At 47.9% G+C, this 69,963-nt stretch overlaps 1 protein-coding gene and 2 long non-coding RNA genes across 10 annotated transcripts; 2 read left to right on the top strand and 1 right to left on the bottom strand.

The window, feature by feature from the left end:
* The first annotated feature begins 10,347 nt into the window (after positions 1-10,347).
* Positions 10,348-14,468, top strand: LOC123597560. Its single transcript, XR_006712160.1, has 2 exons — positions 10,348-10,647; positions 13,835-14,468. It is a non-coding gene; the product is annotated as an uncharacterized LOC123597560 (long non-coding RNA).
* A 1,793-nt stretch (positions 14,469-16,261) lies between these two features.
* On the bottom strand, positions 16,262-49,749 carry AZIN2 (antizyme inhibitor 2). Of its 8 annotated transcripts, none has more exons than XM_045476573.1 (11): positions 49,606-49,749; positions 49,394-49,514; positions 48,549-48,725; positions 46,871-47,044; positions 38,340-38,512; positions 37,205-37,333; positions 36,222-36,387; positions 34,391-34,553; positions 33,071-33,183; positions 19,263-19,477; positions 16,262-16,619 (listed from the first exon to the last, which is right to left on the bottom strand). In XM_045476573.1, the coding sequence occupies exons 3-11, from the start codon at positions 48,651-48,653 to the stop codon at positions 16,481-16,483; spliced, it is 1,377 nt and encodes a 458-aa protein (XP_045332529.1). In that variant the 5' UTR covers positions 48,654-48,725; positions 49,394-49,514; positions 49,606-49,749; the 3' UTR covers positions 16,262-16,480. The 8 variants fall into 8 exon arrangements, with proteins under 8 accessions (XP_045332529.1, XP_045332527.1, XP_045332528.1 ...); XM_045476571.1 differs by having other exon boundaries at positions 19,376-19,477; XM_045476572.1 differs by lacking the exon at positions 49,606-49,749 and adding an exon at positions 48,921-48,961 and having other exon boundaries at positions 19,376-19,477; positions 49,394-49,512.
* Positions 18,112-19,204, top strand: LOC123597559. Its single transcript, XR_006712159.1, has 2 exons — positions 18,112-18,438; positions 19,065-19,204. It is a non-coding gene; the product is annotated as an uncharacterized LOC123597559 (long non-coding RNA).
* Positions 49,750-69,963: the final 20,214 nt, after the last annotated feature.

Below are 69,963 nucleotides of genomic sequence, written 5' to 3'. Positions count from 1 at the left end.
AAGGCACTATGTGACCCTAAGCAGGTCCTTCTCTCTCTCCTTGGGCCTCAGTTTCCCCATCTCTAATGGGGAGGGACTAGGAATCTAGTTAATTGATTGCCAAGGTTCTGGCTCTGATTGGCCAGGGTTCTGTAAGCCTAATGCAGGGTTTGTCCTAGTCAGAACCTAACAAGGCCATTCGCTCTGGGTCTTTCTCTCTGGGGTGGCAGCAGGAACAGAAAACAACAGAGATGACGTCTCTTGGCAGCACAGAGCTCAGCCAGAGAGGTCGTCCCCGGAGGCTGACAGCTCACACCTGGGCAGCATTCCCGGCTTCCTCTCATCCTGCCTGGGTCCTGACTCTGTTCACCATCCCCAAACACTTCACCAGGAGGTCAGCCACGAAGGGCCATGTCACAGGCTTAAATGAAGGGGGCTTGGAGAGGAGTGGGGTTGGTTGGGGGGGTGGGAGGGAGGGGGAGTAGTGGGTGCTGGCCAAGGTGCTGAATCATCATTATTGCCCACCCGGGAGTGGTTATTTCTCCTTCCTCTGGGACACCCACGATTCTATTCTGTCTCCCTGGGAATCCTGACCCACCCTTGAAGAAAGGGTGATGGGAAACAGAGTAGAAACAGAGATAGAAAGAAAGAGAGATGCAGTAAGGAGGCATAGCCTCCAAAAAAAAAATAGCAGGAAAGGATACTTTTATTTTGAAATGTGTTCATTTTCCTTTGTTTTTCCTTTTATCTGGATGAAATGACAGTATGTTTGTTTTTGTTTTACACTGGGTACAGAATAAAAGTCTTTTATCTTCTTTCACAAATTTGACAGTTCTATTATATTTCTGACTATTTCAGAATGCCCCCCAACTCACCCCGGGAATTAGATGAAGTATGGGAAGGATTGCCACTTTGGACCAGAAGCCTAGGGGCTTCCTACTTTGATGTCATGACAAGGGGGACCTTTCAAGAGGCTGGATCCAGGGGCACAAAGCCCAATTCCTGTTGAGTTCCCCCAAACTGTGGTCCTGAGTGTGATCAAGCCTGAATGCCAATGGGGCCTGGGGGATCCTGAGACCCAGAGAGGGTTGATTCCTAGCTCAAAGGCATATAGCACATGGCAGAGCCAAGACCTGATGTCCTGGTTCCCAATCAGTACACAGGAGAGGAAGAGCAGCCAGCTGAGAAGGCCCCGCCTAGGCAAGGAAAAGGAGCACAGAGGACCAGCTGGAAGGGGGCTGGAGCAGGGCTGAAGAGGGAGGCGCTCAGAGAAGGATCTCATGTCTAAGGTCAGCAGGGGTGGAGGGGTACCCTCAGTCAGCACCTGCACCCCTCAGAGAGGAGGAGAGAACAAAGGGGTCACAGGGTTGGGAAGTCCTCTCTGCGATGGAGACAACCCAACTGAACATGTCAGTAAGCATCACAGGATGGCTGCTGAGAGACCACTGACATCAACTTTACAGAGAAGAAAACTATGACCCAAATGAGAAGACACCAGCCTGTGGGCCATAGCCAGGCCTGGCCCAGGCCTCCTGCCTCCCCGCCATGTGCTCTTTCCACACAACCTTCAATCTCCCCCTCAGTGGATTCTGGTGCCTCCTCCCACCCCTTGGGAACCCGGAGCCTGAGCAGAAGGGAAAAGGGAGTGGCCATGGCCCCCACAGCTCTGGGCACCAGAAGCGGAGTGCCTTTCTCTGTCCTTTTCCCCAAGAACAAGGGACAGTTAGCCTGGACCCTAATCCCCTTCTCCAGGGCAAAGCCAGTTGGTGCCTGCCTACACCTCGGACCTCCTTTGCTGGCAACACAGTCTGGAGCCAGAATCAGCCACAGTAGGAACAAAGTCACCTGGGTAGCTGCTGGACCCACAGGGAGTTCCAAGTAAGTGAGGACATCAGGGGCGATAGCCCAAGGGAGTCCCCTGATTCCATGGCACGAGGGTTAGCCCTGGGACTTCGGTGATTTAGAGGTTTTGGAATTTTTTTCCTAGGGAAGGGACTTTTGCCCCCTCACACCCTGTAGGCTGAGCCGCTGGGCCTGCTTCCTCTACCACAACCCCAGGCAGAAGCCCCTCCCTCACCAAACTGCCAGATCTACAAACCAGGAATGAGGTCCTGGGGCCCAGCAGCAATGTTCTTGCCACTGGGAGAAGGGAGATGCAGATAAGGGCTCCAGGAGGTCCCAGAAAAAGCAGAGCTGGCTGGACATGTGTGCATCTCACAGGTGTGGAATGCAGGGTCGAGACCTGGGAGAGCCTTGCTAAACCAGGAGTGGACTCTGGCTCCATCCCTGACTCTCCAGTGACCCTGGACAGTCCCCTTCATCTCCACCTTAAGAGTGTTCATTCTTGGGGCGCCTGGGTGGCGCAGTCGGTTAAGCGTCCGACTTCAGCCAGGTCACGATCTCGCGGTCCGTGAGTTTGAGCCCCGCATCAGGCTCTGGGCTGATGGCTCAGAGCCTGGAGCCTGTTTCCGATTCTGTGTCTCCCTCTCTCTCTGCCCCTCCCCCGTTCATGCTCTGTCTCTCTCTGTCCCAAAAATAAATAAACGTTGAAAAAAAAATTAAAAAAAAAAAGAGTGTTCATTCTTCATTGGTTCCACAAAAGGGATGGGTAGCCCTGGGTGATGGGGCAAACTCGAGTTCTAAAGTTCTAGCTTGAGGCTGTCTCGGGGAAATTGCCCCACATTGCCCACCCCTTCACCCTCCCTCTTCCTCTGTCACACTCCTTCCTCCACCAAAACACACCCTCCTGTGCTCCTCAGGATAACTGGCTTATGGTTCGAGATGCTGCCCCCTTCCCATCCTCTGTGCATTCATAATAGAGCCACTCCTGAAAGAGTAGCCAGAGGTGGGATTTCAGGGACCACACCAAGCAGGTAGGCAAAAGTTTATAGGGACGGTAGAAAGAAAGAGGGGGCTTTTTGAAAATGACTCTATTCGGGCAGCACGAGAGCAGCTGTTACTGGATGGGCACAGAGCTGGCTAGCAGTGGCAGTGGCCCCCGTGTACCTGGCCAATGCAAGCGCTGCTTTTGGCCCAGGCTTCAGGCATCACTCCCTGTCCCCAACACCCCTACACAGGGTGCTGGCCATGACATGGCTTTTCCATTTCCAGGGGCTGACTGTGGAAGAGAGAAAGACTGCCTATAATGGTGGAAGGAGAGCACTCAGAATATTAGGATCCCAAATGGAGCATGTTAAGCATGCTTTGGTCCTTAATACCTCTGCTTCTGTCATACTCATCCCCCTGCCTGGAATGCCCTTTCCCTCCTTTTTTCCTCCTGTGGAAATCGTATTCGTCCTTCATCCACCCAAGGTGCAGCTATCCCAGGCTTTCAGACCTAGAAGAACTCAATCTCCCACCATCACGAACATCTTGAGGCAGGGATCACATACCCCAGCTCTGCCCACTGGGTGCAGAGACAGGCTCAAGAAATGCTTGCTGGCTGGAACTGGCTAGTGCCAAAGCTGGATCCTGAAGCCACCCCAGCTCCAAGTTGGGGGGCAATCTTAGAGACCAGAGAAATCTCCTCCCTAAAGATGCTTGGATGGAAACTTAGCCCACAGGGTGAGCCCACTGTCCTGCCCCCCATCCCAGCCAGATTCCACACTGGGAGAACCAGAGAGAGCCAGCAAAGACCAGGAATGTTGTTTGATTGTTTGCCTTTTTAAAAAATTACAAAATAACTTACCCTCATTGTTTAACAATTCAAATAAATGAAAGACTATAAAGCAGAAGACTCCCTCATCTGGCTCCCAGAAATCAACAGCTGTTAACAGTTTGATTCAGGTCCTTCCAGGCATTTTTGCTTATGCATAAACAAAACTAGAGCTTTCTTTTACGAAAATATGATCATTCTTCATGTTTCTGTGTGTTCTGTGGAGTAAATTCCTACAAATGGAATTGTTGGTCAAAGGCTTGCTCATTTAAAGTATGTCGCTTTCCTGAGTAAATTGTTTATTTTATTTTTATTTTTTTAATGTTTATTTATTTTTTGAGGGGAGAGGGGCAGAATGAGAGGGAGACAGAGAATTCGAAGCAGGCTCCAGGCTCCGGGCTGTCAGCACAGAGCCCAATGCAGGCCTCGAACCCACAAACCACGAGATCACGATCTGAACCGAAGTCAGACGCTCAACCAACTGAGCCACCCGGGCACCCTGAGTAAATCTTTTTCTTATTATGTGCTCATTATAGAAAATTTAGAAAATACAGTCAAGACACAAAAAGGAAAAATCATCCATCAGCCACTGTTCAGAGATAACCACTGATGGTGCTTGGGTGATAACATTTGCAGTCTTTTTTCCCACGTGAGTATGTTTATATACAAGAATCAGAACACACTTTCTTATTGCTCCATAGCCTGTTTTCCCCACTTTATAATAGATTGTATTCATTTTTCCAGGTCGTCAAAAGTCTTCTACGCATCAGTTCAACACCAAGAGGGATGTCTGATCTCAGAGCCCCTGGAGGCCTGCTTTTCCTGCCCTCCTTTCTGAGTAGGGAGCCTGTTGCCACAGCTGCTCCAGGATCTAACCTTGGTCTTCCCCTCCTTTTTAGAAAGGGGAATGCCCTGAGCCCCTGCCTACCTCCACCCCTCCTGAGCTGAGGCCCCAACACCCCACTGATGGGCACAGAGCCCCCCTGCAACTGCTCCACGGATACCCTCCTGTGCAGTAAGTGGAACCCTGCTCCTTTCCTCTAGCACTTTCTTGAACATTGGGCTCCTCCCATCATGGGGTGGGGAGGGCTCGGGTGGACTTTGAGGCAGAGGAAGGCCTCTAGACTCAAGTGGTGGCATGTGGGATTCAAGAAAAATATTACTTACCCTTGTACTTCAGCCAGCTCTTTAGCCAGCTTTCCCCCCTACTCAAGGGACGGGGCAAGGAACAGGGTCAAGCCCATGCTAGGGGTGGTGGGGAGGGAGCTCAGCCACTTGAACATTTTCTGGTTCCTAAAGCAAATACCTAGCTTCCCAGCCCAGGCTCACCCTCTGCCCCAGGAATTTTCCAGCCAAATACTGTGAACTTGAGCGTGATCTTGGGCAAGACCCTTCTCTGCTCCAGGCGGGGGGAGGGTGGTGAGGGCGGGGGTGGATCTCAGTGACCTCACCAACATACCATGTGGTTCCTAAGGCATTTTCCCAACTCTGGAATTCTATAACCCAATTCGAAGCCATGTTTCCAAATAGCTCTCTTTTCTTTCCAAGTCCCTGCACACCTTATGATTTATTGAATCTAATTGTGCACCAAGCCTTGTTTGAAGCATTATTAGTATAGTAATTATTATTAGCTGTCATCTCAGTTAATCCTTATGACAAGCCTGAGAGGAGGTACTACTTTTATCCCCATTTTACAGATAAGAACACTAAGTCCAGAGAGTTAAGATGATTTTCCAATTAAGCAGTAGAGTTCAGATTTGAACCCAGGGCTGGGTGGACTCCCAAACACATGCTCCTTGTCAGCTTCCCATTCTCATACCATCCTGCGATATGTGTAGGGATCTGTTTCCTTGCTACAGTTGGGGAAACTGAGGTCAGAGAAGGAAGGTGAATTCCTCAAGGTGACACAGCAAGTTCATGGCAGAGCTTGGTAAGTCCAGCTTACCCCCACCTACTGCCCAGCACTGGCTAATTTCCAAGAAGGGAAGTTGGTGAATCAGAAAAAGCCCTTGAGCTGGAGTCAAAATGCCCAGAACTGAATGGGGGTGGAGTGGCCAGGTGAGGAAGGTCATATTTGGTCAGGCCACACTGGGTCCACCCTCCCAGAGTTCAGTCCAAAGAAGTATTGCTTTGGGCAAGTTCTGAAGAAAGAAAAGGTGGCATTACGTGTGGGGTGGGGATGGTCCAGCCAGAGGACTCCCCTCCTTCTCTACTTTCTTCCAAAACAGCCCCACTGTGCTCTCCACTCTCTCCCTCTCTCTTTTAGTCATTCACCCAACAAACCCCTAGAGGGTGCCTACTAGGTGCTGTCACTGAGATAAGCAATGACAGGTGCATCCCAGGTCTCTATCAAAGAGTCACAGCACATGGGCAGAGGCAAGGCTAGAGAAGAGGCTGCTGGAGAAGCAGAGGTCTGCAGGATGAGTAAGAACTTCAGGATGGGCAAAGTGTACCAGGAAGAGGAAACAGCATGTGCAAGGTAGCCGGAAATGAGGCTATGTAGCTGAGGGTTGAATGTGACGCAGGGAGGCAGAGCGATGCCGCTGGAAAGGAAAGCAGGGCTGGGCCATGCCACTCTGTGAGACATCTGAGGACACTGTGGAGCCAGGACAAGGTTTTGCTTTATTTTTTTAATGTTTATTTATTTTTGAGAGAGAGAGCGAGCGAGAGAGAGAGAGCGTGCACAAGCATGAGTGGGGGAGGAGCAGAGAGAGGGGGAGACACAGAATCCAAAGCAGGATCCAGGCTCGCGAGCTGTCAGCACAGATCCTGATGGGGTTCGAACCCATGAACCGTGAGATCATGACCTGAGCCGAAGTCACGCTTAACTGACTGAGCCACCCAGGAGCCCCAGCAAGGTTTGAAGGAGGGGAGAAGTGAGGTCATATTTGCATGTGGTAGGGCAGAGCTGGAGGCAGGGAGTCCAAAAAGAAGGCTGAAAGGCTGGTAATGCTGAAGCACAGGATAGAAAGACAGAAGGAGTGAGAATTCTCCTGGGAGCACTGGGAGCTGTTTCAGAGCTGTATTGCTCAGCCCCACTCCTTTACTCCAAGAGCCCCAGTGAGGACAGGTACAGCAAGCTGGCAGTTCCACGGAACAGGACCCAGAGCCCCCATGCTGTTCCTGGCATCAGCAGAACGCTTAGAGTGTGATTCTTGCAGTCTTGCAAACCGTGGCATCCCTGGGTATGTTTGTTGGCAGGGAGCTCATTAGTTCTGCCACAGCCCATCCCACTACTGGACAATAATAATCAGGAGGACTTTCCTTATGTGGATCCTCTTGTGTCCCCACTGGTCCTAGCTCCGTCTTCTGTGTCCCCCAGACAAGAATGGCCTCCTTTTCATCGGATGGCCTTTTAAAGATCCAAGGACACCTTCCCATTCTTCAGCTGAATAAACTAAGGCAGGAGTACTGGATTCCTCTGCTGCCTAAGCACCTTAGCGGACGCGAGAAAAGAGGAGTCAGCCCGGGTTTGAATCCTAGCCTTGCCACTTTCCAGCTGGGTGATCTGAGGCAAGACATTTCACCTCCCTAGCCTCAGTTTTCCTGTCTGAGAAATGGGAATGATACTATCTATCCTTACTCTGAGGGCCAAATGGGTCAATCTAATATTAATACATAGTGAGAGCTAGTTGAGGGACTGTCGCGCGCCAGGTGTTGTCTTACTGGGCTGGCCCATTCTTGTTGGAAAACACGTCAACAGCATGAAGACCTGGCAGCATGCAGACCTGGGTTCAAATCCTGCCTCTGCCCCTTACTAACTCAGACAAGCCAACCTCTGCATCTCAGCTTCTCCACCTGGTGGGGGGCGGGGGAATATCACGGGCAGCTTGTCAGATTGGATAAGACAAGGCATATAAAACACGTGGTGTTATTAACATCGCTTCTCTCCTCTAATAGTCCACAACCGTGTACCAAGTATCATGTCCTTCTAAGTGTAAACCTCTGGGGGAAAGGAACTATTGGCTCCTTGCCCAAGGCCACTCAGTCTTTGCCTCCAAGTCTGTTCTTGCCTCCTCCAGACCTCGGACCCCAATATTCTGTGGGCACAGCTACCGAGGGCAGGGGCACTGCCTGCCCCTGGGAGCAGTCTGCTACCCCTGCCCTGACTTCTCATTCCCTTTGGCCACACGTGGGTGGCTTGCAGCCTGCAGTGATCATTGTCCCAGCCCTGTTCTCCTCATCCACTCTGCTGATCTTCAGCTGCATGTTATGGAAGACATGCTTCCAGTGGTCTTGGGTCGCCCACCCCAGCCCACCGTCCCCGTCAGGGGCCCAGGTAAGCCACTGAAGGGCCAAAAGACTGAGGAGTTTCTATTTCTGTTTTATTCTCAGTCTCCTTGTGCATAACACTCGGAAAAAGCCCTATCAAGTCTGCATTGCCCAAAGGTGTGATATATGTGACCCTTAAGTCAAGAGAAGAAATCCTCTCATGAGAAGAAACCATGTTGTATGGCCTCATAGTCTCCTGTGCCCTTGTCCAGGTTCTGTTGGACATTACTCACAAACCCTCAGGTCAGGAAGCCCATTCTGCAGCCCCTGTAACTGTGGCTCTGGGTGACTATGAGACCAAGGCTGCCCTTGGCCACATGCTGCCCACTATCTCTCTGGGAACCCCCCTTCCCTGGCCTGGTGGGGTCTCCACAGGGAACCTCACCAAGGGCAGGAAGTCCTTCTCCAGGGACTGGATGAGAGCATACCTGGTTTCATCCCAACTGGGCACTGGCTTATCAGATTATCCAAGGCTTAGTGTACTTGGAATTTTCCACTTGTCATATCTTAAAACACCCACATCATCTTTGCTTTCCTGAGGTCATGGAGTTTCTGCTTATTACATGGTTCTTCTGGGGAACATGGCCTAAGCCCCTGACAGGCAAAGCCTGGATGGCATGGAAATTGCCAGGGCCCTGAACCCCTGTCCAACCCGGAGCCTCTCCTCTATCTTACCCACTGCCTGAGCTCTGGGATTCAGAGGAGCAACAAAAAGAGGGAGTGGGTCTCACACACCTAATACAAAAGCCCAGAATTCTCACCACTGCCCTAAGATCTCAAACATTTGCTCTGACTGTCCGCCAGCCACAGGTTCACGGCTCCTTCCACCCATCCAATGATACCCAGGTGTGCTGGGTGCTGGGTTCTTAATGATAAATGAGATCCAGACTAGTAATCTAGTGCTTGGAACAGAACAATGACAATGAGAAGGCTTGGATGGGGTACAGGAGTTTGTGGAAGCATAGGGAAGAGGCCATTAACCAGACAGGGAAGGAGAGTTAAGGAAATTTGCAAGAAGTGGCATCTGAACCAAGAACTGAAGAATGACTAGCAGCTTGCTGGAAGAAAGGTGGAAGAGGATAGTATAGGAGGCAAAAACGGAAAGTACAGTGTAGGAGTTGGCAAAATATGACCCACTACCTGGTTTTACAAATAAAGTTTTATTGAAACATAGTCATATATCCGTTCACTTATGTATTGTCTCTGATTGCTTTTGCTGTACACAGCAGAGTGGAACAGTTGTAACAGAGATAGTATGGCTTGTAACGCATAAGATATTTACTATCTGGCCCTTAACAGAAAAAGTTTGCTGACTCCTAGAGGTTACAGAACTCAGACTGCCCTTTAGGAATATAAAGGCTGGAGGGTAGAGGGAGGAAATGTACAGCAAGCAGCTCACAAAGAGTCCTTAATGGATTGACCCAGGAATATACATACCTGATTTAAACTATCTATTCAGATTCTCTCTTCCTAGGAATTTGAACTGTGGAATGTAAGACCCAGAAATAGAGCTGAGTCACAATAACGTCTGCGAACTTCTGCTGCTGAGGCCCAACCTGACTTCACTAGTTACTATCTGTGCTAGCCAAGCTACTTCCTATCTAAGCCTTGGTCTCCTAGCTTGTAAATGGAAATAACTTAAATGGTTGCTATGGTTAGCAAGTCAGGTGCAGTTCTAAGCGCTTTAAATGCTCATTAATTTAATCCTTAGAACAACGGTATGAGGTAAGGACAATTATGCCATTTCACAGACGCAGAAACTGTGAGACAAAATGTGAACCTGCCCCAGGAAACAGGCAATAACAGACAGAACCAGGATTACAACACAGGCAGCGAGGGGTCGGAACCTGTCAAAGTAACTTCACAGGCTTGCGCGGATGAAATGAAATAAAGCGAGCGAGGGGCGAGGCGGGGCATGGCACACAGTAAGCACTCTATTCTTTCAAAATGTAAAATCACTTTGGCCTCCAGCTCAAGATTTCGTTCAAAGCCCCTGTTTTTCTGCGTGAACTCATCACGTGTCTCTCTCGGGTACGAAATGGACAAGCATAGACGAAATTTGAAGACAAGCCTCCCGGCACCCTACAGATCCCGGGTCCTTTTACTCGAGGACCCTCCCACTTTGTAAAGCGAGGCGGAAGTGGCTGGTGGGTGACATGCCCACTTCCGGTGTTACTTTGAGCCTTTCTAGCCCGGCCGAGACCAGGTCGCCGCCTTCCCACGCCGCTTTCGTCCCGGCCTGACCCCTTTCCAGTGGGAGCCCCGCCCACGGCAAAGGTTTGGTTTTTCATTGGTGGAGGCTGGTAGCAGCGTCCGTCTTTCAACCAATGGACTCCGCTCTCTCTTCCCTTTGGTGAAGTCGGCTTCTCCTCCGGGCCGGCAGAGGGCGCGATAGCACGGGGCTCGAAGCCTAGGAGGCTCTCTGGCACGGAAGTGACATCACGCCACCGGAAATCCGCGGCCGCCGCGGTTGGAAGCCGTGCGTTCGGTGTTCCGTGAAGCCTTGGCGGAGTCGTTTCCGCCCTCGACTGGTGCTAAGTGAGAAAACCGAGCTCCTGCCGGCAGGGCCTTGCACGTATTCACTCAGCGAGAAACTCTCCTGAGACCAGCGCGCTCCCACACGGCTCAGCGGAGGGACAGCCCCTATGGGAGCATTCCTCCGCCTGGGGGCCGCCCGAGGCTGGTCTCCCAGAAATACCCCCTTTCACAGATGGGGAAAACGAAACCCAGAGAGAGACAGGGTAAGGTTACCAGTTTTAGCAAATACAACGCAAGACGCCCAGTTAGAGCTGAATTTCAGATAAACAAGTGACGTTTTTCTGTAAGAGTATCCCAAATACTGCACGGGATAATCGTTTACTAAAAAAGCGTCCGTCGTTTGTCTGAATTCAAATTTATCTGGCAGTCCTAGGCCAAGGCCACCTAGCTAAGTGGAGGAGCAGAAAGAGCTCTTGTGGCACCGTGTGTGCTTTCCTTCCCAAGGACCCTCCCTCTGCAGGGTCCTGGCTGCTCTTCTGGAGCTGAGCCGAAGGGGCCAGATGCCCACCCGCCCCGCCCTCCATGACTAGTTTATTCAAAAGACACTAAACACCTAGCCTACAGGCACAAATCCAGGCTCCAAGTGACGCTGGCAATTAGGAGAAACTCCTTATCTTTGTGGGGTTAACAGATTGGCAAGAAGAAAAAGTAGACAAAAATTACCTTGTGATCAACCGCTCTTTAGTATGATTAGATAGAGGATACTATGAATGCTTACAAAGCAATACCTAACCAAGGCACAGAGGAGGAGAAAAGGGAGAGGTGCCTACGCTGAGATCTGAAAGATTCCTTCTTTCAGCAGTTATTTATGGAACAGCTATGTATAAGGCACAGTTCTAGGCACTGGGGACAGGGCAGTGAACAAAATAAATCTGTGCCTTTAAGAGCCTAATTCCAAATAGACTGTATAGTATGTCAGAAGGTGAGCTATGGGGCGGGGTGGGGGAAGGGGAAGGGTACCAAGAGATAACAAAATGCTGGGGTGAGAATGTTAGTTTTTAAAGAGTGGTGGTGAGCAAGGCTTCACTGAGAAGGTGACATTTGAGCGAAGACCTGAAGGAGGGGGAGAAGGAGATCATGGAGCTATTTGGGGCTGTAAAGAAATGGTGCCTGGCATGTCAGAGGAACAGAAATAAAGGAAATGGTGTATTATCTCCAATAGGATAGCTTCCTAAGGATATTCGGGGACAATCCTGATGTGGTGTTTTGTTTTTTGTTTTGGCTTTGTTTTGTTTACCTAAAATAATGCCTTTAGGATCTAATTCTTATAAAATGTGACCTCACCTAACGTGGACAGGGGGCCATTTTGTAGAGGGTATTCAAAAAGGCCTTTCCAAGGTGGTGACATTTAAGGTGACCCTTTAAAATGAGAATGAGTCAGCCCAGGAGAAGCAGAAGAAACAGCAAGGGCAAAGGCCTGGAGGCAGGAAAGAACCCTGTAATTGTGAGGAACTAAAAAGAGGCCAGTAGGCCGGAGCATGGTGAAAGCAGAGTGGCAGATGAGATTGGTGAGGTAGGCAGAGATCTCAGCCAATTTTGCTTTTCTTGGCATCACAGTGGGGATTGACTGAGGGATTTCAACAGAGGACTGACAAGATCAGATTCAGATTTCAGAAAGATACCTCTGACTGCTAGGAAGCTGCATCGAATCATTTTGCTGGTTGAATTTATACAGGTTTAGCTCCTCGGTCCGGAGGTGCCAGGAAGAGAATTTAAAATGGAGCAGAGTGTTGAGTGGGAACTCCCATCCTGTTGCCTTCCCTGTGGTCCCTTTATAGCTGGAATGAACTGGCCTGGGCAGGTCTGTTTCCAAGGGGAGGGATGACACCCAGAGAGCCACAGTTTCCCTCTAGGACAAGGGTAGACAGAGGTGACAACTGTGTCCCTTGGACCTCTGTAAGGCTCCCTGGCTGGGCCCTTAACCAGGCTGTCGGGGGAAGGAAGTGCATGCTACCACCAGCCCACCAGGTCTCTTTCCTCTGATCTTTTTGAATATACTTTCAATTATCTTTTCCGAGGTCCTGTCATGCTTCTGTTTCAGAATCATGTGGGGCTCCCTACGGCCTACAGAATTAAGATCAGACTCCTTACTCTCATTCAGGCTTCTCTATGACCACACTGCCCTGTGAGTTCCGTGAGGACTCTTCTGCATCCCCCGCGTCTACTGCAGGGCATGGCCACAGTAAATACTCAAGGAATTTCCTTTCAACATCATTTATTGAGCACCTAATGATGTGCCAGGCCCTGAGCTGGGTGCTTTATACCATTTTCTTACTTAATCCTCACAGTAACCCTTTGAGGGCAATTTGGCAGCCGCATTTTACAAATGAGGAAACATATTCAGACAGGTCAAGTTGCTATGTTTATTCACTTGTCCATTTGACATACACTTTTTGAGCACCTAGTTTGTTCTAAGTAATGAAGACCTAGCAGTGAAAAAAATAAAAGTTCTTGCCAAGCTCACATTCCGGAGGAGCTGACAGATGACGCACAGACCAACATGTAAGGGAGTGTGTCGAGTGCTGATAGGTACTGTGAAGAATAAAACCAGTTAAGGGAGAAGAGAGAGCCTGGAAAGTGCCTTTTCTAAAGAGTCATCAGAGAAGCCCTTGCCTGGGGAAAACATTTGAGTAGAACCTGAATGGAGTGAACCCCACAGATAACCCGGAAAGGTCATTTCAGAGAGAGGGGGCAGTAAATGCAGGCCCAGCATGGGTGCCGTGCGTGGAGTGTTTGAGGAATAGAGAGGCCAGTATGTCTGGGGAGTAGTGCACAAGGGAGGAAAGGGAGCCAGAAAAGAAGTTGGACAAGGACTTTAAATGTTATTCTTGATGAAATGGGAATCAGGGGTGACTGGATCCAGTGCTGAGTAGAGTGGACAGTGGAGGGGAAGGAGGGGGCCAGTCCCTGGGCGAGAGGTGACAGCTTGTTCCAGGAGTGGCAGTAGCAGGTCTGTTAACCTCCTGGAGTAAGTAAGTGAGCTAGTAAGCCCACGGGAGGAGGCACAGATGGATTATGGGGAGGTGTTGAGAGGAGGGTGTCCCTTAGGTGAGGTCCCAGGGCAGGATGGGGTTGGGAGAGGCCACCAGGAAAGTGACCTCTGGGGCAGCCAGCATGGCATTCAGTTTCACTGCCAGTGGCTTGCTTAGGGAGGCACTCAAAGGAGGCAAATGCCTGTGCAGCCCAGGCTCCAGGAGACCCCGGTCAAATTCCCCTGTACAGGCCTGAAAGGCCCTCAACATTCTCCACGTGTTTAATACTTTTCACACACAAAAAAAGATGGAAATGACAAAAACAACTGAAAAGAAATGACTGTTTATTACCAAGTAAGTCACATCAACTTCTCTGTATAGCTTTCTCAGAAAAGTAAGTTTCACACATTTCTTGCAGCAAATGGAACATGAAACCTTTTGAAAGGCTCCAGTGAGAAATCTGTTCAAACTCCCTGCCAGCTGCTGTCACTTTAAAAGCCACAGACGCATCTCCCCAGTGAACCTGCCTCAGACAAGGTAATGAGTTAGGCCTAGATCTCACTGCAGCCAGCGGTCTTAGCAGGGCATCTGCTGCCTTTGGAAGCAGACACCCGCTTCCAGCAGAAGAACCTATGTTTGCCCTCTCCTTCCCTTTACTCCAAAAAAGCAGGAGTGGGTCCAGGTCTGCTTGGGCATCAAAACAGAAGTCTCAGAAATGGCCTCATAGACGAGGGCTGAGCCCAGCATGGTAATATATAAAACCTGGTTGTGGGTGAATAACTAAGGGGCAGTAGAGTGACCCTTTCTGATTGGTCTCTGAATCTCTTGGTGTCCTGTCAGCCTATTTAGTGTCAAAGTATCAAAAAGTAGGCCAAGCCTGGAAAAGATATCTCTGCTTTTGACAAGCACCCAGTTCACTCAGAACACACTGCCTCATTAGATGACCTCAGAGCCACACACAGGACCCAGTACTGGCTGAGATGCTGAGACAGGATGACGAGATATGATATTATGACTTACAATAATAAATGTATATTTTGTTTTCACCCCCATTCCTGGCACAGAGATCCTAAAAATCTTTGGAATTTCCTAAGTGATGAGAGTGACAAAGGTGTCTTTTGTTATATCCTACCCTCAAACTCTGGGGAGGGGAGGAGGCTGGAGATTGAGTTCAATCACCGGTGGCCAATGATTTCATCAGTCCCGTGTAGGTGGTGAAGCCTCCATAAAAACCCAAAGGACAGGGTTTGGAGAGCCTCCAGGCTGGTGCGACATGGAGGTGCTGGCAGGGAGGTGCACGCTTTCTCCACACCTTGCCCTGTGCAGCTCTTCCTCTGGCCATTCCTGAGTTACATCCTTTCACAATAAACCAGGAATATAGGAAGTAAAGTGTTTCCCTGAGTTCTGTGACCCATCCTAGAAAATTGAACCCAAGGAAGAGAGTCCTTGGGACCTCCAATCTACAGCCTGTTGGTCCAAACACAAGGCACAGCCTGGACTTGGTGATTGGTATCTGAAGTGGGGGGGGGGGGGCAGTGAGGAAGTCTTCTAGGACTGAGCCCTCAACCTATGGGATCTGAAGTGATCTCTAAGCAGATAGTGTCAGAATTGAATTGAACTGTGGGATACCCAGCTGGTGTCAGAGAATTGCTTGGCAGTGTGGGGGAGGAAAAAAACAACAACAACCCACATACCAGGCTTACCCAGAGAGAAGCTCAAGTGAAGGTACAAAAACATTATTAATATGTCTGGAACAGACAAATCCATGGGGATGGAAAGTAGATGAGTGACTGCCAGGGGCTGGGGAAGGGGAAAAAGAGGAGTGAATGCTGATGAGCACAGGGTTCTTTTTTGAGGTAATATACATGTTCTGGGATCGGACAGTAGTGATGGTTGTACAAACTCCATGAATTATACTAAAAACCACTGAATTCCGTGCTTTGAAAGGGTGGATTTTAAGGCACATGAATTACATTTTAATGGTTTTTAATTGCAGAAGAAAAATCTTTTGAATCCCCTGTAGCAGCGAGGGGAACTCTAAATCTGAACTCCTTTGCTAAGCAACTCACATACCCCAGGTGCATAGCCTGGGACCCTAGCAGTGTGAAGGAGGCTTTATCCTGATGATAGACTTCCAGTCGAGAAGACATCACTCTCAGGGCCCCTGGCACTGGATGTGGCAGTGCCCCGGGGCCGCCCTGTTATGGCAGTTACTGCCTGAGTAAGTGACACCAACCTCCATGTATTTGTATTACTCCTACTGCCTTGCAGACCTGCAAGGAGAGTAAGGGTGCAGGTCTCCTCAAGACCTCTCAAACACCCATGTCTTTACTCTTTATCTTTGGTATGTATTTCCAGAGCCGTGTCAGATATTCAGTTGCCCCTGTGTTCGGCCAGGCCTTAGGCTGGGTATTGGATTCACATCGAGGCCCCTCACCAGTCAGGAGATGCAGCTCTAGGGCTGAAGGGTGGCAGGCAGCTCTGACCCCTACCTCAACCCTCACAGCTCACTCTTCCTCATGACACCAGGCATCGCAGCCTATGCAGAGGAAGGAGATGAGTCAGAGAAGCTGGGTGCCAGTGGGAGAGACTGCAGCCAGGTCAGGACTGAAGCAGAGGGCATGGGGTCATCAGTGTAGGGTGGGCTAGGCCCTGGCCTAGCCCAGGCTGCTTTGTGAATTGAACTGCTAGATTCCACTGAAGTATTAAAAAAAAAAAAAAAAAAAAACTAAATATTTATTTGCTTCATATTTACAAAGTAGGAAGGAGACCAAGGGAGACCCCCAAGAACACCCCCACACCTGGCCGACCAGGCCCCTTGCGCTGCAGAGGAGGCAGACACAGCTGGAAGGGACAGGATTTATGTTGCATACTTGAACTACAGCGAGTAAGACTGGTCCTATTTACAGGGCAGAAACACTACAGGTAGGGCATGGGGGACAGCAGAGTGAGCACCAGAGTCCTGGCCAAAGGGTGCCCCTGCTTGCTGCCTTCCCCAAGTCTCCCAGAGGCATCTCTGCGGCCCCGCTAGAGTTCTCCAGGGGTGGGGGGGAACGGGGTCCGCTCACATGATGCTCGCCGGCGTGAAGACAGGGCCCACGCACAAGGTGTCTGTGATCTCCCAGCCACAGGACAGAGGCTTGCACATGCCCTCGGTGTCCTCGTCCTGTTCTGCAGGCAGCAGCTGCCCTCGAAGGGCTTCCCTGCAGGCAAGAGAGGGGCACTGGAGGCAGCCAGCATGGGGCCCACAGGCCAGGGGCTCCTGAAGGCCCCTGCACCAGAAGACCCAGCCCCCTCGGTATAGGGTTCCCACATGGGCCCCAGAGCCCAGCCTAGGGCAGGAGTGGGGCAGGTCTGCTGAACTCTCCCCGTACCGCTCTATTCTCCCCTATGGTCCACCTCCACAGTAAGGGGAGAGGAACCCACGTTTATTGAGCACTCACACTATATGCCAGACGTTGTGCCAGGCACAGTGTCTAATTGTATCCTCCCCCAAATCATATAAGCGCAGCATTATTATCCCCATTTTACCGGTAAGGAAGTTGAGACCCAGAGAGAAGTGACCTGCACAAGGTCACATCCTTAGAAGGTGGTAAAACTAGGATTCAACCCAACTGTTTCCATCTAAATCCCACAATCTTTATAGCCCAGGCTTAGGACTTTAAAAAATAAAATCATCTCCTGCCCCCTCTCAAAATCCCTACGAACCTACCTACCCAGGTTGATAAATGGCTCTACCATCTGACCAGCTGCTCAGCCACAAGTTGGGAATCTTGTTCTCACACCCAGTCCATCCCTGCCAAACCCAGCTCCAGAATTCCCTCACAGGCACCCATCCCTCTCCATTCCCAGTGCTGCCACCATCTCTAGCCGGGGCTACACGGCCTCCCTGCTCTGCTCCTGCCACCACACAATTCAGGCCCAGGTTCGTCTTTCCAGGAGGCAAATTCCTGTCCTTGAGTCATCATCATCAGCTTCTATTTGCTCTCAGACGCTGCTCAGCCCAGTCTCCCACCTGCGGGAGGGCTCCCTCTTTGCTGATGTGTGCAGTTGGTGATCAGGTTGTTCCCTTCTGGCGGAAGGCTCCCCAGGCCAAGCACCCTCTGTCTCCTCATCGCTCAAAACGGACTGGTCCAGTTTCTTAAAAAGTATCAGTGGCTCTCTACTGCCTTCAAGATCAAGTCCAACCTGGACCTGCAAGGCCCTCCTCCATCTAGTCTTCCGCACAGGCCACTCCAGTCAGGCACAACTACTTGCAGCTCTGTGAATGGACTGGACTCAAGCCCCCACATCTCTCGGCCCAGACTGCTCCCTTTCAGCTTTCCTGCGCCTGGCTGCCTCCTCCGTACCCATCAGCCCTGACCACCCCTCCCCAGTCTGCCGTCTCTCACTCCCCAGTACCTTTCTGCCCTCTGCGCCAGTGTCCACGTGTGCAGGTCACCGTGCTGTCTGAGGTGCTCTTTTCCCCCCAGGGCCCAGCACAGAGCCAGGCTTGAAAGCAGGATGTTTTGCCGGGATTTCTTTGATATGGGGAATTTTTCGGCATGGTCATTTTAATACATCAAAATTTTTTGTTTCTAGTAATGAAGAAACTGACTCCCCACAACCTCCTCTGTTTGCTTAAGGTGGAGCTGGGATGGGATAAGGAGGCCTGTGTGGTAGATTTTTTAAGTTTGTTTCAGGCCTTGTCACAATATCCCTGAGGTCACAATGGCTGCATCAGTCCATCCTGTGCCCTTGCGGGGAGGAGGTACAACCAAGGACTGTTGACTGGATGAATGAAATGTGACTTTGATGCTGAGCCCCATCAAGCGGGGGTTGCTACATTGTTGGGGGGAGGGGGTCCCTCAAGCATCTAGTGTGTCCCCCAGGACACAGGCAGCACTCACTCCTGAGGCCCAACATGGAAGTCCCCCCAACTGCTCCTGCCTCCCCAGGCATCTCCCAGCCCTGAAAGGGGGGGCTCTTCACCACTGACCAAAACTCTCTGTGATAGCACGGATCCCGCAGAGTTGTGTGCAGGTGAGAGGAAATAATCATATGATTCCTGACCTAAGGCCTGACAGGCTCAACAAACGTGACTTCTGTCTGCCTTGTGCCCCCTTGCCACCCTGAATCCCAGCACTGGCCCGGTGAGGCAAGCGGGGCTAGTGTTGTGTGCATTTCCTGTGAGGCTCGGCCAGCAGGCAAGTCTTTCCCGGGCCACAGAGCAGCCACCCAACTGGTCTGCTCAGTCCACATCTGCCCTTGTCCTCCCTTATTCCCCCCAACCCCCCCCCCCCCCCGAGTAGCCACCGTGGTCTTTCTAAAATCCAAATCTGACCACGTCACTCCCCTGCTTCAAATCAGTCCATGCTTTGCACTGCTCAAAGCCCTTCACTCGGCTTTCAAGGCCCTTCCCAGATCCAGCCCTGCTCCCTCTCCAGCCACAGCCAGCCTCAGTTTCTTGAAGGCAGCATGCTCACTCCCTGTTCCTTCTGCCTGGAGCCCCCTACTGCCTCCTGCTGGCTAACTCCCATTCATCTATCATCTTCTTTCCTTTGGGGAAGTCGGTCTGGGCATCAGGGAGGGTTCTCAGGTTCCACAGCCCAGCCTCGCCCCCCCGGTATCATGAGGAGTGCCTGTCTACCTGTCTGTGTCTCTCACAGGGTGCTGAGCTCCTCAGGGGAGGCTCCATCTCATTCATGGCCATGGCAAGGTGCCAAGTGCAGGCCTCACTTGGAATCAGCAGCCAAGAGCTACTTGTCAAGCTGGATTACATGCAAGCCAGTCTCAATTCTCAGATTTACCCCCTTTCCATACCTGTTCCCTTCTCCTCCCCGACCCCCTTCTCAGGGCCCCCTTACCAGGCCACCCGGGACATGGCATACGTGACTCGGCATGTCTGGGCCCCCTCAAGGAGGGAACCCATGCCCACAGTGTAGGCGCCCATGTTCTCAAAGACCAGCCAGTCCCCTACGTGTAGTTGCGGCAGCCACAGGCCCTCAGCTATGCAGTCACAGCCATCGACCACAGGGCCCCACAGGCTGCTGCTGTACAGGGGCTGCTCCATGGATGATTTCTGCAGGAGACAGGGATAGTCACATTGAGCGCAGCCTTAGCATTCCTCCCTCAAAAGCTTTCCATGGCTCCCATAACCAGTTCAATAAAGACTGGATGGGCACGTAAGGCCCTCCAGCTTCTCTGCGCTCATTGCCTTATACATTCTGAAGCCACAATGCCTGGTCTTAAAGCCAGCCCCCAAGACTTACTAGCAGTGTGATCTTGGGCAAGGTACTTAATCCCTCTGTGCCTCAGTTTGCTCATTTGTAAAATGGGAATAATTGTAGTACCTATCTCCTAGGGTTACTGAAAGGATAAGTGAGCATATGTAGAGCATTCATAACAGTATCTGGTACATGACAAGGGCCCAGTAAGGTAGTGCTATCATTATCGTTATTGTTACCACCTCCTCGCTTTAGTCTTCCCTGGCATATCTGCCGCTTTCCGAACCTCTGTAGCTCTTCTCCCTTCCTCAAATCCACCTTGACCTCTGGGCCCAGCCCTGGGGCTCCCTCTTCTATGAAGGCCTCCCAGTTGCTCTCATTTCCATGCCAGGCCCCATCGGAGAAGCCAGAAGTATATAGGTGAGTAGAACCCACCCTCCCTTGGGCTCTCAGACAGGGGAGGAAGATGGGCCTCCAACAGATAATCACAGGGTGGCCTGGCAGAGGTCACAGAGGACCCCATGGGGTAGACAGAAATTCCTCCCATTCAGGAAAACTGAGGCTCTGAGAGATTGAGTGGCTTGCCCAAAGACACAATCACCAATTACATAAAATGTTTTTCTTAAATGACTGAAAAATCCAGGAAAGAACTCTGTAACACAGACCATTTGCTGACAACCAGTGCAATTTGTCACAGTGTGGGATCCTGCCAGGCAGGTCCTAGAGGAGAAGTCATGACCGAAAGATGGACGTGAGCAAACCCTGACTGCCTTTTAGTCCCCTTGTCCATCCCTGCTGTGCCATGTTCCAGTCACTCCAGTTGCCCTGGGCTCCCAGGGAAACCCTGTTTCCCTTCCCCCAGCCCCAGCACACCCCATGATGTTCCCTGAGGAACGCCACCAACTCCTAATTTTCCTTCAGATCTCAGCTACAATGGCTTCGTGAAAGTCTTTGCTAAAGCTCCATGCTCCACCCACGAACTTTGCCTTCATGGCCTTTGTCAAAATTTATAATTAGGTATTTGTGAAATGTATCTGCTCAGGCCTGTCTTCCCTGTCAGACTATAAGTTCCATGACCCCAGAGATCATGAATGACCTCCTTGTTCACCCCACCGTCTCCTCCATGCCTAGCAATCTGGCATATTGTAGGTGCTTTTATGAATAATATCTTTTAAATGAATGAATGAAGGGGTGCCTGGGTGGCTCAGTCGGTTGGGCGTCCGACTTCAGCTCAGGTCATGATCTCGCGGTCCATGAGTTCGAGCCCTGTGTCGGGCTCTGTGCTGACAGCTCAGAGCCTGGTGCCTGTTTTGGATTCTGTGTCTCCCTCTCTCTGACCCTCCCCGTTCATGCTCTGTCTCTCTCTGTCTCAAAAATAAATAAACATTAAGAAAGAAAAAATTAAAATAAATAAAATGAATGAATGAATGAATGAATGAATAGCAAATATGAGTGGTGAGAAAGGGAAGGAAGGAAGGAGAGAGAAAGGAAGAGAAAGAAAGGAAGGAAGGGAGGAATAGAAGCCATCCAGAGTCTAGAAGGAGGTAGTAGAGAAGACCAATGAGGAAAAAGAAAAGGTGCTTCAATTCCTTAGCCAGCAGCAGGAATGCATAAAATTGAGAAAGAAAAGCCAGATTCCATAGGCAGAAAAAATATTCATGTATATGAGAAGTTAGTAAGCCATTAGTCTCATTAATAAAGAAAAACATGCACATATTAAAAGTCAGAAATTCAAACTATCCTATATTCATTAATTGATTCATTCAACAAATACTTGTTGAGCACCTACTATGTGCCAGGCTCTGATCTAGGGGCTGGGAAGTTCATATTCTAAAAAAGGGAGACAAATATATCCTTGTTCATATAACTTAATGTTCTTGTTTATGAGCTTTTTGTTAATAAGTAAAATTGATCTCAATTGCTCTGAAGTATTTCCCTTAGTTCCACTTCTTAAAAAACATTAAGCTAATTTCTAAAGCTTTTGGGGGGAAATTCTATATATGGATCTATGAGGATCCTGAGAAAAGAGGTTCCAAAGGTTCTTTCACAATAAAGTAAAAAGAAAAGACACACTTGCATTATAATGAGTTCTCTTCTTATTAGTGGCATAAATAAAAAATCAGTGGGAAAAAAAATTAACTTCGCAGGGAATAATGCAAAGCTATCCTTTTGCCATTTAAAGCCATTTTTTTAGGGGCACCTGGGTGGCTCAGTCAGGTGAGCGTCCAACTCTTGGCTTCAGCCCAGGTCATGATCTCATGGTTTGTGAGTTCAAGCTCCACGTCAGGCTCTGCACTATCAGTGTAGTCCAAGAGCCTGTTTGGAATTCTCTCTCCCTCTCTGATCCCACCCAACTTGTGCTCTCTCTCTCTCTCTCTCTCTCTTGCTCTCAAAATAACTTAAAAAAATGTTTAAGCCATTAAAAAAAAAAAAGAAAAAAATGTGCAAAATAAATATTCCTAAAGCATGTGGCAACACACTTGTTAAGTCCTCGCTCTTTTTATGAGTCTGGAAACTGAGTGGAAATGGACAAGCACCTGTAAAAATATCAGCTGCCCAATATGCTACGAGGCCCCCTCTGTGAGAGGGCAGAGCATGCCCACCACTACTTGACAGCTCATCTGAGAGGCAGCTGCAATTCCCATTTTACAGATAGGAAAAGTCAGAGAGTGGAAGTGACCTGCTGCAGATTATGGAAGATGTTAGTAGCAGAACTCCGAGTGGTCCTGGACAAGGGGCCTCCTAGCTGCACCAATGGGCTGCCTTCCTCAAAGAGGCCCAATAAGTAAGTGGATCCACAGAAGAAATAAGATCAAACACTTAAAATGTTTAGTGGCCCTGATGGAGTCCTCACATAATTCCCCAACTTTTAAAGAATGAATCAATAGGGGCGCCTGGGTGGCGCAGTCGGTTAAGCGTCCGACTTCAGCCAGGTCACGATCTCGCGGTCCGTGGGTTCGAGCCCCGTGTCAGGCTCTGGGCTGATGGCTCAGAGCCTGGAGCCTGTTTCTGATTCTGTGTCTCCCTCTCTCTCTGCCCCTCCCCCGTTCATGCTCTGTCTCTCTCTGTCCCAAAAATAAATAAACGTTGAAAAAAAAAATTAAAAAAAAGAATGAATCAATAATCCCTATTCTACATAAAGTACACAAAAATATTTTAAAAGGAAAAAAATGGAAGGAACAAGAGCAGCACACAAAAAGGGGAAAAAGCAGAACAAAAACATATGGTCACAATTTAACTTATGAACATACAGGAAAATCTGAAATGAAACCGTAACTAACCAAATCTGCCCTCCTAAAGAATCACCTTCAGTGATTTCCTTCAATGTGGAACAATATAGACAATTTGCCTCTGTATGAAAGGCAGGGACAATATGAGCAAGGCGAACACTGACTTCATCATAATATGGAAAATACAGATCTACAATTGAAATCTAATTTTCCTAGTGCATGTCAGTATGGCATTCAATAGCCTATACCGTCTATTCTTGATTAAAACTACAGACAAAACAAAATCAAACCCCACAATGCAGAGAAACTATTTAAAATAAAGAGGCAACTCTAACTTAATGGAAATACATTAGAATGGCCTCATTTCAGAACCAGAAGCAACCTTAGTAATTAAGTTCAGCCCTTCATTTTCAGATGAAGAAACCAGAGAAACAGGCTGAGATTAAGGTCAGTTACTTAGCCAGTATATGGTAAAGTCAGGACCCATGTCTTCTGACTCCAAGTCTGAAGCTTTCTGTCACCATTCCTATCTTATATATCATCTAATAGCCATTAGGAAAAAAATATTTTAAAAGGTATAGTATATAGAAAATGAAAAAAAAATAAAATATCACATTGCAGATAACATGTTTGCTTACCTGGAAGATCCAAAGGGAAGGAGGTAATTTATTAGAGGAAATGAAGGAGTCTCGGCATGCAAGCCATTATCTCAGCTCAAAAACACAGGGAAATGTTTCCATTCGCAATAGTAATGAAAGCATTACGTTATTAAATTCTTGGATGTACTTGGGCCACAATAACTTATTCAAAGAAAATAATAAAACCTTAATGAGAGAAATAAAATACAAGAGCTCTACACTCTCTTAACTGGAAAAACTTAGTAAAGCAAAAAAGAGAATTCTTCCCAATTTAATAGATTAAGTAGACTACTACTAATTAAAGCCCCCAAGATATTTTTCTGAATGTTAGACATGGCATGATAAAAGAATAAATGTGACCCTATCAAAGAATACTAATAAGCAATAATGATAGACTCAATTTTGTTAAATATTTAATTCCTACCAAAAGAATATTTATACCATGTGTAAGATGTAAAGAAAAATAATAAAATGAATATCTGTGTATCCACCACCAGCTAAAGAAATATAAAATTTCTAATATCTTTGAAACTCCCGTGTGGCCCACCCAGTGACATGCCACTTCCCTAACCCCTCCGGAAGTAACCATTATCCTGAATTTTGTTTTCATTATTCTCTTGCTTTGTTTTCCACAAGCATAGTATTTAGTTTTGTACACTTCTGAAATTTATGTAAATGAAATTATAGAGTCTATAATCTCTGCAACTTGCTTTTTTTGTTGTTGAAACTTACACTCCCAAGATTCATCCAACTAATATATATATATATATATATATATATATATATATACAGGTGTGTGTATATATATATATATATATATATATATATGTATGTATATATAGCCATAATTCACAATATGCTGCATAGAATCCATTATATGGAATACACGGTAATTTGTTTATCTATTACCCTGCCAACAAACATTAATGTTGTTTCCAATGTTTTATATTATAAAAATTGCTCCTGTGAACATTCTTGTATTTTTCCCCAAATACATATGGGAACTTGCTGGAAGATATGTTATACATACGTCTAACTTTACCTGAGTAATGCCAACTTGTTTCCCAAAGTAGAAATACCAACTCCTACCTGTCAGTGTCTAAGAGATCCAACTACTCTATACCCTCACCAACTTTTGATATTGTCATGCTTTGTTTTTTTCTAATCTAGTCAGTAGAAAATGGTGTCTCCTCATTTGTATTTCCTTGATTACCAAGGAGGTAGAGCACTTTTTCATTTTCTATTTGGATTTCCTCTTCTGGAAATGCCTGTTAAAGTCTTTTTGCCTTATTTCTGTTGCTTTCTATTTTGTATTGCTTTTCTTATTTTCTTAAGATTCTTACATAAGAATCCTCCATATATTCTGTCTACTAATCCCTTGTCAGTTTATATATGTGTTTCCATATTTTCTTACAGAGTGTGATTGCCTCTTTCCTTTTGCTAACAGATGAACAGAAGCTCTTCATTTTAGTGTAGACAAACATCAGTTTCTTCCTTTTTGGTTTTTAAGAGATTTTTCACTGTTCTTCCTTGTTTCAAGGTCAGACAGATATTCTCCTATATTGATATCTGGGATTTATATTCACATGTGCTGTGAGATAGGGATTCAATTTCATTTTTTGCATGTGGACAATCAGGTGTCCCAGCATCATATATTAAACAATCCCCAGTGATCTTCTTTGCAAGCCCTATCAAAAATCAAGTTTCTAGATATATATGGGTCTTTCCTGTGCTCTCAACTATGGTTTTTTGCCTAATTTTTTTATGCTGGTGTCCAAACTAAATCATTTTAATTATCATCAGTGTTGGTAATTACATTATATAGTTATCTAGATATTATATATTTCTATTATATACATTATCCATTATATTACCTATTTTTATTATTTTATGGTTACTCTAAACATTTACTTTTTAACATGCATGCCTAACTTAAAGTCTAAAGTCTAAAATTAATCAATATCTTCCTCTCAGTTAAAAACCCTAGAACACCAACTTGGTCACTTTACCTCCCTACTTACATTCTCATGTTGTCCAGTGTTCTATTTGATCTTATTTGTGGCAGAGGCTGCTAATTGCCTACCCCAGCAATTCCAACCCTCAGTTTTTGCTAGGAACATGACCACCTAGAATAAAGACCATATTTGCTAACTTTCCTTGCAGGTAGTTAGGGCCATGGGACTAACATCTTAGCCCCGTAGCTATGGGATAAAAACACAAGTGTTATGTGGCTACTTTTAGGAAGTTTCCTTAAAAAACAACTGGCACATGGGCTTTACTTCTTCTTCTTTCCTGTAAGGGCTGGCACTTCATTTTGTATCTACCAAGATGAGGACAACACCTAGAAATAGGTACAAGTAGAAGCAATATGGTTCCATATGACTCTAAAACCACTATACCAGTTCAGGATTGCCTGCGTCTAGACATCTACATGAGCAAAATAAGCCTCAGTATTTCATTCAAGTCATGTAAGTTGGGATCTACTCACAGCTGAACCTAGTCACACCTGAAACCTATTTTTAACCCCACAAATTAACTGTTATTGTTGGGGTGGTGGTGACAGTCAATGATCCTTTGGATATACCCAAATATTTAGCTATCTTTGGTCACCATTCCTTCTTGCAACTCAGACCATCCATCTGGAATCATTTTCCTTATGCCTGAAGTATATCCTTTAGAACTTCTGTTTGTGAAGGTATGTCTCTCAGTATTTGCTTTGTCTGAAAATGCCTACATTCCATACTCATTCTTGAAAAGCAATTTTGCTGGATACAAAATTCTAGGTTGATACATTAAGGCTGCTACTCCAGGATCTCCTCCTTCCATTGTTATGGGAGAAAAATAAGCTGTAAGTCTGTCGTCATTCTACAGGTAGTCTTCTATCTGTCTCAATTCTCTCACTAGTTTTAAGATCTTCTCTTTGTCCATAGTATTCAGTTTCACTAGTGTTTGGGATTTGTTTGGATTTCCTAAATCTGAAGATAGGTCTTACTCTCTCCCAGTCTATTGACTCTCTGCCAGTTATTAACTTTTTATCTCTCAGCCCCCAATCCACCCTTCTTTGCCTTGCTTTGTGGTACTGGAGCTGAACGCTATAGACTTTCCTTATTTGCCAGGTAGCTCTAAGTTAGGCTTTGTCAACAGAGGTTGCTGGCAAGATCGGGAAGAAAAGACTTTTCCTCTTTTAGTATGCTGTTTTTCTCTGCGGCCCCCTATGGCTCAGCATATGAGGGTCTGGTAGTTCTTACCTCAGTGGCCTTCACAGTTCAACCTTGGCCCACACCCTCCAGCAAGTTTCCTCTCCACTCAGCAGCAGGCTGCCCCTATGAGTCAGTTGTGGTGGGCACCCTCTGACAAGTTTCTTTGTCACTGGCAGGCTGCATGTCTCTGTGACAGTCACAGCCTTTCTTCAAAGGTTTCAACCTCAGCCTTGGAAGGGGGAGCCCTCCTCTGAGTTGCTTCCTTCTTCACTCTCTCTTACCAGTGGTAGTAACTGCTTTTGACCCTTTTAGTAATTAACCATATTTAAATGTTGACAATTCTTTATATTAAAATTTCCCTGTTCAAATTACTGGTGTGGTTTCTGTGTCCTCATGCAATCTCTTCCTGAAACTATGATTATAGTTCAGACATTATGCCTTCTCACTCTATCTGCCACTTCCTGTGCCTTTCTTATTTTCTGTCTCCATGTCTTTGTGCTACATTGGCATAATTTCTTTAGCTCTGTCTTCCCATTCTCTAGTCCTCTCTTCAACTGTCTCTAATAGCTTTGCTTACTCTGTGCACTATTGCAATTTTCATACTTTTCATTTTTAGAAGTTCTATTTAATCCTTTTAAAATCTGTTAGATAATATTTTTATATTTGCTTATTCTTTGGTGTAATTTTCAGTTTCTTATTTCTTTAAACATTGTAAATATTTTATCTTTAACATATGATAATTCTAATACATGAAATAATTGCAGGACTGATTCTGCTGTCTGTGACTTCTGCTGGCTTTCCTTCAGGGTGACCTATTTCTTTGTGTTTTGTGATTTTTTAATGTGAGCTCATGTACTTTGGCACTTGTGAGAATTCTTAGAAGCCTAGGCTGAATATTTCTACTGCAGAGAGAAGTTGTGTTTGCTTCTGCAAGATAAAATAAATTCTAGCCTTGAGGTTTATCAGACAACACATCAGACAATATGAATTTGGGCAACAAAGCCAGGAAAAGGCTGGCTTATGGCTGTAAATTCTTAATTTTGTGCCCTCTTCCAACCACTACCAAGGTCAAAAAGACATGTTTTGTTGTTGTTGTTGTTGTTGTTGTTGTTGTTGTTGTTGTTTTTTGCTGGCCTCCTCTGTGGGACACGTGTTTTCTGGTTTACCCTTACACTGATGATGATGTACTTTTGGGGGGTCCACAGCTTTATGTGAGGGATCCTATCAGATTCCCCATCCTGACTGAGTCCCTAGGAACCCATGCAGCTATCAAAACTGAAGACCAATGCTACAAGGATTCAGCATACACTCCCAGAGAGAAACCAGTTTCAGAGTTAGGTTTTCTCTCTAGGTTAATTAATTCATTTGACTCATATTTGAATAGTCACTATTTTATGTGCTTGGGACACACTGGCAAACAAAATAGACAAAGTCCTTGTCCTATGGGGTTTACAGTCTAGCAGGAGGGAGGCAAACAACAAAATAAAGAAGTAAATTATATAGTATATTGGGAGATAATAAATGATATGAAATAAAAGAAAGAACAGAGTGGGGGAGGGGCAGGTTGCAGTTTTATATAAAGCGTAAGGTCTCTGAGAAGATGACCTTTGGGCAAAGATGGAAAGGAGGTAAAAGAGTGAGCCCATGTGGTACTTAGAAGAAAGGCGATCCGGGCAGAAGAGCAGGTGCAGAGGTGCTAAGGCAGGAATGTGCCTGGGGGAGTTTGACGAACTGCAAGGAGGCTGCGGTCACTGCCATGGGATGAGCAAAACCAGAGAGTGGTGAGGGAGGGGATCAGAGAAGAGACAGGGCAGGTCACAGAGGGCCTTAGAAGCCCCTGGAGGGCTTTGGCTTTAATCTGAAGCAGGATGGGAACCAGAGTAGGGTTTTAGGCAGTTTTAATAAAACTAGACGTAATTTGACTTACATTTTTAAAGGATCTCTCTGGTTGGTGGGTGGAAACTAGACTGGCTTTCACTCTAAGTGGAGATGCCTGCTTTCATTTAATTTTGACCTCTGAAGGATCCCCTGCTTTCTTGTAAGTCAGGATACCGTTTTCTTTGTTGTCAGTGGGGTGGCTGTTGAGAGTATCTAGACTACCACGTTGCTGGAAATAGAAGGCACCCTACTGGTTTTCTAAACACAGTACAAAGCTATTGTCAAAACACTACGGAATAGGCTGAACAAGGAAAAAAATTATCAAAAGGTCAGGATAAAGACAAGACATAGTTGAAAAAAAAAATAAAACTAGTGTATAGTATGGCAAAGAGTAATTTAAAAAAAGCATTAGGAATCATTACTTAAGGATTTTTAAGATAAAAACTAACCAGATCCACACTTGACAAATGCTATTGCAATACACTCAAGACAGAGTCCTGCTTTTTTAACCATAAAATACTAGAATAAAATACAATGGCAAGTAAGAAAGCCCAATCTTGTCAACAGAGAGAGGGTCTTCAGGTAGAGTGGAGTGACTGAAGCTTGTACCCTGAATTTTGGTTCCCAAGATTCTTATAAAACTTCTGTGGTACTTACCTCATCTGGGCCCCTCTCCACAGCCAACTATAGCTTGCATTTATAAAGTGCCAATTCACATTTATTAAGTTGTATCTTTAACCCTAAATATATGTCATTTTAGACCACTCAATGAATGCTTAAAATGTTTATACATTAAAAGCCCACCTGGGGCACCTGGGTGGCTCAGTCATTTAAGGTCCGACCCTTGATTTCGGCTCAGGTCATGATTGCACAGTTTGTGAGACCAAGCCCCAAACTGGGCTCTGTGCTGACAGCTGGAGCCTGCCTGGGATTCTCTCTCTCCCTCTCTCTCTACCCCTACCCCATTCTCTCTCTCTCTCTCTCTCTCTCTCTCTCTCTCTCTCTCTCTCCCCCCCTCTCTCAAAATAAATAAACTTAAAAAAAATAAAAATAGAACTATGGTGAGATCCAGCGATCCTACTTCTGGGTATTTATCCAAAAGAATTTAAATCAGGGTCTTTAAGAGGTATTAGCTCTCATGTTTACTGCAGCACTATTAACAACTGCCAAGACCTAAATGTCCGTTGACAGACGAATGAATTAAAAAATGCTGTATATACATATATCCAATGGAATATTATCGGCCTCATAAAAGAAGGAAATTCTGCAGTATTCAACAATGTGAATGAACGTTAAGGATGTTATGTCAACTGAAATAGTCACAGAAGGACAGATACTGCACGACTGCATTTATACGAGGTATCTAATAGTCAAACCCATGGAAACAAAGAATAGAAACATGGTTGCCAGGGGTGATGGGAGGGGAAATGGGAAGTTGGTAATCAATGGACATAAAATTTCAGCTCTGTAAGATGGACAAATTCTAGAGACCTGCTGTGCCTATAGATAATAGGACTGTATTATACACTTAAACATCTGTTACAAGATGTTTATGTTAAGTGTTCTTACTACAATAGAAAAAAAAACTATATTAAAAAAAGAAAAACCTATATGAAAAAATGGTAACACATGAGTGAACACATGGGTACTTTGCATGAGAAGAGACAAAGGAATGAGGTGGCAAAATGGTAAGAATGCTTATTACACTAAAAAGAAAGTAATACACTTTGTATTATACTACAGAGACAAGTTCTCCCATGAAACATTTTTACCCCAAAGCTGATTGGGAATCTAATGAAACCATTCAATCTAACGACCTAGTATCAAAGAAACACAAGGCACGGTATAACGTATTCAATAGCAGTGAAGGGATCCAGAGAATTCACCAATCAGGAAAATCCAGAATGCAGGAAATTTTAGGACCAGTTTTAGTCAGTTTCATCAACAAATAAAGAATTAAAAAAAAATGTTGGCGAGACTAATGGGATAGTAGAGAGACAATTCAACCAAATATAGTATGTGACCCTTTTTTGGCTGCTGATTTCAGCAAATCAACTAGAAAACCCATCTATGAGGCAAGATGATAGGGGATACTATGGAATTGTTCATTTCTAATTTGATAATGATACTATGATTTTTCTAAAGTCTTTTCCTTAAAATTTAAAAAAACATTTTTAATGTTTATTTATTTTTGAAAGGAAGAGACAGAGACAGAGTGCAAGCAGGAGAGGGGCAGAGTGAGAGGGAGGCACAGAATCCGAAGCAGGCTCCAGGCTCCCAGCTACCAGCACAGAGCCCGACACAGGGCTTGAACCCACAAACTGCGAGATAATGACCTGAGCCGAAGTTGGACACTTAACTGACGAGCCACCCAGGGTGCCCCAAAAGTCTTTTCCTTTTAAAGATATATACTAAAATATTTTTTTTTAAATTCCAATAATACTTGTTCTGTAGTTTTCTGTACTTTTCTCATGACACTGTTGTAGCCTAGGTACTAATCACACACACACACCCCTACCCAGCAGAATTGTATTTCCAAAGCATAGACCTTTTTTTCTCACCTACTATTCTGTGCAGGCCTCAGCATAGTGCTTTGCATACTGAGAGTACTCAAATTAAATTCTTAATTTTTTTCATGTCTTTTATTTTGAGAGAAAGAGAAAGTGTGTTTGTGTGTGTGTGTGTGTGTGTGTGTGCGCGCGTGTGTGTGCGCGCGCGCGCACGCGCCTGCAAGTTGGGGAGGAGCAGAGGGGGCGGGGAGGAGAGAGAATCCCAAGCAGGCTCCACACCATCAGCACAGAATCTCTTGTGGGGTTCGAACCTACGAACCATGACCTAATGCTGATCATGACCATGATCATGACCTGAGCTGAAATCAAGAGTAAGATGCTTAACAGACTAAGCCACCCAGGCGCCCCTTATTTAATTTTTAAAAAGAAAGAAAGCAAGCAAACAAAAAAGGGCCAAGTAGGCTCCAGTGATGATAAGTATACTTTGAACCAAGATTTATGTTTAATATAACTTTCTGTACATGAGGTCCAAACACAAAGTCCTGGGGAACAAAGAGCAGGGATGCAAAGCTGCCATCCTGACTAGTGAAGGGGATCTTCCTTGGGGAAGAAGGTACAGAAACCCCCAGCCAGCCTGGGTCCCTGTGACACACTCCCAACACAATTGTAGCTAACTTATTATGTGTGCTGTCATCTGTCTCCACCACCAGACTGGGGCCCGACCCCGCCTCTGGTCACATGGCTGGACCTGGTAAGTGGTTGACAGCCCAAAGGAAGAAACTTCAACATCATCCAGAGGAGAAACAGGACAGACCACAAAGAGGGTCAGTAACATCGTGGGGCCTGAGACAGCAAGACCAACTGGAGATTAATCAAAACAGAGACTCTGGATGGGGGGTGTGGTAGTGGGCTGGGCCCACTCGTTCATCTGAGGAGCTGAAGGGAATGGGGAGTGGATCAGGGACTGCATGAACCAGAAAGAGGTGCACTGGAAGGCAGAGGGGGTCTAAGGGAGACAGGAACTGAGAAGCAGCTGCCACCCTCCTGTATGACGCGGGGCATGGCTGCCCGAGGCCAGCCTGGTTCTTTCTCAGTGCAGAAGGATGTGGGAAACCACAAGAATGCAGGCAGGGCTAGTGCATCACAGTGGAAAAGTGAATTCCCGAGCACATCAGGGAGGCTTACTCAGACTAGCCGGAGGAAACCACATTTAACAACCCAGCTACAGAATGAGGATGCAATCAAGTTGTGGCCTGGGCACCTGGAGGTAGGAGGGCTCCTTCTGCCTGTGATAGACGAGGGGCAGGAAGAGCTACAAAGAGAAGCTGACATCTGAGTGGGTCTTGAAAAACTAGACAGGATGGAAAGAGAGAGCAAAACAAAAACACACTGAGCACTCATGATGGTCTAGGTGCTGGTTAGGCACTTGAGTTCCCTTCCAGAAAAGGGGCTACATAGACAAAAATACAACGGTGTGCCTGATTGTCTTCCCCCTCTTTGTCCATTCCTATTCCCTTGTTAACCTAGAAAAACCCGTTAAAGATGAACTGTTTCTTTTTACTTCTAGAAATTCAGGGCTTGATCAGAGATGGATGTCAAGATATACTTGCAGTGCTCAAAAACAGGAAACCAAACCACTAGGGTTAGATTAGTTAAAATAATACGTAGTCTTCAAAAAGCATGTTGTCAATGATTAGCTAATGGCATGGAAAGAGCTATACCCCACACTGAGTGGGAAAAAAAGCAGTTACAAAACAATACAATCCAACTTTATTTTTTTAAATATAATACATTTTTTAAAGACTGAAAAATCTAATGTTCAAAGCGTCTATCTCTACGTGGTAGGATTATGGATGATAATCTTATTCATCCCACTATCTTCTATAATGAAGGTTTTACTTTTAAAAAATTAAATAAAAACACCCCCGAAATGTTATTTAAACACACACACACACACACAACTGAAAACAGGCCCACGTGGGGTAGGCTCACCTTCTGTAGGATGGGGGTAGGGCAGGTGTTGTCAAACCAGACTGAGTTGAAGATTCCATACACGCCCTCACCGAGGTGGTACACGATGGTCTTGGGGGTGGAACCGCTTTCCTCTGTGGGGAGGGGAGGGGTCAGGGGAAGTACAAGCAGCAGTGTGAGGGGGGCTGGGGCTGGGGAACTGGCACAATGGTAGGCTCAGCAAGGATGATAGGTAACTGAAGCAAAAAGGTTGCCCCTTCCTCAACTATGGGGTGGGTGGGTCCTGCCTCCTCCTATGACATGAGGTTCATGTTGTGCACACTCACCCTTGCAGCTGAGCAACCCTGCCCAGGACATACTTCCTGCCTGCATCTGAGCCCCTGGATGCCCAGCAAAGGCAAAAGAGCAGCCCAGCCAAACTCAATACCCCAAGATGTTAAGCCACTTGCTCCGAGACACACGATGGGGCAAGTGCATGAGCTGAAATGAGAAACCAGGTCTCCTGGCTGGATTAGATAACGGCAATCACCCAGATTTATAAAGGAAGCCAGAAGAATGTCGTCTCTACACACATACACACACAGGTACACGCACCCACAGAAAACCTTCTACCTGGAGCCCACCACCCTGCCAAATGGATTCTCAGGGGAAGACACACAGACCTCAGCTCTCTTGCCTGGGGTCCTAGAGCAGAAGACAAAACCCCAAGGTCAGAGTCCCTGACCCCACTCACTCAAGAGGCTGACGGGAGAATTGATCTATCTGAAAAGGCAAAGATGAGTGCTGATGTTGCAGTGTGGGCAGAGAACCATGAGTCAGTCCAGCCTGCACTTGAATCCAGGCACTGCCCCTTACCAGCTGTGTGACTTTGGGCTAGAGACTCAACCTCTCTATGCCTATGTTCTGTCATCTATAACTAGACTCAGACAAATATAAGTTGTTATTAATTATTTTCATTATGTTATGAGAATCAGTAGGATGAGTAAGAGTCTGTACTTTGGAGAGGAGACAGACATGAGGTCGAATGCAGGCTTTACTTTTTCCTATTAAGCAATTCACTTGTATTCTCTTTGGCTCTCAATTTTCTCATCTGTCCAATGGGTTAGTAAAGTATCTATTCTCCCTGAGGTTGTTTTGATCTCAATCTTCACAAGATATAAACATGCATAGGAAGAAACAATAATAAGTATCTTGGAGGTAAGAAAGGACTTGGTTGTAAGTTTCCCTAAAGCAAGGATCCATCCTTCAAATTCCCCATTCCCTAAAACCAGACCTTGCTCGGCCAGCCACTGTCCCTAGCTTGAGGAAAAAATGGGGCTGTGCTGCCCACCTGGCACCTACCCTCCCTGCCAGGCTGGTCCAAAAGAACCTCCTTCTTGGCGATGATGCTGACTGCCAAGGTGAAGGCCGAAGTCACATAGTAGCGCCCCAGCTCCGCAAGGATGTCCACACCACATCCCTCTGGGAAGTACAGGTCCAAGGCTGAGTTGATCACAGAACAAATCTAGTGGTAGGGGGATGGGAGACAATTACATATTTGAAATGTGGGGTTTACATACTAAGGACTTGCTATAGCTCCAAGTGTATTTCTTTTTTTTTTAACAGCTTTTTTTTTTAAAGTTTATTTATTTTGAGAGATAGAGAACGAGCAGAGGAGGGGCAGAGAGAGACAGAGTGAAAATCCCAAGCAGGCTCCATGCTGTCAGTGCAGAGACCAACACAGGGCTCAATCCCACAAACCCTAAGATCATGACCTGAGACAAAATCAAGAGTCAGACACTTAACTGACTGAACCATCCAGGCACCCTTCCAAGTCTATTTGTTGAAAGCTTCTTTGATTTCAGAAAGAAGGACTTGGCAGCTGCTAAGTTCCCAGCTGGGGACTGCAGACAATTGGCCAAGAAGGTAGGAGGCAGAGAGAGCTGGGTCAAGACCCTTATACTCATGTAAGTCAACTTCCTCAACGCCTACATTATGGGAGAAGGTATTCTCAGATTCCAGAAGCCCTGATATGGAACTTTCTTTTATAAATGACCAATCTGTTAAAAGACACGTGTTTTTTTTTTTTTTTCCACAGAAAATAAAGAGAAGAAAAAAGATCAAAACCACCCTTAATTCTATCATGCAGATTGTTAATCATTGTTAACTTTTTGGAGTAGTCCCTTTCTTTTTTTTCTCTTTCATACAAATGCCATTTTTATTATAAACATAATAGGGCTATATATATATATATATATATATATATATATATACATACATGTATATATATATATATACATACATGTATATATATACATGTGTGTGTGTATATATATATATATATATATATATATATATTTTTTTTTTTTTTTAATAACCTTTTACTCAACAGATTCTGTGAATGACCTCAGTGGGTAAGTCATAGAAATGTTTCATAATTTAACCAATTCCCGAGTGTTAGATGGACCAGGAAAGTCCACTGGACTTTTGTTATGAACACCGCAACAATGCTCATCTTTGAAGCTCTTTGTGTCCATCAGGGGTTATTTTCTTAGGGTCAGTCCCTGGATGTGGCTATTCCAGGACCAGGCTCTTACTAAGGAGAACGACCCCTAGTGGTTAGAGTGGGGATTGCGGTGACACATTTTTCTTGATTTCATCTTGAGAGGAGTACACAGAAGGTGGGCTTTTCCTTTTCCCGCCCTCCCCTTTGATTTCTCATCAGCTCACCCAAGGGAGAACAGAGCGTACCAGGCCCTCAAAGAGTTTTAGGACTTAGCAAATAACACTGGTTAAGCTTCAAATTTGTGCATGGGCTAGAGACAGGCAGAGCTGGGACTCAGAAAGTGACATAACCTCCAAGAACCTCGGTTTGCTCAGCTGTAACACAGGGCTAATAATAAGATAGTTCAGGGGCTCCTAGGTGGCTCAGTAGGTTAAGCATCAGACTTTGCACTGACAGCGAAGAACCTGCTTAGGATTCTCTGTCTCCCTCTCTCTCCGACCCTTCCCCACTCACGTGCTTGCTCTTTCTCTCTCTCTCTCTCTCTCTCAGTAAATAAACATTAAAAAAAAGATAATCCAGGTAAAGCACCAAGCACAGTGTGCAGCACATAGGACCCACTCACAGTGCCCAGTAAACACCCCCCACCCCCCACAGAGCCCAGTACCACACTTCTGACCCCAGGATTACCTCTTCGAATCTCACTTTGGCCCCCTCCAATCCAGGGAAGCCACCACCAAGGTCCAGGATGTGCATCCTGTGGCCCAGCTCAGTGCCCATTTCAAACACAAGCCGGGCGTCTGCGATGGACTGAGCGTAGGCCTGAAGGTCAGGACAGCCAGTGCCAACGTGAAAACTGAGGAGGGAGGAAAAGACTTGGCTTACGTGCAGGGCCCCAGGTGCCACCAGCTTAGCCCCAGCCAGGAGCAACCTTGGACAGGCACATTGGACACTGCGCCCATTCTACAGATGTAGTGACTGAGGGTCTCAATGGTTAAATGCATTGCCAAGGGTCTTGTGGCAAGTAAGGAGTGGACAAGAGACCAGATCTAAGGTCCGCTGGTATTTGGTGTTCCTCCCATCCCTTTGTGCTGCCACTGGGGCTGAGCCTTCTGGGATGAGGACCAGGGCCCTACCGTCAGCCAGGTCTGTATGTACCTGTCAGCGGTGTAGCCTGCCTGTGCTTTAGTTTCCCCATCTATAAAGTGGGGATAAGATCCCACAGGGCTGTGGGATAATGTACCTGAAGCATTTAGCACAGTGCCTGGCATATCCTAAGCACAGGATCAATGAAAACTATACTGTTAGGCCTTTATTATGACTTCTTCCATATCCCTGCAAGAAAAGAGGCACAGCAAAGATGTGGCTGCATAACCTTTGGCCTACAGGCTGGTCTAACTCCTGCAAAGACAGGTCTCTCCGGGAACCTCCAAGGACAAGACCTTGTGGGGACCATGGGGTTGAGTCAGCGGGACACTCCAAACCTTCTTTCCAAACAGAGGAAAGTCTCCGATAGCAGGACTCTAGGCCGTAGCCTGAGGACTCTGTGCCTCTGATGGCAGGACTCGATGGCCTCCTTTGGAGGCCCTGAGGGGGCTCTTGTACAGAGTTGATTAATTCCTGGGAAAGGGGCAGCGGGCCCGGCAGGGGTGGTGGGGCCTCCAGGTACTCACCTCACACCCACCACCTCCATGTGGCTCCTCTTGGCATTTTCAAGCAGGTGTCTGCAGGATTTCAGTGATGCCCCAAACTTGAAGCTCAGGCGGCTCGGGGAGTCCTCAGCAGCGATGTGCAGAACCATCCTGAGGAGACAGGCACCTCTTCCGGGAGGACCCCATCTCCCCCTACCCCAGCCACGTCCTCTCCGAGAAAAGGGGTGTAAACTCAGAGCTGCCCGCCCCGCAGGTCCCTGACCCCTTCATGTCCCTGCACTGCCGGTCAGCCTCCAGGGCCTGTCAAGTCCATTCTCTGAACGTCCCTGGGCCCATCCCTAGGCCCCTGCCCTGGTCCCGACCTCCTCAGTCCTCTCCAGAAGCCCCACCTCTTCAACCAGCCTCCACACCAGCCGGACTTTTCCAACTTTTCTTGCATGAGAGGCACCACTTTTTAAACACAGTCTTACTGAGAACCCCAATATCATGTAAAACAGAAAAATGAAAGCTACTTTGGGTGAACCAGAGTGGTCCAGCCACCTGGCCGCCCCATCATCCCGAGGAGGCCCTCCCTAGAATCCCCAGGGTGTCAAGTGACCACGTGCAAGCCACAGCCCGAGCAGAATGTCCAGCCCTGGCCCCTGCCAGAGCCCATTTGCACCAGGCCCCTGCCCCGTGACCGTGTTGACCAACATTCCCTGTTGCCCTCGCCCCGCACACATGGTATGTTCCAGCCACACCAAATTCCTGCTCATGTCTCAAACGCCCCCTGCTGTTTCCGACCTCCATGCATTCTTTGCTTCGGCAGTTCACTCTGATGCACTGTCTGTGCGCCCTCCTAGTTCTTTTCACCCCTCAGGCGCACCTCAAATGCCACCTCCTTGGTGCAGCTTTCCTGACCACCCCCTGTTGCTCTCGGCCCGCGACTTTGACCTCCATAATACCGTGGGCTTTGCTCTGCTCGGGCTGTAATGGTTATTCTTGCCTTTGTCCTCATCAGGCCCTGGCATGCTGGGTCCAGTCCAGGAGTGCCCGCCCCAGCCTCCCGTGAGTGTGGCCGGGTCCAGGGCAGGGTCCTCTGCTCCACCTCTACCCCGCCCATGCCCGCTGTCCTCACACTCAGCCCAGCCCCCCACGTGAGCAGTCCTCGGCTTACTTGGCACTGGGGTGGCTCTTTACCACCTTTGCCAGCTCCAGCTCGTTGTCAAAGCTCAGCAGCCGGACCCCATGCTTGGCAGCATACTTGATCTGTGCAATTTGCTTACAGGGGTTGGCGTAGATGATCTTACCGGCGGGGATGCCAATACGCTGGACCAACTCCATCTCTGCCTGTGGGGTCCCAAAGGTGAAGGTGAGGAGGCTCAGGGCCCACCGGGCCCACAGAAGCCGAGAAGCACAAACGAGGGGCAAAGTCATAGCTACGCATGGGGACGTCCATAAAAAGGGGACCTCATTTTCACATAACAGAGACATGAAAATCGGGACTCACGCTGGTTCACCATTCTCGGACAGGCAAGGCTGCCACAGCCAGCCACGCAGGTAGCACACCGTGCAGTTGAGGCGGGGGAGGTCCCATCCGCAGAGGATACATGGTAGATTTATATATTTGTTACAACTTCCCGGCAGTAAAGCCTCTCATCCTGACAAAATCAGTATATTCATCACAACAACTGTCTTAAGGGATATATTTTCTAATTCACACAAAGACATGACATGGAGTCATAACGGCCCTGACAGTAGGCATCTGACACATTTTCCTGACAGATTTAACGTTCAAAGGACATCCCTTAATGTGGTGGAAAGTTCACCGAACCAAGTCATCCCACGTCCAAAGTCCTGCTGTGCGCGTACCACTGTGCCGGGGGACCCTGGCAAGCCCCTGTCCCCGAGGGGCCTCATCTTCCTCACCTTTACGGAACACCGTTCCACGAGATTGCTGCATTCATGATACAGACAGTGATGACGATGAGAGCAGCCATCGTCACTGAGCGCCCACCACAAGCAGGCACTGAATGCGATGTTAGTAAACCTTTTCTGTAAAGGGCCAGTGAGCAAATGGTTTAGGCCGCGTGGGCCATGTAGGTTGTGTGACAACTCCTCAACAGCAAAGCCGCCATAGAGAGTGCGTAAGTGAACGAGCGTGGATGTGACCCAGTCAAGCATCACAAGATCAGGCAGTGGCCTGGATGTGGTAGCCATCCATGGTTTGCCAACCCTTGCTTTGGATTAACTATCTTATTTACCCCTTAGAATAACCCCATCAGAGGGGCACTGGATCCACTCTATAGAGAAAGAAACTAGTACTCAGAGAGGCTATGCAGCAACAAGGAGGCAGGGCCAGCTTTCAAACTCAAGTCTGACTCTCCATGATTAAGGGAAGGAAGTCAAGAGGAAGCCAGTTCTGAAATGCTATAGCAGGCACAGGGCCATTTTTAGCCACTCTGAGTTTTTGATAAGACTCAAAGGGCACCTGGGTGGCTCAGTCGGCTAAGCGTCTGACTTCAGCTCAGGTCATGGTCTCACAGTTCATGGGTTCAAGCCCCGCATTGGGCTCCGTGCTGGCAGCTCAGAGCCTGGAGCCTGCTACAGATTCTGTGTCTCCCTCTCTCTCTCTGCCCCTCCCCTGCTCATTCTCTGTCTCTCTCTGTCCCTCAAACATAAAAGTTAAAAAAAAAATTTATAATAAGACTCTAATGTCAATTTAGCAACTTTTCAGCACGAGATACTACTGTGAGTTATCCCATGTGATGCCAGTAACTGTCCTATGAAGTATTTATTGGCCACATTTTACAGAGGACAAAATCGAGTTCAGAGGACTCCACCTGCCTGCAGAAACACAGGTAGTAAGGAGCAAAGTGGGACAGGGCTGGCGTTGCAGCCGTCACAGCTTGCTTTCAAAGACCCTGAGTCTGAGTGGACATGAAAATGTGTTTTTGCTCCCAGCTTCACCACATGAGGTAAGAGAAGAAGCAATGGTAGCAATTTGGGACTTGTGATTTAGCTTCGATTATACTTAAACAGTATATACTTAGATATATATATTTATACTTAAGCAGTAACTACTGTTACTCATTGAAGGATTACCATATGCCAGTCATTGCATTAAATATTTTATATACATGGGGCATCTGGGTGGCTCAATCGGTTGAGCATCTGACTTCGGCTCAGGTCATGATCTTGTGGTTCACGAGTTCTAGCCCCGCTTTGGGTTCTATGCTGACAGCTCAGACCCTGGAGGCTGCTTTCAGATTCATTGTCTCCCTCTCTCTCTGTCCCTCCCCTCCTCATGTCCTGTCTCTCTCTCTCTCTCAAAAATAAATAAAAACATTAAAAAATACATTTTATATACATTTTCATTTAATCCTCATAGTAATCTTATGAGACAGGAAACAGAGGACAGAGGCTCAGAAAGGTTAAGTGACTTGTCCAAAGTCTCACAGCTTTCGAGTGGCAAAGTGGACAGGACTGCCAGACTTTAGCCTACACCAGCTCCTAGCCACAGTACTGTAATGGAAAATTCAACCTCAATACTGAGTTGACAAGTGTTTACTGACTATCTATTAATATGCCAGCCTCTGTGACTGGTGCTAAAGAAAACAAGTGGTGAGTAAAATAAAGTCTCTGACCCTGTGAAGCTTTCGGGTTGGGGAAAGTGGCATGGTGAGACCCAGGTGTGAGGAGTGAAGGACAGCTTTTCTGAGGGTCAGAAAATTAAGCTGAGCTCCACAGGAGGTCATATCCAGGGGGAAAAGGAAGGAAAGAATGTTTCTGGTAGAGGAGACAGCCCATGCAGATGTCCTGAGGCAGAATGTGCTCGGCCTAGTCAAGGAAGAGAGAGCGCTGGGGGGGCCTGGGCAGGGGGAGCGCAGTGGGGGAAGATAAGGCTGCAGGGGGGTGGGCTGATGTGGATTTATATTTTACCCTGCGAGTCACGGGAATCCGTTTGAGGAGCTTCACGAGGGGAAACGACACGGTCAGATTTGCATTTTAAATGCAAGGTTTAAATGCGTATCACTCTGGCTACCATGTGAACTCAGGGCTCAGGAAGGGCCGAGAGGATTCTGGAGGGACCGGTCACCATTGCCCTGGGTGAGGTAACAGATGGGGGAGTTGTGCTCTGGAGGCAGGGCTGGCAAGCGTGGTGGTGGATTGCAATGTGGGCATGTCTGACTCCACGCCCTGCAGGCCGAGGGGCCCTTCTCGAAGGGGGAGATCATGAGCGCATTTGAACACCCGGGTTCCGGGCACCCTGTGGTATCAAGTCAGCTGCTGGATAGAAGGTCTGGGCTGGAGGTCAAAATGCGGGAGGTGGTGGCACATTGATGGTATTTAGGGCCGTGGAAGGAGATGAAATTCCATAAGAGGAAGGAGAGTTTACAAGAGAAAGGGAGCCTGAGACAGAATCCAGAGGAATCTCCCATTTCGAGAGCAGGAAGTCGGCACCTGGGACCTATGGAGAGGGAAGGAGAAAGAATGCGTCCAGAAGAGGGGGAATGATACACAGATTATAACATCACTCCCATCACAGCAAACCTTGCCTCGCAATTCATGTCTATACAGGAGAAGGGTGTCGGGTGTCAGAGGCGCCCCATGCGAGGTGGGGCAGGTACGGAGCTGTGTCCCCCATCAATTGATTTGCTGCTGAAGGCTTTACAACTGGGAGCATAGGTGACTGTTGAGTGTTTTTAAAAAGAATATGTCACAAATGAGGAATTGCTATTTAGTGGGCATAAAGTTCCAGTCCTGCAAGATGAATTAAGTCCTAGAGATCTGTAGAGCCCTGCCTATAGTTAAGAATACTGTATTGTACCCTTGAAGATTGGTTAAGAGGGTAGATCTCACATTAAGTGTTATTATCACAAAAACAAACAAACAGACAGTCACTGTGCTGAATGCTGTTGAGAATCAGGATAATAAGAGGACCTGTGTCCCCGACAAGGTCTAAATGCATCAACATGGACAGATTTCCAACACCTGCTGAGTTTAAAGCTATTGAGACACAGTACCCACCACATAAATATCTTTTATATTTTGTATATTTTCTATGGATCATATTTGTAAGTATTTTTTAAGTACCACATACCCACCAAACTCAAACTCATAATGGTGATTATCTCTGGAGACATAAAGCTGATGGCCTACATGTGTGTGTAAGTGAATCAACGGGTTATTTGAATAATTCAAAGTGAATGTTGAAAATAAAGTGCTTACTGGATCCTGGAGATCTCTGGGGACGTTGGTAAGAGGAGATTCCTCAGAGTAGTGACAGTGGCAGTGGGGAAGCAGTGGCTCAGATGCAGGTGCTGAAGCAAAGAGCCAGGTGCACGCAGACAGGCGAGTGTAGACAACTCTGTTTGGCCGTCAAGTGGGAGCATGGGACCGGGCAGGGGGGTGGTATGGAGTCCCGGGAAGGCTTTTTAAGATGGGAGGATGCTGATAGAGACTGCAAGAGAAGGCAAGATGGGGGCAGGGGAAGTGACAGAAGGTCCTTGAGAAGGTGGGTGGGACCGTAGCCCCATGCGAGGCGTGGCCTGTGCCCTTGACCTGTCTGTTGCATAACTGTACACCCGGCCCTCGCTCACACCCGGCCCTCCGTCAACCCTCCGTCAACGTTGGCCAAGGCGTGGAGCTGTCAGGCGTAGCCACTAGTGATGTCCCACCAGAAGAGGGCAGCCTTGGCCTTTCAAGAAAAGCTGTGCATCCCAGAGCCACCTCTCAGTGAATGTACCCAAAGGCTAGTGATCTTCCCGCCTGCGGGGAGGGGCCTTGGCCTCTCCCAGCCCACGCGTGAGCTAAAGCAATGGTCACCAGCTGGGGCCCAGCTCTGCCATCCTCTCCCCAAGGACAGTGGAAAGATGCAGTGAGAGAGCCGGAGACCACCCCCCTGCCACTGGCCCTACTCAAGCGGCCACTTGCCAGTGAGTCCCTCACCCTCTGTGCCTCCTTTCCCGTACGTGAAATGCTTCCTCACAGGGCTGTTGTCAGAATCAGGGTAATAATAATTACCTCACGGGGTTGTTGCGATAATAAAATGAGGTCACCTACAGAAAACGCTCAGCAAAGTGCCTGGCCCAACAGAAGCACTCAGCAACGGTACATGCTTTTAATGTCCCTGTGGACTTCAGGATCCTTCTGAGCCCTAACACCCCACAACCCTGCTCTTTGTGGAGGCCGGCCCTGAGCCAGAGGGCCAAGCACAGTGTACCACCTCTGGGTTTCCAGATGCACAGGAGGTCCTTGACCCTAGACTGAGAAAGCTGGAAAAGGATCCCCTTCCTCCTCTCTGGGAGCAGAGCCCCCAGCGTGCTGCAGGGGGAGGTCCTGGTCCTGCTACCGACAAGCTGTGCGTGGCTGGCCGATGGTTTCCTCAACTGTAAAATGGCTATCTCTCTCCCCATGCGCCTCGCTTCATGTGACACATGCACGAAACTAGGTGTGCAAAGCAAGTGCTAACGCAAAGGGGCTTTGCAGTGACAATAGGGGTGGACTCAGCTATCACTCACTAAGAGCATGAACATTCGTCTTTGATAAAGGTTAACCTTCTCATTCTCACTGTTCCACCATGGTGCATACCTCTTTCCCACCCAGAATCTTCCTACCCCTGTCATCCTGCCCAGGCTAGCTCTCCTTCTTTCTCCTCCAGGGCCCCCTTCTAGAATCCTCCTCACTAACCAAGAGGTTAAAGAGGAAAATGAAAAACACATGGAAGCCAATGAAAATGATAACACCATAGCCCAAAACCTCTGGGACGCAGCAAAGGCGGTCATAAGAGGGAAGTATATAGCAATCCAGGTCTTCCTAAAGAAGGAAGAAAGGTCTCAGATACACAACCTAACCTTACACCTTAAACAGCTGGAAAAAGAACAGCAAGTAAAACCCCAAACCAGCAGAAGACAGGAATTAATAAAGATTAGAGCAGAAATCAATGCTATAGAAATCACAAACATGGTAGAACAGATCAATGAAACCAGGAGCTGGTTCTTTGAAAGAATTAACAAAATTGATAAACCACTAGGTAGTTTGATCACAATGAACAAGGAAAGGACCCAAATAAATAAAATCAAGAATGAAAGAGGAGAGATCACAACCAATACTGCAGAAATAACAAACAATAATAAGAGAATATTATGAGCAATTATATGCCAATAGATTGGGCAATCTGGAAGAAATGGACAAATTTCTAGAAACATATAAACTACCCAAACTGAAACAGGAAGAAATAGAAAATTTGAACAGACACATAACCAGTAAAGAAATAGAATTAGTAATCAAAAATCTCCCAGGGGCGCCTGGGTGGCTCAGTCAGTTGAGCACCCGACTTCAGCTCAGGTCATGATCTCGTGGTTCATGGGTTCAAGCCCTGCGTTGGGCTCTGTGCTGGCAGCTCGGAGCCTGGAGCCTGCTTCGGGTTCTGTGTCTCCCTCTCTCTCTGCCCCTCCCCCCACTCACACTCTGTCTCTCAAAAATAAACAAATGTTAAAAAAATTTTTTTTCATAAATTAAAAAAAAATCTGCCAAGAAACAAGAGTCCAGGGCTGGATGGCTTTCCAGGGGAATTCTAACAAACATTTAAAGAAGCATTAGCACCTATTCTCTTGAAGCTGTTCATAGAAATGGAAGGAAAACTTCTAAACTCATTCTATGAAGCCAGCATTACCTTGATTCCAAAACCAGACAGAGACCCCACTAAAAAGGAGAACTACAGACCAATTTCCCTGATGAACATGGATGCAAAAATCCTCAAGACATTAGCCAGCCGGATCTAACAATACATTAAAAAAATTATTCACCACGACCAGGTGGGATTTGTACCTGGGATGCAGGGCTGGTTCAATATCCACAAATCAATCAATGTGATACATCACATCAATAAAAGAAAGGCTAAGAACCAAATGATCCTCTCAATAGATGCAGAGAAAGCATTTAACAAAATAAGGCATCCTTTCTTGATAAAAAAAACCCTCAAGAAAGTATGGATAAGAAGGATCATACCTCGAGATCATAAAAGCCGTATAACGAAAGACCCATCGCTAATATCATCCTCACTGGGAAAAACTGAGAGCTTTCCCCCTAAGGTCAGGAACAAGACAGGGATGTCCACTCTCACCACTGTTATTCAACATAGTATTGGAAGTCTTAGCCTCAGCAATCAGACAACACAAAGAAATAAAAGGCATCCAAATCGGCCGGGAGGAGGTCAAACTTTCACTCTTCTCAGATGACATAGCACTCTATATGGAAAACCCAAAAGATTCCACCAAAAAACTGCTAGAACTGATCCATGAATTCCCAGCCATATTGCTGACAAGGGTTTAAAAGGAGTTCCCCTAAAAATAATCATTACTAACCATTAAAAAAATAGCAGTAATGGGGCACCTGGGTGGCTCAATTGGTTAAGCGTCTGACTCTTGATTTCAGCTCAGGTCGTGATCCTGCAGTTTGTGAGTTCGAGCCCTGCCTCAGGCTCCATGCAGAGCCTGCTTGGGATTCTCCACCCCCCCCTTCTGTCCTTCTCCCCCTCCCTCAAAATAAATAAATGAACATTTAAAAAATTTTTTAAAATAACAGTAATGACAATATCACAAAGCAACAACGTACCGGGTTTGCTCTCACCTCAGGGCCTTGGCACTTGCTGTCCCCTCTGCCTGGAATGTTCTTCCCCTAGTTCTCCACCTGGCTTGACCCTTTGCTTCCCTCAGGTCTGTATTCAAATGTCAGTGAAGCCTTCCCTGACCAAACTATATAAAAGTATAATTCTCCCTCCCAACATTTCCTACTTCCCTTCCCCACCTCAATTTTCCCTGTAGCATTGACCATCTTATAAAATAATATAGATTTTCATTGTTGAACTTGTTTTTTAGAAAGCAAGTTCCACGAAAGAAGGGCCTTTTTTGTTTTGTTTGTTTCATTCACTCTCTAAATCCCCACCTGAAATAGGACTTGGCCCCATGAGAGTTGCTCAAAAAAGGTTTGCTGAATGAATAAATATATCCATAGCTATGCTCTGAAGAAAATTGTATAGCTTAAAGGCTTTTATCAACTAAGAACAGGATGAAAATGATAAGCTAAGCGTTCTCAACTCTGGGACAAGGGAGCCTGGCTTGCTCAACACTGTGTTGCCATCCCTACTTACACATTGACCAGCACATCATATTTCAACGACCAGAGAATGATAGTAAATAAGCAAAATAAATCTAGAGACAGCGAGAGGCAATTAAGACAACAGCAGTAATCGAATTAGAAGGGCAGCAAAATGGGCAACACAACAGAATTCTCGAAGGATTAGTTGAGAAAATGTACTGTCACACATTAATAAGACTATAAAACAAACAAACAAACAAACAAACAAATAATGATAAAAGGTGTTTTCGTTTTGTTTCATTTTAATCGAACATTTTATACCATGTATAGCTCTAGGCCAAGAAACTTGAAAATCTCCATTGAAAAGGTGACCCACCTACCCAGAGACACACAAGGTTCCAATTTAGAACTTCCATGCCTGTTTTGCCCTCCCTCATCCCTTAACCGCCTCCCAAGTGGGTGGCCCTTCCCAGAGGGCAGGGGCCAACTGCAGGCCACCCCTGCTTCCCGGGCGGGGGGTGAGGGGGGGCCACCCGCAGCAGCCCAGCCATGTGTGTGTTGAGTAGGCAGCGAGGGGCAGTGCGCCAGTGGGGGGCACGGGCTCACCTTGTTGGCACAGCTGAAGCCCAGCCCCAGCTCGGCCAGGACCTTCAGCACACCTGGGCTGCTGTTGCACTTGACAGTGTAAAAGGGCCGGACCCGCGGCAGGCACTTCAGAAAGCAGAAGTGCCTCCTCACGACGGCACCCAGGTCAGCCACGAAGAAGGCAGCAACATCACCCTGCACGAGAAGGATAAATGTGAGGCCCCGCTCAGCCCCCTCCTGCTGCAGGCCATCTATGGTCCTCCCAGGTACCTGTCCCGAGCCTGAGCCCGGCTCCGCCACAGCCACGCTGCTCTAAAAGTCTCTGCACAGAAGGCACACTCCTCAGCCTGCGTTCAGGGGTTCTGTGATCTGGCTCCAGCCCCTCCCCTCGCTACAGCTCAAGCTCCAGCTGCACGCTGGAGTGTTTTCCCACCTCCAAGCTCTGGTTCCCACCATGCCCTTCACGCAGAAGACCCTTTCTCCGAAAAGGCAATCCACCTTCAAGTTTCAGCTCAAATACCACCTCCCCCAAACCAATAAAGCAATTCTGTCTTTAATGCTCTCACTGCATTTTGCACATGCTTCCAAAGTATCGGAACCGTGTACACATTCATCTGATAAATCCCTGCGGGCCAAAGCTATGACCTGCAGCCCACTGTCTTCCACATATAGGTGGTCGCTGAAGCCTTGAGCTAATTCCACAGCACTGCAACCCGTGCCTGTGAGCTGGGCAGCAGATTTGCTGAGGGCTGAACATGAATGAGACTGTGGGTGAGACAGCATCACTTAAACCCTCAATGGGACTCAGTTTCCTGTTTATGCAAGACTTTTTTACTGAAGCCCATTTGGTGTCTGAATTATGCTAAGGGACAGAGATGACCAGACAGGGCTTGGGTCTTAAAGAGAACAAAAAACCCTTTAAGAAATTACAAGCCCGTTCAACAAACTCGACTGGAGTTCCTACAGAAGGCAGTGGAAGCCACGGAGAAAGGGACATAAAAAATCCACCTGGGAGAGTAGGAAAAAGTAACACTGATGAGTAATGAGGAAGGACAGAAACAGAGCGAGAGAGGCTGGCAGAAGGGCATTCCAGGCAGAGGGAAGAGCCCAGGAAAATGGGGTGATAACAGAGCACATGGCATTGCTGGGGAAAATACCAGCAGTGGTTGGGCTCTGATGGAGCATGATAGATGGTGGGGAAAGCTGGGAGAGGGACTGTGAAGACAGAGAGTTCTGGCTTGGCCCTGCTGGTCGTGGGGAACCGCCAAACAGTTCTGGGTTTGAGTGTGGCCGTGATAAAGTGGAAGCAGGCAGGATGAGGCAGGGAGGAGGTTAGAGGGCCTCTAGAGAGACGAGGCCTGATCTACAAAGCCAGGGCGTCGGAAGACCACAGGTGGTGGTCAGAGCTTGGTGACGCGCCAATGAGAGGGGTGTGGGTGGGGGAAGCAGGAGTCCCAGGTTTCTGACCCAGAAGGCTGGGTAGATGGTGGTGGTGGTTCATCAGGGCAGGGCAGGCAGGAAGGGCAAAGTTTGGGGACAAGGACAAGGAAATGGGGATACAATGAGCCCGTCTCCGGCCAACAGCAAGGACTGAACACCAAATAAGTGAGGGAAGATGAAGGCCTGAGAAGTCCTTTGGGAGAAGGCAGCTGGGCCTGCACAGGGAACAGGGGACCCACCCCCGCTCCCAGCGGCTCACCGTGGTGGCCTGTGAGGCCCCCAGAGTGAGCTCCTCCAACAGGTCTCGGGTGCTGAAGCCCTCCTCCACCATCACAAAGTCCGCTTCGCTCAAGTAGCCAGCCATGCCGAGGAGGAGCCAGGAGCCGATGGGCTGGATGGAGCCGCCGCCCCGCCGCCTCAGAAAGTATGCAACACACTGCAGGGAGGGGAGGTGTAGAGTGAGGGAGCTGCTGGAGGGGGTTGCCCTCCGCTGCCCTCTCTGACCTCCCCCAAGCCAGGGCTCTCAGTCCTGTCACACCCCGCCGCCGCCAGCACAAGCCTGGGGAGCTTGAGTTCACTGGGAAGTGTGGGGACGATCAGGAACCCTGTACTACGACAAGGCATTACATGCCTAGATGTCATTCACTGCCTCTCTAGCCTCAGTTTCCCAATCTGTAAAATGAATGTATTATTTTGGAGGTCCTTTCCAGTTATGAAACTCGGGTTTTAGCAAAAAGGAAAAGAACGAGAGGGTACAGGAAAGCCGAGAAGCTCCAGTGGGGAAGTTTTCAGGGGACCCTCAGTCTTGACCACGCCCAACTAAGAGAGTGGCCCCACCAAGGAGTCTCAGCCGGAGAGCAAGAGCTTAGGTTTTAGGTTCGAATCTGCCCTCTGCTGCGTGACATTGGGTACTCCCTAGCCTCAGTTTCACCGTTTGGAAATGGAGGGCCAGGCTGGTCCCGACGTGCTAGGGTTCTAAGGGTGCATGGGGCCACATGGTGGGTGGGGGTCGCAGGCTCCCGGGAGGGAGCCGAAGGCTGAGGTTCTGTCCTGGTGAGCCCTCCCGAGTGCAGGGCCGAGGACCCGCCCCCCACACCGCCTTACCAAGCCCGGTCCTCCTGCGCGGGGGCCAGAGCCAGGCGCGCTGCTAGGGGGGGTCGCCGGTGACCTCGAAACTTGTGCAACACCCCGAGGAGGAGTGGCAGTTGCGGAGCCGAGGCCCCTGCTGAGAGGAGGCAAGGGGGCCGGGGACAGGTCAGCACTGGAGCCGAGGGCGCCCGCTCCCGGAGGCTCCCCGAGCCACTCCCCGCACTCGCCTTAAAACGCATTTACACGGCTTCGGCCCATAGGTCTCCCCAGCGAGTGAATCGGTTCCTCGGCGCCTCCGCTTGCCCTCTCCCCGCCCCCCCCGCTCGGGCCGCGCGGCCTGCGCCCCGCCCGCCCAGCAGCCACCGACCCCACGCCCCTCCTTCAGCCTGCCGTCCGCTTATATAAGCCCCGCCCGGGCCCCGCCCCTGGGCCCAGGCCCCGCCCCTCTCGGCCCCCTCTGTAGCCCTGGCAACCGGGTGCCGCCATCCCATTGGTCGATTCCGACAAAAAGCATTGAGCTCTGCCACCCTGCGCAAACCTGTGTAAGCTTCAGCCCTCCCAGCGGAGCTGGCTTCGCGGCTCCCCACACTGGGAAATGGGAACTGCAGGGCCGCCGCCTCAGAATCCCCAGCGCCTACGCGGTGGGACGCTTAGATCCTGGATCTTGGATGTTAGCGAGGGGCAGGAAGCCAGGAGGTTTCCTATCTGCTCCGGGAAATCTTTTCTGTGACGACCTCCACTCTCCTCTCCTCTGGTGATCTGCTCACTCAACCCTCAACGCCCAGGTCAAATGTCATCTCCTTGTCATCTCCTTTTCTAATAAAATCCTTTTTATTTAATTAACCTCTTCCAGCATCTTCTCTGATTCCTCCAACTCAAAACCCAGCTAACATGTCTTCAGAGAGCCTCCTTGCGACCTTCCCAGCTCAGGGCAATCCCTCCCTTCATCCCACCCTCTGAATGGGGCAAATGCCTGCTCACCTCTCAAATGAAATGTCTCCTCCAGGAAGCATTCTCTGAATTCCCCAACTCAAAACATTTCTTCTCTTCTACACCTGACAAACTCCTGTTCACCTATCAAAGTACACTCACCATAATGTCACCTTCCCTGTTGAGCCTCCCATGACCTTCCTAGCCTGCAGGGACAATGGAACTCACAGCAGTTATATCTGTGTGTCCCCCTCACTCATTTGGCTCTTGTTACCCAGAGCATGAGATTCCTGTTGTTTTACACTTCTTGTTTGGTTACACTTCTCAGCTGTTTTGTGAGCTCCCAAGGGCAGGAATTGAGTGCCTGACTTCTCAGAGTGCCCAGTGACCGGTATAAACAAAGGTGCTGAAGAAGATTCAGTATTAGTGTTACTCAAAAGCGAATTCAAAAGTTCATATGAGGAGCACCTGGCTGGCTCAGTCGGTAGAGCACGTGACTCTTAATCTCAGGGTCATGAGTTCAAGCCTTATGTTGGGCATGGAGCTTAAAAAAAAAAAAAAAAAAAAAGAAGGAGAAGAAGTTAAAAGTTTATCTGAAGCAGTGATTGTATAAGAACAGCCAAGACATTCTTGGAGGAAAAAAAAAAAAAAGAGGACTTCCTCTACCAGGTATCAAAATATGTTATAAAGCTGTGGACTTTAAAACATCATGGTGCTCTGCAGGAAGAGACAGCTGGAGAACAGTCTTCTGCGTATTGGATAATTTGATACATAATGAGGGCAGCATTTCAAATCAGTGCAGCCAAAGGGCTTTTGTTCTAATGTATGTGTTTGTCCTGCCTCAGTATCTCCCTAGGGCATTCTGCACAACCTAATCAGAAAGTGCTTGGCGCACATATGGTGTAGACCATGGAGTATGGAAAAGCCATGTTCTGCTCCCTGCTCAGCCTGGCTGCATGACTCCTTGGTTGGGTGATCCTGCTTAGACCAAGTTACTTGTGCCTAGTTTGATTACCCCACTGTGAACTGAGAGGGTTCAGACTGAATGAATTCTCTAGGTCCTTCTGCCTGGAATCTCCTTGCTTTCTATACACAGGAACAGTCTTTCAGGGGCAGCCAGCTTTATAGGATGGGTCATTTGCAGGTCCATGCTTTGAGAGATTTGTAGTCATTTGCACCATAGTATGAATTAGTGACATCTATTTTGAATTGAACATCTACTGATGGGGAGGGGGGTAGACCAGCATAGCCATGGCAGAAACCTCGAAGGGAGACCTCAAGAAAAGATGACAGTAAGAGAAGAGGAGGGGCACTCAAACAAATTTGGCTGTACTTTTTTTTTTTTTTAGTTGTTCTTTGAGAACAGCTGGCTGTACCTGGATACTATGGTCTAAGTCCACCTCACTAGCTCTTTTCATCACCTGGTACATAGTAAGCACATAATGGGCACATTCAATATTCTTGCTGAATGAATCAATAAAGGTAAGAAGAAACAAGCTAGAATCCACTCTGTTCATTTGTAATCTGTCAAGGGTTAGTAGTCACAGCAGAAAAATCTATAACCTGGACAGGATACAGACACACTGTGGATTTGTCTTTTTCCCTACTGGATATGTGATGTCACTGAATCTCCCTGACAACCTTACGTCATAGGGTCTATAATTGTTCCCATTTTACAGATGAGGAATCTGAAACTCAGAGAAATTCGGTAACCTGCCCAGGGTTACAAAGCAAGTGAAGGTGGAGCCTGTATTAAACCTATCCATCCTGATTCAACCTTTATGCTTACCTGCCAACCAGTGCCTGAGCATTTTGGCCCCAGCTCAACAAAAGTCACCCAGTCATCCTGCTGGCATCCAACCCAAAGGCTGGTGGCTCCTCTCCTGCCAGGCTCTCCTACCACTCTTATCTGCGCACAGCCCTCAAAGACATGTTGTTGAAGCAGAACAAAGAGCCTCTGATCTCTGGCCAGGATCATGTCAGTCTATTTCAATCCATTCTTCCTAAACCAATCATAATTCTAGTCACAAACACCACAATAATAAAAATGCCGTAACGTGTGCATAGAACTGGAGAGTTTACAAAACACTTTCTGGTTCATCATTTCATTCTGGCTTCCCAATCCTTCGTGGGATTGGACATCAGGTAAATTTAGGTTTGGCTGAAGAAAATAAAAAGCCACAACCCACAAAGCCATAAACAAACACAGGTTTATTCTACCTTGACCACAATATAACACTGGAGGTGGGCAGCCCAAGTCTGGTGTGGCATCCCCACAAAGTCATCAGGAACCAAGGCTCCTCCCCTCTTTCAACTCTGATATCCTCAGCTCTTTCCTGGCTTCTAGCCTCATGGCCCAAAATGGCTGCTGGAGCATTCCCAGGACTAACATTTAACCAATATGACCAGACAAGTTGTTCATGCCCGGTATCCTCTCTGATTAGTGCCCAGCTCCATACTGATTGTTAACTACGTTAAACACCAGCACTGTATATCGTAGGCATCAGGAAGGCTCACTTCAGGCAGCCGTCACCAAATCGCACATTTGTTAATTTCCTAGGGCTCCTGTACCAAAGTACCAAAACTTAGGTGGCTTCAAACAACAGATATTTATTGTCTCACAGGTCTGGAGGTAACGAGCCCCACATCAGGGTGTGAGCTGTGCCATGCTCCTCTGATGGCTCTAGGGGAGAGTCTTCTGCTCACAAGGCTGTCTTCTCACTGTGTGCCTTCACACCATCCCCCCTGTGTATGTATCTGATTCTGTGTCCAAACTTCCCCTTTGAGTAAGGACTCCGGTCGTATTGGGCCCACCCAAATAACCTTTTAACCTGATGAACTATGTAAAGACTCTATCTTCAAATAAGATCACATTCTGTGGTGCTGGGGCTTAGAACTTTAACACAATTGCGGGGGGGGGGGAAGGGTGGAGACACAATCTGACCCATCCCACCACCCCAACACTTCCTTTCACATCATTGGCTAAAACATAGATACTCAGGGCCACGTAGCTGCAAGGAAGGGATGGGGGAGGTGTAGTCATTAGTTGGGACACATTGTTGCTTCTTCCCACCCCAATAAAGTCAAAATACGGTAAAACTTTGGATTGCGAGTAACTTGTTCTACAAGTGTTCCTCAAGACGAGCAAACATTTCTAATAAACTTTAACTTGATAAACAAGCGATGTCTTGCAATATGAGTTGTACATGATGCCGAACATCCCATGATCACAACTGAGCCAATGATTCTTCTCTCTCTCTCTCTCTCTCTCTCTCTCTCTCAGGGGTTGTGGGTTATTGTCTCCCGTGTTCGGATGTTCGGTCTCAGGCCATGGTGTTTGGCAGAAATCAGTGACTTTTCAGAACATTGGAAGGTGCCCACAATTGGCACTAATGTATTTTTTGTCACTTCAAAGGACCGATGGACAGTCCTTTGCTTTTCCATACAAGAGTAAGCTTAGGAATGCTCTGCTTCATTCTAGGTCAGGCTGCCTGGCGATATAAACCCTCTCCTCTGCTGCCTTATTGTCAGTTACATTAAATACAGTCGATGACAAGAGTTTATTAATACCATACTGTAGTCAGCATCCGTGTGAGCGTATACAATGGCCGCCATGCAGAAGAAGGGTGAAAAGAAAGGCGGTGAGAAGAAGATGATTATGGTGGAAGTGAAGAGGGAAATCACCGAGAAGTAGGCGTGAGGCATGCGAGGGGCCGAAATTGCAAGATTTCATAAGACGGCTACGTGGGCCATCGGCACAATATTAAAGAAGAAAGAAGAAATGAGGGGGCTGGACGCAGCAAAAGAAGTCACGAGAATATCAGAGCAACGACCACGGGTTCTGGTTTGAATACACAAGGGGCAACTAGCAGGCGATAGTGTGACTAAGAACTTTATCTGTGAGAAGGCAAGAGCCTTGTACGCCGACTTTGTAAGCAAACCACCACATACGTCAACAGAAAAGGAAGAAGGCTTCAAGGCAAGCAGGGGGTGGTCTGATAACTTTAAGAGGAAAAGTGGCATCCACAGTGTCGTGAGGCAGGGAGAGGCTACGAGTTCTGACGCTGAGGCAGCTGAGGTGTTCCCTACGGAATTCCAGAAGCTCACGGTTTCCAAGTGTTACCTGCCAGAGCAAGTCTTTAACTGTAATGAGACGAGACTTTTTTGGAAAAAGATGCCAGAGAGGACCTACATTACAGAAGAAGAGAATGCAATGCCTGGCCACAAGCCCATGAAAGACCATCTCACCCTCTTGTTTTGTGCTAATGCAAGCAGGGATTTCAAAGTCAAGTCCCTGCTCATGTATCATCCTGAGAATCCATGAGGCTTCAAGAAACGCAAGGCGCAGAAAGGCCAGTTAAATGTTATGTAGAAGTCCAACAGCAAGGCTTGGGCCACTCACATCTTGTTCATTGAGAGGACCAACGAGGTCTTTGGTCCTAAAAGAATCCGCCATGAGGGCACCTGGGTGGCTCAGTCGGTTAAGCGTCCAACTTCAGCTCAGGTTATGATCTCACGGCTTGTGAGTTCGAGCCCCGCGTCGGGCTCTGTGCTGACAGCTCGGAGCCTGGAGCCTGCTTCCGATTCTGTGTCTCCCTCTCTCTCTGCCCCTGTCCGGCTTGCGCTCTGTCTCTCTCTCTCTGTCTCTCAAAAATAAATAAGTGTAAAAAAATTTTTTTTCCTAAAATAATCTGCCACTCAAAACCTTGCTGGTTATGGATAACGCTCCTGCTCATCCTCCAGGCTTTGAGAACGACTAACTGGAGGAATTCGAGTTCATTGAGGTCAAGGTCCTTCCTCCCAACAGCACTCCAATCCTCTAGCCCTTGGATCAGCAGGTCATTTCGAACTTTAGAAAGCCTCACACCAAAGCACTATTTCAGCGACGCTTCGAGGTGACCGAAGGAACAAAACTTACCTTCTGTGAGTTTTGGAAAAATCATTTCCACATTGTGAACTGCCTCAAGATCATCGATAAAGCCTGGGATGGGGCCAGCAAGAGAACCCTCAATTCTGCTTGGAGGAAACTGTGGCCTCGTTGACTCAGAGGGGCTTGCTCATGAACAGGAGCTGCCAGCTGTCGATGAAATTGCGTCCTTGGGGAGGACCATGGGACTGGAGGTGAATGAGGACGACATTCAAGCGCTGGTGGAGGAACATGGCCAGGAGACGAGTGCCCACGGACTGATGGATCTGCATCGCCGGCAACAGCAAGAGGTTATGGGGGACGTCTCCTCTGCAGAGGAGGAGGGGGAGAAGGTGGAGGAATCCCTCTCTTCAAATGAGACTAGGGAGACGTGTGAAACGTGGGAAACTGTGCAAACTTTTGTAGAAAACACCACCCAAATAAGGCTGTCACAGTGCGAGGGAGGAATCTGTTTAACAACAAAGCAACATCACATTTCTGTGAAATCCTCAAAAGGAGGCAAAAGCAAGTGTCACTGGATAGGTTCCTTGCTAACGTTGCGTGAGAAGAAAAAGATTCCATTGAGCCAACAGGTAGCAGTGATTCCGTCAGTGATAGTGAAAGTCGTCCTCCACCATAACCCTCCTCTCTCTTTTCTCCCTCATCCCAGTCACAAAGGTTTTCAGAGGTAAGTGCAGGTGAATTTAGTTTTCTTTATATTTTGTATTTTCTTTATTATTTTGTATTATATTACAGTATCGTAATCACTTTTGCATGAATATTTTTGGGTTGTGGAATGAATTGTCTGCGTTTCCGTTATTTCTTACGGGGAAATTCACTTTGAGGTACAAGTGCTTTGGATTACAAGCATGTTTCTGGAACGAATGTTGCTCTCAAATCAAGGTTTTACTGTACTAAAGAAGAGGGCATCTGGGTGGCTCAGTCGGTTAAGCATCTGACTCTTGAGTTTGGCTCAGGTCATGGTCTCACAGTTCATGAGATTGGGCTCTGCACTGACAGCCTGGAGTCTGCTTGGGATTCTCTCTCCCTCTCTTTCTGCCCCTTCCGTTCGCTCGCTCTCACTCTCTCTCTCTCTCTCCCCCCCCTCAAAATAAATAAATAAACTTAAAAAAAATACTAAAGGGGCACCTGGGTGGCTCAGTCAGTTGAGCGGTCAACTTCAGCTCAAGTCACGATCTCACAGTTCATGAGTTCAAGTCCTGCATCGGGCTCTCTGCTATCAACGCAAAGCCCACTTCGGATCCTCTGTCCTCCTGTATCTGCCCTCCCCCACTCATTCTCTCTCTCTCTCTCTCTCAAAAATAAACATTAAAAATTTTTTCAAAAATTTTAAAAATATTTTTAAAGTTTATTTATTTTTGAAAGACAGAGAGAACAGAGGAGGGGCAGAGGGAGAAGAGAGAGAATGTCGTGCTGTCAGTGCAGAGCCCGGTGCGGGGCTCAAACTCATGAACTGTGAGATCGTGACCTGAGCCAAAACCAAGAGTCGGACGCTTCACCGACTGAGCCACCCAGGCACCCCTAAATTTTTTTTTAAAAAAAGAAGAAAGGAAAACTAGATAGCACATGGAGGCTGGAAACATTACTTCCCCCTTTTACAGACCGGTATACCCGTTCAGAGCGGTTCCGGGATTTGAACCACAGGGAGAAGCAGACAGAGAAGTAAATAAACATTGTGGAGCACCTGTTGTGTGACAGGCACCAACCATGCTGAGTATTTACAATGACTGCATTTAATCCTTGGACAGCCCTGCAAGATACACATTAATAGTCCCATTTTACAGATGAGAAAATTGAGGCTAAAGCGTTTGTCTGAGGTTACATGGCTAGTGAGTAACAGAGCTGCGACTTAACTCTGGTCTGGCAAATTTTAGGCCTATGACTGGGGTCCTGGGAATGAGGCGTGAAGCCAGAACGAAGAATTCTAAGACCAGGCCAAGAACAAATGACAGGAGACCCCGAGAGAGGCTGAAACTCAGAGTCAGATGCAAGATGAACTGGCAGAAATTGCAAACTCCAGGAAGGCATCAGTGAGATGGGAGACCCCAAAGCCACCAGAAGTCAGAAGGGGAAGCAGCCTCAGGCATCGTAAGGTCAGCACTGTCTGCAGGTTAAGGATGGAAACTAGGGGCGCCTGGGTGGCTCAGTAGGTTGAGTGTCCAACTTCGGCTCAGGTCACGATCTCATGGTTTGTGGGTTTGAGCCCCGTATCTGGCTCTGCGCCGACAGCTGAAAGCCTGGAGCCTGCTTTGTATTCTGTGTCTCCCTCTCTCTCTGCCCCTCCTCCACTCATGCTCTGTCTCACTGTCTCTCAAAAATAAATAAATGTAAAAAAAAAAAAAAATTTTTTTTTAAATGGAAACTAACAATAACACTAGCCACCATTTACTGAGCATCTTCTAGATTCCAGGCACTGTATTATGTGCTTAACAATAATGATAGCTGGGGTGCCCCGGTGGCTCAGTCAGTTGAGCGTCCCACTTCAGCTCAGGTCACGATCTCACGGTTCACGAGTTCGAGCTCCGTGTCAGGCTCTGTGCTGACAGTCGGAGCCTGGAGCCTGCTTCGGATTCTGTGTCTCCCTCTCTCTCTGCCCCTCCCCTGCTTGTGCTCTGTGTCTCTCTTTCTCTCTCAAAAATAAATAAACATCAAAAAATTGTTTTAATAATAATAATGGCTAACATTGCAGAATACACGACCTTGTAAGATGGATATAACCTTTAACCTCACGGCCTACGAGGTATAAGCTGTGGGGATTACAGAGGAGAAAACAAGCAGAAGAGGTTAACCTGCTCAAGGTCACCCGGCAAATGTGTGGCACCACTATGCTACCTACATTTCCTCTGTCCTCGCAACAAGCCTGCGAGGTGAGAATTATTACTCTCATTTCACGATGGAGGAACCTGAGGCCCAGAGAGGCCAAGTGATTTTCCCAAGAGGACACAGCTGGCACATGGCAGAGCCTGGACTCACCCTCAAGGCTGTACATGGTCAGGAACTTGAAATGGTGGAGCAGACCGTGGACCCAAACCCTGGAACCCGGAATCCTAGGTATTAGTGAGGTGTCTGTGTCCCCTGACACAGAGGCAGGCAGGACAGAGGTCCAGGATGAGGCACTGAGGAGGCAAAATTCAAGTGCGTTGACTGCACATGGGATTATAGTCACACCCCTTCCCTAGACAGACAAAGATGCTAAGATGCTGAATTTCGCAGTTTGGATCTCTTTATTTTCACTCTCTTCTAGCCTGAACACAAATGTGAAAAAAATCGTAATAGTGGCAACAATTAAGGAATTCACACACCCTCTCGTGCCAGACCTGAGTTGTTTCTGACAAAATGTGACAAGAAAACAATGGCAACCAGATAAAAAATACGCAGCCGAAAATTCTCCCTTTCTCCAGCAGCCAGCCCCAGGCAGCGGAACGGAAAAGGCTGTCGTCTCTCCTGAATTCTCCAGTGGTTCTCAGACGGGCATGCATTAAAATCACCTGGAGGCCTTGTTAACACTGACTTCCTTCTAGGCCTCACCCCAGAGGTTGGGATTCCGTAAGTCTGAGGCGGGCTCCAGAATATGCCTTTCTGACAAGTTCCCAGGTGATGCTGAGGCTGCTGGCCCAGGAATCACACTTTGAGAACCCTTGCCTAAATGAACTTGAAACACCGCAGGCCAAGAGGTCAAAGCTGTATACTCTTGAGAGAGTCCCCAAGAGGCAGGATGGGACAAAAACCGACCTGGGCTGAATGGCTGTACTGTCTCCAGGTAGCAAGAGAACACATTTCAGGGGTATGTAAGCCTCAGCCCATCTCCTGGCTGTGTGACCTCGGCAAACTTACTTATCCTGTGTGAACCCCGCTTTATTCATCTGTCAAATGGGCATGAGAATGCCTACTTCCTAGAATTGGGGTCAGGAATTCACGAGTATATATATAAGCTTTGCCAAGTGCCCGGCACATACATTAACAAATGCATTCTAAGTAGTAGTCATTAGTGTGATTACCCTGAGCTAAGGATGCAGGAGACCAGAGGAGAAAATCCAAAAATGTGTCCGAAGGATATTGCTGGGGCAGGGTGGGAGAAGCAGCCCTCCCCCCCCCCGCCCCCCCCGCAGGGTGGTTTGTTTGGGGACCCAAGCTGAGGAACACCCAGCAGGGGGGCAGGGGCTCAGGGAGAGACAGCCCAGAGTAAGGGGGTGGGTGGTAGAATTCTGTCCCATTCCATTCCATTCCATTCCCAGAGAAACTGGGACTGAGGCCCGAGTGCTGAGCACTGAGTCATGCAAGCCTCACCCAAGCTTAAATTCTAAGTCACTGTAGTAGTCGTGTTCTCGTCTGGAAAACTGCTCACTCACCCCCAGGAAGAGCGGAGCCAGGCAGCCCTGTCTGTACCCCCCCCCCGGGGGCTCTCTGCTCCCCTCCCCCACTGCTGACTAAACAGCCCTGAATCCTTAGGCCTCCAGTTAACGCACAAATCAGAGACACAGAGACTGCGCTCAGGTGATAGGTCAGAGGCAGGGTCAGTGGAACCCACTCCAGAGGGAGCCAAAGAGTGCTTTCTTCTTTGAGGCTTCCGGCCACACCTAGCGTCCAGGGAGAGAGTCTGGGTCCTTTGGGAAGGCCCCTTCACAGAGGCCACATGGCAGAGTCCTCAATAACATGGACACCAGACCTCCTGCCCTTGAAAGGCACAGTGTCATTTCCTCTACATTCCACTGGTTAAAGTGGGTTATGGAGCTGTCCCAGATTCAATTGGCTCATTGGGGGCCATCTTGGGAGACGGGCTGCCACAAAAGCCATCCAGTCTCTGTAGTTCCCACTGCCCCAACTCTGTCTGAGTCGTCCTCGTCATCTCTAGCCTGGAGGTCTGCAATAATTTCCTAAGTAATCCCCTTGCATTACTCTTACCTCCAGTGAATCTAGTCCCCACACAGCCCCCAGAGTGTTATTAGAATGCAAATAATGTCAAAATGCAAATTAATTCAATCCCTCTTTCAAAGGCTGCAAGACTTTCCTTTGCTCTTGGGATAATGTCCCAGATCCTGCCTGTGAGGCCCTCCATCAGGGACCCAGCTCCGGCCTCCTCTCTGCCCAGCTCCTCACCCTCCCTTCCACTACCAGGCCCCCATCCTCTAGCTCCTCCAACCCTCCACGGCCTTTCCCTCCCCGGAGCCCTTTGCCTGCAGCATTTTCCCCACCTCCTCACCTGCCCCACTGCGCACCTTCCAGGTCTCTGCTTAAGCATCCTTTCCTCAGAGATGCTGTTCCAGACGTTTTGGATCAGTCAACACATTTTTTTTTGTTGTGAGTAAGAAACTCCCAACACTCACACTGGCTCAAGCAAAAAGAGAATTTATTTTTGCCACGTGTAACGAAGCCACTGAAGGGTTCAAGTTCAGACACAGACTTTGCTTCGGGTCTGAGCTCTGCCTTCCTCTGGATCGGTTTCCTCCTCAGGCAGGCTCTCACCCCACTAAAGCTCTGGACCCCGGGACTGTCCTGTTGGCCCTGTTCTTTGAGGTGCACGTCTTTGATTGGCCAAGGCTGGGTCAAGAGCTACCCGCTCCCCCAGATGAGAGATGGGATCAATATGGAAGGAGAGTGGGGAAGGGGTGGTTCCCCACAGGAAAAATAGGCTGTTGTTTCCTAAAACACCAGTATATTCCCTTTCTCTCTTTGCTAGCACCGAGTATTCCCTTCGCACACTCTGGCTCTCTCTCACTCTCTCTCTTTATTTTGAAGATTTTATTTTTAAGTAATCTCTATACCCAACATGGGACTAGAACCTACAACCCTGAGATCAAGAGCACGCCCTACTGACTGAGCCAGCCAGGTGCCCCTCAGGCACTCTTTTGAATTACAGTTCGCACAGGCTGCTCCTTCTTCTACAGTGCCTTTCCTCTTCTATTTTTAATAACATAAATTCTTTTGGGGCACCCTGGGGGCTCAGTTGGTTGAGCATCCAACTCTTGATTTCAGCTCAGGTCATGATCTCATGGTTCATGAGTTCAAGCCCCGTATCGGGCTCTGTGCTGACAGCGTGGAGCCTGCCTGGGATTCTCTCTTCCTCTCTCCCTGCCCATCCTCCACTCGCGGGCATTCTCTCTCTCTCTCTCTCTCTCTCTCTCTCTCTCAAAATAAAGAAACTTAAATAATATAAATTCTTTTTTAAATATTTTTATTTTGAAAATTCATACAGAAAATTTCTATAATTAACATTTTTGATTGTTTATTTATTTTGAGAGAGAGAGAGAGAGAGACAGCGTGAATGGGAGGGGGCAGAGAGAGGGAGAGAGAGAATCCCAAGCAGGCTTCACGCTGCCGGTGCAGAGTCCAACTCGGGGCTTGAACCCATGAAACCGTGAGATCATGACCTGAGCCGAAACCAAGAGTCGGACTCTTAACAGACTGAGCCACCCAGGGGTCCCTACAGAAAATTTCTAAAAATAGTACATACCCTTCACCCAAGTTCCCCAAATATTAACACTTTTAACACTATTTGTATCATTCTTTTTCTCTGTGTACGTGTATATTTATATACGTGTGTATACACATATATATTGTATGTCCATCTGTATCTCTGTGCCCATATAATTTTTTTTCTGAACTGTTTGAGAGTAAGTTGCAGACATAATTTCCCTTTACCCTTAATATATCAGTGTGTATTTTGCCGGGTCCGTATTTCCTCCGGATGTCCACGTGGCTCACTTGGATATGGCATACTTTATTTACCTCCTTCAAGTCTTTGATCAAAAGAAATCTTCTCAAGGAGGCTGACCCAGTCACCCTTGTAAAGATGTCAATCCACCCCCTCCGTATGCACTGTCTTCACTCTTGGGTCTTACCCCCCCACCTTTACTTTTTCTTCTCTTTTTTTTTAAGTTGACTTATTTACTTTGAGAAAGAGACAGAGATCAAGCAGGGGAGGGGCAGAAAGAAAGGGAGAGAGAGAATCCCAAGCAGGCTCTGCGCTGTTAGCTCAAAGCCGGAGGTGGGGCTTGAACTCACCAACCTGTGAGATCATGACCTGAGCTGAAACCAAGAGTCAGACGCTTAACCAACTGAGCCACCCAGGTGCCCCTACTTTTTCTTCTTTTACTCCTTTCACTTTCTAGGATACTTTGGAATTTGTATATTACATCTACGTATTTTAAGCTTCATAAGGGCAAGGATTTTGTGTTCACTGAAATATCCCATGCTCCTAAAACAGTACTTAGCAGATAGCAGATGGTCAATAAATGAATGAATGAGTGAGTGAGTGAATAGGGCAACCCAAGGTGACAGCAAATGAGTAACACAGTGCTTGTTAGCAGATCCTGCCGCAAGCCAGGCACCGTTCTGGAGCTGTTCTGTGATGTCCTCTGGGGCTGACTAGTCTCTTGATGGGACCATCTGTGATGCTGGTTTATATAGCCCCTAGCCATTGTGGGGTTGACCCAAGACAAAATTATGAGATCTCAATGTCACCATTGTTACCTGTGAATTCCCTCTCTCTCATTCCCCTACCCCAAAGCCATCCTTTACCCTATTATGCTTCTCCCACTTGGCAATCATTCCCCTCTTATGTGACAGAGACAGGGCAGTATGGTCCAAAGATCCCTGAGCAGGAGTCCTTGGAAAAGTCACTTCCCTCTCTGATCTCAGTTCCTGCCTCTGTGACTCTGTGACTCCCATGGTCTCTGAGACTTTTGGTGCTGAGGTATCACTGGCCAGTCTCTTTATACCATCGCTCTGTGGAATCTGGGTTGAGAGTGTGGCCTTGTCTCTGATGGAAGAATGCGTGGGTTTTTTTCTCACAGGGAATAGAGAAGAAAAGTATTTTCAGGTCTGGGGTTGCTGCTTCCTTGCCTCTCAGTTTGGGAACTAGAAAAATTTGGATTTAAGTCTAAAGCAGGGGTGCCTGGGTGCCTCAGTCGGTTAAGCATCCGACTTTGGCTCAGGTCGTGATCTCACGGTTTGTGGGTTCCAGCCCTGCGTCAGGCTCTGTGCTGACAGTGCGGAACCTGGAGCCTGCTTCAGATTCTGTGTCTCCCTCTCTCTCTGCCCCTCCCCCACTCTCTCTCTCTCTCTCTCTCTCACTCTCTCTCTCAAAAATAAATAAACATTACAAATAAATAAATAAAGCTGCCACACCCTAATAGCTCTGTGACCCTGGCAGTTGGCTTCAATGTGGCTTCAATGTGCCGAGTCTCTGTTTTCTCCACTGTAAAATAGGGTTCGTAATTTCCAGGAGAATTGGGAAGAGTAAATTAAAAGACTTTGCAAATCACCTGACACGTAGAAAGTGTTCCAAAAATACTAGTTGTTATTAGCTCCGGAGCCCTGCATGGATTCCTGCAGGTTCGCATGGGCATGAGGCAGAGAGGAAGGAGGAGCATTTCTAGAGTCCTCTCTCCACAGCAGGGGTGGGCTGGCCACTGCGTGCAGCTGTTTCTGGGCTGGTGCCGTGGGTAGGAGCCGTGGCCACGTTGGAGACACCAGTTCCCAATGTCTAGACAGAGCTCCAGGACCCTCACCTCTGGGTTCCAGAGACTGAGCCCAGAAGTCTGAGTCACAGAAAGCACTTGAAAGTCCCTGGAAAAGCCAGCTGGGCCAAGCACACTTAGAAGCTCTTTTCCCCCACACGTTTGGTTTGTTGAAATATTGTATTCATCATTTATAGTGACTCCCCAAACTTAATGGCTTAAAGCAATAAACATTTATTAACCCACACAACTTCTGAGAGTCAAAAATCAGGAGGCAACTTAGCTGGGTGGTCTGGTTCAGGGCCTCTTGTGAGTTTGTGGTCAAGCAGTGAGCCAAGGAGGCTGATACCAGAAAGCTTTAACGGGGACTGAAGAATCCACTTACTGTAAGCTCACTCACCCAGCTGTTGGCAGGAGGCTTCAGATCCTAGCCACAGGCACTTCTCCATGGGGATGCTTGGCACATGGTCTCTTCCAGAACAAGCCATGAAAGAGGGAGGACTAAGATGAACAGTAGCGTCTTTTATAACCAAGTCTCAGCACTGACTCACCATCACTTCTGCCATATTCTACAGGCCACAGAGACCGACCTGATACAAGTCAGGGGGCAAGGTTTGCACAAGGGCGTGCGCACCAGGAGGCGGGGGGAGGGGTCACCGGGGTCTATTTTGAATACTGCCCATCACAGGTGTAATTAACATGAAATTCACAGAGCTTATGTGTACAGATGAGCTTTAACAAGTAACTATTTCCACCTGACCCACACTCCTATCAAGGTTTAGAACATTTTCACCGCCTAGAATATTCCTCCTCCTGGGCACACTCCGCAGAACATCCATCACCTCCTGCCTCTTCCCAGCCAACCCCCCCTCATCCCAGGCAGCTACTGATCTTATTTCTATCTGTGTATCATCCATAGTTTCACCTGGCCTGGAACTTCATAAAAATGGAATCATACAGTCTGTACTCTTGTTCTGCACGATGATTCTAAGATTCATCCATGTTGTCGCGTATTCCAATGGCTCATTCCTTTTAAGTGCTGAGTTAGCCACTCTCTCCTTTGTGTGATTCTTACCCTATTCAACATGCCCTTAACTTGACATCAGCCAGATAATGCCTTATGTTTCTCCTCCCACTAGATTGTGACCAGTGTCTCACTTATTTCTGGGTCCCTAACATGAGCTCTGTGCCTGGCAGGCCATAGGTGCTAGGAATTGTCCCTTCCTGGGATCTAGGGGTGTGGCATGATGGGAAGTAGGGGTTGCAGGGAGAGGAGGGGCGGGGCAGGGCAGGATGGACACTGGACAGAGACCTGTTCGCTTGGTCAGGAAATCACTCCAAGACCCAGCATCCACAGGTCCCAGGAGCTCAGAGGGCTGTCCAACCAGAGGTTCCAGGACAGAGAGGGGGTTTCAGTCCAACAAGTGAAGAGGGGCAGTGAGTCCAGGCCTGTCATTCTGGAGGTCACCCTTTGGCCACTGAAAAACTCACTGACCGGGGAGAGGCCTGAAAAGAAAAGTTGAAATGGATTCTTCCTTTCTCGTTTCTCCTGCCCTTTCACCCAAATAGCACGCCTGACAATTAGCCCCCACCATCAGGCAGAGAGCCCCTCCTTCCCACACTGCTCACACTGGCCTCACTTGCAGCAGGGCCCTGATGAGACCAGGGCTAAGGCTCCAACACCCAGTAGGCTTTCTCGAATCCCAGGGCCCTAGAGCATGGACTTAGAGGTCATGGTGCTGAGTCCCTGCATACCGTTTCCGCCTATGTGACTGACCTTGGTCAGATTACTTCCTGCTCTGCAAAATGGGGTCATAATTCCTAGCTAGTTGGTGAGCACAGGATTGACTGAGGTAAAGTTGTAAGCACTGTGACTGGGAGGGAAAAGGAAGTGGGCCTCTGTGGGACAAGGTGCCGGGGGGGGGGGGGGGGGGGAACCTACCTTGTTTATCCAGAAATGAGCACCAGAATCCAGAGCTGAGAAGAAAACACAGGAAGTATTCTACCTTCCAAGCTCAGAGGATGGCTGGCTCCTCTCAGGGTTTGATAGGAATTGCCATTTCAGCAGAATCAACACTAACCCCAGGGCTGGAGATGTGTTGCCGGTAAAAAGCCATGTATCCCTTTCTTCTTGAGGGCCAGACCAGTGGATTGGTTTCTCCCCCTGAAGCAGGGCTCCAGCTGTATTTTGCAAAGATGGCCACTCCATCTCCCATCCCACTTGCTCTACTGCAATGTGACCTTATCATTCCTCCATCAAGAGAACCAGTCAAATCTCTTCCCCTGGAATCTGGACTAGCTGTGGTGACTCACTTGTAACAACAGAATGCGGTGGAAATTACCCTGCTTGACTTCTGAGGCAAGGCCAAAAGTTCTCTTGGAAAGCTCACTCTACAGATGCTCCTCAGGGCCCAGCTACTATGCTGTGAGAAGCCAAGCCACGTGGACAGGCCACATGAAGGCTTTCCAGGTGACAAGGTCAACAGAGCCTTCAAGTCATCCCAGCTTCAAGCAACAAACAGGTATCAGCTGACAGTTTCTGACAGTCGGGAATCTGAGAGCAGCATATCTGGGTGGCTCTGCCTCAGTATCTCACAAAGTTACCATCTAGCTGTTGGCCAAGGGTTACACTCATCTTAGACTTTCTCTGGGGCCAGAGGATCCACTTCCAAGCTCACTCACGTGGCCGTTGGCAGGAGGCCTCAGTTCCTCTCCAGATGGGCCTCTCCATGTATGAGTGCCTAACAACATGGCCGCTGGCTTCCTCCAGAGTGATCCAAAAGACAGAGAGGCAGAAACCACGATATCTCTAATAACCTAAACTCAAAAGTGACATACTATCACTTCTGCCATATTCTATTGGCCCCCCAGACCCACCTGGATACAAAGTGGGAGTAGACTGACACACAAGGGCACAAATACTGGGAGGCAGGGGTCATTGGGAAGCATCTTGGAGGCTGCCTACCACAACTGGAGTCCAACCATCCCCCCGTGCCCTGTCAAATTCCTGACCCACAGAATCCATGAGGATGATAAAATGATGGTTGTTTACGCCATGAAATTTGGGGTGGTCTATCACACAGCACTAGGTAACTGGAGCAGAGCCAAGAGAATTATTCGTTGGGTTTGGGGTGCCACCAAAGGGACTGACTTCTCATTCCCATGGATGTCAGCCAAGCCATGGTACTTCTGACCTGCTCTGGTGCTAACTGAAATAGGGGAAAGGGCACTGGAGAGAGAAGGCCAAGGGTGTGACTGAGTGGCCAGTGGGCGAGAAGAAGAAAGACAGATTCTGCCCATGTCTATAGGTCCCGGGGTTGGGCCTGCAAAAGGTAGATGTGATGGGGGCAGCAGTCTTGCTGGAGGCAAAGAGGAGCCTGAGGCCACCAGCAGAGGAGAGCTCTTTGGCATGGAGTCCTTCTACAGGATGGTCTGTGCAGTCCCCAGCTCCATGCTAGGGGACTATAGACAATGAGCTGAGCAGCTATGATGACTGGAACTCAGCCACCTTATAAGCAGTGAAGAAGAGACCAGCCAAGGGCCAGTAGGGGACACCTAAGGAAGCAGGTCCTATTTTCCTTTTTGTCCCTTCCCTCCAGAGGGTAGGGAGGAGAGGGCAGACCATGTCCACCTCCTTTCCTGCCACAAGCCCTGCCTGCTGGGCTTTGGAGTCCAATACAAGATTATCATTCAAAAATAGAAAGACAGGGGCGCCTGGGTGGCTCAGTTGATTAAGTGTCTGACTCTTGGTTTTGGCTCAGGTCACAATCTCACGGTTCATGAGATCAAGCCCTGCATTGGGCTCTGTGCTGGCAGTGCAGAGCCTGGAGCCTGCTTCAGATTCTATGTCCCCCTCTATCTCTGCCCCGCCCCTGCTTGTGCTCTCTCTCTGTCTTTCAAAAATGAATAAACATTAAAAAAAAAAAAAAAAAAAAGAAGAAGTCTGGTCAGTTGGTCACCATGTCCTGGTCTGTTCAACTTCCAACTCTCTCTAAGCCTCTGTCCACTTTCTCCACCCCAGATGTCTCTGCCTGGGTTCAGGCCTCAGTAACCCTCATTTGGATTATTTCCTTGTCTCTGATCTCTTACCATCCAGTCCTTCCTCCACCCACTCTAAGAGAGACCTTTCCAAAAGGCAAATAGGATTGTCACTCCCTGTTGGAGACGGATCGTCGTTTCCCAGCCTCCATCCTTCGTTAATAATAGAGCTTCCTTCCGCCTTTTAGCTAAGCACATGTCTGCCCAGAAGAGAAACTACATTTCCCAGCACCCTGGCTCCCAGCAGTGGCCATACGACTGGATTCTGGGGGGTGTAATATAAATGAAAGTGACATGGGCAAGTTCTGGGTTATGCCTGTAAAGGGAAGGAGTATATATTCCCCCATCCCTTTTACTTCTCCCTGCTGGCTGAAATGCAGAAGTGAGGGTAGGAGCCAGAGCTGGCTTCTTGGACCACGAGACGGAAGCCTTATGTTGAAGATGTCAAAGGAACAAACCAGAAGGAACCACGGTCCCTCATCATTGTGGAATGAACCAGAAGTTTCAGTGGGAACTGATGATGCAAAACAGAGGGCACTGGGTTAGAAGTGCTCCTAGAACAACATTTACTAAGCACCCATTATGCCGGGGGAGTCAGAACTCTGTGGCCCCTCGGTCACACCCACTCTGGCTTGCCTATCTGGGTTTCCACATAAGCAGGAAGTAAACTTCTATCTTGTTTAAGCCATTGTTAGTTTAGCGTCTTTGTTATAGCAGCTGAGTCTATTTCCTAACTAATATAATAAACACTCCAGCTCAAACTCTTCCAACGGCTCCCACCGTCTTCAGGTTAAGCTCGAGCACTAGACCCGGCAGCCAGATGTGGCCCCCATCAGCCTAGTCGCTCACTGGATCTGTTGTTCCTTTTTAGTCTCAACTCTGGGCTTTAGTCATACCCAGCTGCTTGCACTTAGGAGATGTGCGGAGCTGATTCATGCTTCTAGGCCTTTGCTTCAACTGTTCCCTCTGCCTGGAATGCCCTTCCCCCTTCTTTGCTGCCTCCTTCCTGCTCACCCTTCAGGAATCTCTTCTGGAGTCACGTCCTTCAGAAAGTTATCCTAGAACCACACCCGCACCCCAGATTAGGTGATTTGCCTCTGCTAAAGAGGCCGATTAGGTTAATAGCACTCTGTGTCTATTTCTCTCAGGGCTGTTAGACTATAAACGTCAGGAGGGCAAAGACAGTCCCTGTCTCGTTTACACTTAATACCCAGTTCCCTAGCATATCAGGAGAGTTCAATATATACGCATTCGATGAATAAATGACTAAATTAGGCAGCCAGCCTCACTTATCACGCTGTATCATCACCCTCTGCCCACACTTGTCTGTTTCATCTGAATCCCTGGCACAGGGACCACAGAGTCCTGACTGTCAGGCAGAGTAGGTACGTACGCAATACATGTTGTTCTAGGAGCACTTCCAACCCGGTGCCCTCTGTTTTGCACCATCATTTTCCAATGAAACTTCTGGTTCATTCCACAAGGGTTTCCTCACGGGGAGTGTCCAGGGTGCAGCATTTCCCAACAACGTGTGCAGTTGTCACGGTTAACATCTTCTTGGAATACTGGTAGCTTTCATGGAAATCAGCGTTTGGCCACAATGACCTCAAAACAGTAGCTGAAAGGCTCTTCTCGTTCAGGTGGCTTGGACTTCGCCAGTTCTTTAGAAAACCACATCTCGATGTTGTGGTTTGAGTGGCAAAAGAGCAGGAAGCGTGTTACGAACATCGGGAAGCGGGTGCCAGTTCCGGTGGGACAGTGAAGCCTGATAAGAGCACAGAGGAAGGGGTGCACTCTGGCAGGTGGGAAGGGATTGGTCTGTGTAGGTGACTGGAACTCCAAGCTTATAGTAAGTGGGTCTTGGCCCATAGAGCAAGAGTCTCCTGTCCCGCCTCTTTATTCTGACCCCAAATAAGGGTGAGATTGGTTAAGATGGGCTGGGTTTTGGGGTGCCTGGGTGGCTCAGTCGGATAAGCGTCTGACTTCGGCTCAGGTCATGATCTCACAGTTTGTGGGTTCGAGCCCCACATCAGGCTCTGTGCTGCCAACTCAGAGCCTGGAGCCTGCTTCGGATTCTACGTGCTCCTCTCTCTCTCTGCTCCTACCCCACTCATGCTCTCTCTCTCTCAAAATAAATAAACATTGAAAATAATTTTTTTTTATTTTTATTTATTTATTTATTTATTTAGGGACAGAGAAAGACAGAGCATGAACGGGGGAGGGGCAGAGAG

The sequence above is a fragment of the Leopardus geoffroyi genome, chromosome C1 (assembly GCF_018350155.1).
Source record: "Leopardus geoffroyi isolate Oge1 chromosome C1, O.geoffroyi_Oge1_pat1.0, whole genome shotgun sequence".
Lineage (NCBI taxonomy): Eukaryota > Metazoa > Chordata > Mammalia > Carnivora > Felidae > Leopardus > Leopardus geoffroyi.
Note: the sequence above shows the minus strand (reverse complement) of the source record. Positions and strands in the feature narration are given on the sequence as shown.

What these genes read in the sequence shown, in the direction of transcription:
- AZIN2 (XM_045476571.1), bottom strand. Translation starts at nt 48,653, where the DNA reads ATGGCTGGCTACTTGAGCGAAGCGGACTTTGTGATGGTGGAGGAGGGC. An exon ending in AAGAGCCACCCCAGTGCCAA is followed by an intron (nt 37,334 to 38,339) that starts GTAAGCCGAGGA and finishes CTGTCTCCTCAG; the next exon opens with GATGGTTCTGCACATCGCTG. An exon ending in CCAAAGTGAGATTCGAAGAG is followed by an intron (nt 34,554 to 36,221) that starts GTAATCCTGGGG and finishes CCCTACCACTAG; the next exon opens with ATTTGTTCTGTGATCAACTC.